The sequence below is a fragment of the Diceros bicornis genome, unplaced genomic scaffold (genome assembly GCF_020826845.1).
Source record: "Diceros bicornis minor isolate mBicDic1 unplaced genomic scaffold, mDicBic1.mat.cur scaffold_814_ctg1, whole genome shotgun sequence".
NCBI lineage: Eukaryota > Metazoa > Chordata > Mammalia > Perissodactyla > Rhinocerotidae > Diceros > Diceros bicornis.
The window spans coordinates 1-56,125 of record NW_026691692.1 but is presented as its reverse complement, the minus strand read 5'-3'; the positions used below and the strand labels follow the sequence as shown (position 1 = coordinate 56,125).

General features: G+C 46.4%; 1 pseudogene; it reads right to left on the bottom strand.

Moving 5' to 3' along the window:
- Positions 1-27,826: 27,826 nt before the first annotated feature.
- On the bottom strand, positions 27,827-53,092 carry LOC131403709 (tubby-related protein 4-like; annotated as a pseudogene).
- Between the last annotated feature and the right edge of the window lie 3,033 nt (positions 53,093-56,125).

Sequence of the window (56,125 nt, the reverse complement as noted above, 5' to 3'; positions counted from 1 at the left end):
ATTTTGCCTGTTTTTGAATCTTACATAAATAGAATCATGCAGTATGCATTTTTCTGTGTTTGGCTTTGTTTGCTGAATATTATGTCTGTAACATTTTTTATGTTGTTTCATGGAGCAGTAGTTTTTGGGGTGTTTTGCTATATAGCATGCCACTGTATGGAGATAGTACAGTTTGTGTGTTCTACTCTTGCCAATTTTGGGTTATTATGAATATGAACAATCTTGTACATGTTTTTTGGGGGGGCATATGCATTCATTTTACTTGGGTTTATACTTAGTAGAGGAATCGCTGGGTTATACATTAGGCGTATATTTGGCTTTAATAACTATGGCCAAACTATTTTCCAAAGTTGTCCCGTTCTAGGTTGTACCATTTTACACTCCCCCCGGCAATGCGTGAGAGTTCCAGTTGCTGCTGTGCTTACTAACCTTGATCTCATCAGTCTCTCACCTGTAGCCTTTCTGGTGGTCTGTAGTGGTCCAGCCTCCTGATTTTTGCAGCATCTTCACTCTCGCTTCCAAAGAGGATGCTGCTGCTGCTGCTTCCTGAAATGTTTGAGAAATCCATGGTGCAGATTGGGCTGGTTTTGGTTTTTCTGGCTGCCGGCTAAGGGTCTAAGTTTCACATATTTGTTCATTTGCTTTATGATTTGTGAAAATTGGTTGTTGTTTTCTCTTTCCCCATTCTCTCTGTTCTTATTGTGCTTAAAAAATTCCCTTTACTGGGGTTTTACTGGGGTTTCAGCAAAAGTAATGTGTGTTCAACCCTCCACCTTCATTTTGGCCGTGTCCTATGGTACTTAATACACGTCAGTTGAACGCCCTCAAATTACCCTTTCTACTTTTTCACCCATCGAAAGGACCACTATCTTATGGTGATGCTCTTACAGAACCACGAGAAAGAGAGCATGTTCGTTCAGTCGTGGCTAACAGCACAGGTTCTAATCAGAAAGATTTGTCTCTACCGCTTTGTTAGAAATGTGAGCTAATGCTGAATACTTAATATCTCTAAATTTTGGCTCCTTTCATGTGTAAAATGAGAATGATAATGCTGGCTACCTCATGAGTTTGCAGAGAGGATTCTGTAGAGCACTTAATACAATGCCTGGTCCATAGTAAGTGCTCACTAATGGGTTGACTCCCCCAGGACATTTACATATTTCCTCCCCACAAGATTACTGATATCCACGTTTTCTCATTATAGAAACTTATATAACACACAAGAGCTTAGGCAAGAGAATGAAAATCATCCATACATCCATCACCGAGAGAGAATCACTGCTAACATTTTGAAACATTTTTCTTGTCATATGTGTACTACATTAAATTACTGCCCAAGTCTCTTTAGTGACTGGCTGGGTTCTCTCCATATCTTAGACCATAGTTGGAAAGGCACAAACTCAAACCACACTCACTGGTTTATCAGAGACCCTCTCCCTGCCAACATTAATACCCAGCCGCTCACTGCTAATGTGACAGCAGAAACCATTTCTCTGCAGGATTGGTCATTTCCATTCAGATAGTTCATTAGTCCCGCCCCATCCAGTCTCCTTGTAATTGACGCAGCCGTCACCAGGCTGGCCCACTCGCACTTGCCACGCGGCTTATTCCACTTCCCATTTAGGGATAAGACAGAGCAGGGGCAGCCTGGCTGCACAATGGTTAAGTTCACACTCTCTGCTTCAGCGGCCTGCGGTTCACGGGTTCAGATCCCAGGCGTGGACCGACACACTGCTCCTCAAGCCACACCGTGGCGGTATCCCACATACAAAATAGAGGAAGGTTGGCACAGATGTTAGCCCAGGGACTGTTTTCCTCAAGCAAAAAGAGTAAGATTGGCAGCAGATGTTAGCTCAGGGACAGTCTCCCTCACAAAAAAAAAAAAAAGAAGAATAAGACAAAACAAAATAACTCTAGGGCAGTGTGTGTGTATAAATGTCCTCATTCACTCTGTGCCTGGTCCTGGTACATCTTTCGTTGCAGTCGAGCACAGAAACAGCATACATATTACTTTCCACATGTCACACCCAGGGCTTTCTGTTGTCTCCTAGAACTCTGTTTTCCTCAATCCTTAACATTTTACACAGCTGGAACTGTATCATATAAACTATTTGGGGTCCTGCTTTTTCACTTATGAATATAAGTGACACATCATTACACAAACCCTTCTTAAATATCACTTTTAATGTTGCACAGTGTTCTAGCTCAGGCATGGACTATAATTGACTTAATCATTCCCCTATTCTTGGCCACTTAGTTGTTTTGATGCTTTTGCTATGAATAATGCTGCAACGCATATCTTCATGCACAAATCTCTGAATTTCAGATTATACCCTTAGGATCAGAAATGAAATTGCTAGGTCAAAAAGAGTGTAAACATGAAAAAAGAAAAGTTTATCGTGGAAAATTTCAAACATGTAGAGAGGAGAGTTAATGAACCCCGTGTGTTTATCAACCAGATTTAACCTGGAATTGACATTTAAAGGAGGATGCCTGCTAAATCAAAATAATGAGTCTCTAGTGGTGGAATTTCGGGCAACAGCTGCTAGTTTAATATGTGTTGGAAAGGAGGCTCTTGTTTGTGGCAGAGGGACCTTCCTGTTAATGCCTCTCAGGTCACACAAAGCAGGTAACCACTTGTTCTACCAACAAGGCTGCCTCTTCCTCGTTGGGCCCCTGTTGATTGACTGAATAACGTTAACACTCTGTGAACTTTACCTGCAAACAGACATCCAGCCAGGAATAAGAGATACTAAAAGGGATTACGCAAACACCAATGAAAATTAGTCTGTAGGCATAAAGTCAAATGGATAAGCATTTTATTAATATCTACCTTTTAAGATAATTACAGTGAGCTCGAGGCCACTCCAGGAAGCTGAGGGAACACAGAGGCATGTAAGGGTATGTCCATGCTTCCTTTCTACCTGGACAACACTCAAGTCTCACGTTTGGGATGGGGAACTCAAACAATAGGTCTCACCCAGACTAAAAAGTTAACCTAATACCATCAACCTGCCATCAATAAAACCATAAATGCTGCCTTGAAGACTCTTAGAAACTTAGTGGGCTCCTTTTCTGATTTGGTTAAACCTGGTGAAAATATCCTAGTATACTGATAGGGTAGACTTCCAGAATTAATCACATCCTTGGGATCTGTTTACACATGTGTCTTTCCCGCTAGACTATAAACTCCTAAGGCAGGAACTGATTCTTACTCAATTTTGAATTTTCCATATCTAATATTGTCTGGGACATAACAGATATTTCATGTTTCTAAAGATTAAAATAAATTTCAAGTGCCCCACTTCTACCTCAATGTTCAATTAAAAATCAAGATCAAGTTAATGGGGTTTTCAAAAATATTTGAGACCAACAAGCTTTGTCTAATTGAACATTGTCTAAATGAAAATGAACTGAATACATAGTTTGTAAATCTTTATATTTTTGATGCATCTTTAAAAGGTGTTGGTAGCAATAAATAAATAAATAAATACCCCTTAAAAATAAAAATAAACCTTTGCATCTCTGTCTTTTTAAAATATGAAATCATAAGAGACCTCCAAGTGACACACATTTCCATTCTGTGCAGGCTTCCCTGTGGTCACTGGCTTGTTTATTTGTTGATTAGATTTTAAAGGGCATTGCTCCTTCTGAGAACATAAGGGATTTTGCAAAGAATCATCAAATCAAAAATACTCTTCAGATCATTTTCATCCTCTAAGAGGGATAAAATAAAGGAAAGTCATGAGGAAATCTAACTAGAAGATGAGATGGGAAGGGCAATGAATATGGGTGGTGCAATTTACTATTGCTGAATTACAAACAGCCAAATGTGCACTTCTGTCTCTGCTCTCAAAGAAATCACGCAATAAGTTTTCTGGTTCTTAACTGAGATACTCCCTGGATATATTATTAACAGTAGTTTTATTACCAATAATTACAATAATAGACCTATTTTATTGAGCACATACTGTGTGCCAGGCACTGTGATAAGCACCTCATGGTAGTGTTTTGTTCAGTAATCTCAACAGTTTTATGAGGTGGTGTAATAGTCAGGTTCACCAGAGAAACAGAACTAATAGGAACCAATAGGATATATAAATATATAAAGAGATTTATTACGAGGAATTGGCTCACACGATTAAGGAGACTGAGAAGTCCCACAATCTGCCTTCTGCAAACTGGAGACCCAAGAAAGCTGGTGGCATAGTTCCACTCTGAGTCTGAAGGTTAAGAACCAGGAAGGCCAACCGTGTAAGTTCTAGACTGAGGTCCAGAGAAGATAAGATGTGCCAGCTCAATCAGTGAGGCAGAAAAAAGGGGCGAATTCCTTCTTCCTCCAACTTTTGTTCTCTTTGGGCCTTCAACAGTTGAAATGATGCCCACCCACACTGGGGAGGGTGATCTACTTTACTGAGTCCACCGATTTAAATAATCTCATCCAGAAACACCCTCACAGAGACACCCAGAAATAATGTTTAATCTGGGCACCCCGTGGCAGTCAAGTTGACACATAAAACTAACCATCTCAGGTGGCTACTATTCTTATTGCCATTTTGATATAATTGAAGCTTAGAGGGGTTGAGTATCTGCTCATAATTCCACAGCAAGTAACAGGAGTGATATTTTATCCCAGACGTGTCTGACTTCAGAGAATTCACTTTCACCCAGCATAGGGTACAGCCTCTACGGAGGCGCCCCATCAAAGAACAATGGTGTTTGGAGATTGAGGTATCGTAGCTCCATTAAGAAACAGCTCTATTTCCCTGATTTCATGTAGCATCACACAACGCATTGAAGATATACCCTATCTCTAAGGACAAGTAAGGCCAAAACTTCTAGACTCTAGCTACAGTTGTAATAGATAGTGATATTCATGCATATATATTCATGAACAGCAGTATTCATGTCCTCTGTCTTGCCAATCTCATGCCAATGCCTCCCATTGACCAAACCTGAAGGGAACCCAGGGATCAAGGGGGCCGTGTGATGCAATTCATAGATGCCAGGCTTCTGAGACACAGAACTAGATGGAGAAGGGAGGCACGTGGATCTGGGAAGGGGACCAAAGAGAATATTCAGCACACCCTGCTCACAGAATGAACCTCTGAACCCATGAGGTTTGCTGCTTGATGGTAGAGAGTAAATAAGACTTAAGAGAATAAAATCCTGGCCCCTTTTCAGCCCCAGGAGTAGCTTCGGCTCAGAGGGAAGGGTGCTAGCTGATCCAGGACAACACTGGGGCCACGGGGAGAGCTATTGTCCCCTTTCATGGATCCACACTAGAGCATTTGAAGAAAAGGCTTACAAGCCATCGAACAGAATATGAGATCAACACTGCAGGATGAGGAAGTTGAGGCCCAACAGGATTAAGTGGCTAATACAATACAGCACAGTTGGTGGGCAGAGCAGGGACTAGACCCCGTCTTCCTGACCCCTGGTGCAGGGTCTTTAACATATTATTAATACTCCATCTTTTTCTAAAGAGGGCTCAAGGCATATCTAGTCCCTGTAAGCCTTCACTTTCTTCTTCACCATCACCAGACACTTCTGGAAATCTCACACAAAGCCACAGTTTTTCCTAAACTTTCCATCACATTTAATTTTAGCACGGTTTCAGCCACAAATGACACAAAAATGGCACCACGTGTCTTTTAATGAAATTAACAGTGGTGCTTTGTGATGACTTAAACGTGTCAGGGAAATTTTATCTAATCGTGTTCGATAGAAGGACCAGCTCTCTGGTTTGTGGATGCAATCACTGAGGGACACTGGTGGGCAAGGGGGTGGCGAGGGACTTGCCATCACCTGCTCAGCTCTCAGGGCAGCTCTGTGGTTGCCTTGTTGCAGGAAAGGGCAGCGTTCTGAGGGAAGCATGTAGTCCTGAGATGACCTGTCACTGACAGCATGCAAAGATGACAGAAAATAGCCTTTGTCTATCTATGCTTTGACTGGTCGTTCGTAAGTAACAATTGTGAAAGATCTAGAGCAATAAAAATGTCCTTCCACCGGAGTTTAATTTAAGTGTTGTCTAGCCAACCTGTCCTTTAAGCTGAGACTCAAAAGAGATTGATTTACGGGCACCAGCAGCTGAGATGTTGGTCAGCAGGACCAGACGCTCTGACTTCACCACTTTCATCAAGTGAGATTCTGGGCTCAGAGCTGAGTCACACAGTATACATGAAGCTTCCTGGCTTCACGGTTTGCTGATCATTTCTCATCAACCATCATCACAAATGCCATCTCTCACACTGAAATGCCCACGCCACTCATCAGAATCCACAGGCGGCTGGGCCAATGACACTGGATAATAGATAGATCTTGATTTTTCAATTGAACATTGGGGCAGAATTGAGCACTTTAATTTCATTTTAATCTTAATAAACATTAAATACCCATTTGTCCCAGACAATATGAGGTACTAGAAATTCAAAATCGAGTAAGAATCAGTTCCAGCCCACTAGGGATTCACAGTCTGGTGGGGGAGACTCGTGTAAACGGAGCCAGGCTATGTGATTGAGTCTATAGTGGAGGTAAGTCCAGGGTACGTGAATCTAGAAAGACTTCATAGAGGAGGTGATGCCTGTGTTGAGAAACCAGGAATGAAGAGTTCCCTGAGTGGATAAGGGGAGGAGAAATTCCAAGTGGGAGAACAGTATGTACAAACACAGCTCATGTGAGAGTGGTGTGTTGAGAAATCAGTAATAATTCAGCACGGGTGGACACAGGGTCTGCTTCAGCATGGCAAGGGATGAGTGTAGTCAAGTCGGCAGAGGACCCATGGGGGACCTGGACCATGATAAGGAGTTTGGGCTTTGTCCTGAATGCAATGGGAGCCATTTAAGGACTTTGGGCAGAGAGTGGCTGGATTAAATGAGTTTTAGAAGGAAGGTTCCTGGGGAATAGGAGGGCAGAACAGAGGCAATGAGGTGAGTTAGGAGGCTGTTAGAGTTGTCCAGGCAAAAAGTCTTGATGGAACGCAAGGGATAGTGGTATGGAGAACATTTAGAAGGTGGAATTTACAAGCCTGGCACTGGGTGGGAAAGGAGGAGATATCTCGGGTGATTCAGTTATCTGGCTCTGGTGACTGAAGGTGCAGTGCTGATTGTTGGGGATGATGGTGATTTGGCTTCGGACACCCCAGGTGGGCAGCACCCATGGGCTGCACCATAGAGAGAGAACCGTGTTTCTGATCCCCTTAGGAGACTCCCTGTCAGGATCTAGTCCCATCCGCTGTCATGGGGAGGCAGGGATCTATGCCTTTGGTAGACTCAATCTAAAGACGACTTGATATTTTTCTTTGTGATACATAATATGATTGAGTAGATGATGTATTGAGAGATGTGTTCCTGTTCTCATCATTTTCAAGGACTGGAGAGAGGTCCATTTTCTCCTGTAGGGTTGGCAGCGTTCTTCTGCTTCTGCCCTTTGCTTTCCCCGAAGTGGGAGTGGAAGCTATGCCTGGCCACCTAGAGCTCTGCCCTCTGCCAGGTCTGGGTCATCTCAGCCTCATTTTAGCCCCTAGTTGTTACAATGGGGCATTGTGAAACACATCCTGCCCCCAGAGGCCACTGAAGGGACAGGCTTAGCTTGTCTATTCACCCAATGTCCCCACAGACCTATAAGCACCTATGAGACCCTAAGGGGATATGTCGACCACTTGCCCTGGCCCCCAGTGTTGTTGGAGTTGGCCTCTCGCGTCCACCTCAGCTATTTTTTCTCATCCCTGTAGTGGGTCTGCTGCTCTCCATCCTCCATGGCACACCTCCATCTCCCCTTCCTTCCCGTTCATTAAAAAAACAATCATCTTTTTCCCTACTCTCTCTATCTCTTTTCGCTTCTTTCTCTTCTAATTATCTTGTACATCTTGGCTTTTGAACCAGTGTGTTTGGTCTTTCTAGCCATTACTAACTAGGTCTTTGTGGTCATTAAGTCACATCCTGCTCTGTGTTGTCTGGTTCTTCGGCTGCTTTCTGCTGCTGCCTCCTCGCCCACAGCTCAATGGTCTTCTAGACATGAAGATAGCTAAATGCCACTTTCAGATAAGCCACACACAGTGCCACATGGATCAAATTCAGATCAATAGCTCAGGGATGTATTATGTTGAACCAGACAGAATTGCCCATAGTCAATCATTTTGACCCTCAGTAATGACTTTCATTGACATCAACCTAATAGAACGAGTTCGTTTCCAATGATTAGCTCTACACCCAATCTGTACTGCACACTCACTCATGAGGGGCCAATTATTTCATCACAGGAAACAAGACTCAGGAGAAAATGTTCTTTTCCTTTCTCCTAGTCATACATATTCTAGCTCACTGATTACTTTGTGTTATATCTCTGCTGGCATTGACACATCAAAATTGAATTCCAGATATACATTTTATCCTAGCTGCTCATTCCCACCCACTTATCTTGATATTATGGATGGAGAGTCAGTTCATAAATGTCATCCATAGCATTTGTACTGGGGGCTTACCTACCTCCTTGAGACTTTTTCATTCATATAAAATTCTACCTATGCAACTCAACGCTGACACTCATTTAATTTAGAGTAGTCAATGTATAGCTGTTTAATTTGATGTTATTGGACACTGGTCTTTAAAGCAAGAATGCTTACTATCCTGTGGCTTTTGTTTCTGATGTAATAGAAAATGGATTCCTAGATTATACCTAGAAAATAATAAGAAGCATTATCATTTAGCAGGCTTAAATTTCCCTTCTCCCTCTCTTTTTTGGCTTTTATTAAGTTATGAGTTTATCAAGGTATCTTATTATATAATGTAGCTCAGCATTTTTCCCTAGAAATGTATATTATCTAATTATTTTACAGAAATATAAACTTTACCTGTGACTCCATTTTCCCCAGAGGAGAGAATAAATAAGAAATAAATCTGCCTTGTATTGCATTTATTCAACAAATATTTATGGAGACTTATGGGCCTGGCACTTCCTAATCGTAGGGAACTGTTCTGGGAGTTGGTATTTGGGCTTTCAAAGCAGCTATGCCCTTTTTACTTAATTCAGAGGCACTCAACTTGGGTTGAGCCCAGGCCCCTCCAAGCCACTCCCCCTCCCGGAAGGGATCCTAGCCCATCCTGACAGCCCAGGCAGGATTGAAGAGGATAATTGACAACCAAAATTGGTAACTTGTTTCTATCTCCATAAAACCTTAGGTTAATTTAGGGGCTGGCCCGGTGGCGTAGCAGTCAAGTTCACGCCCTCAGCTTCGGCGGCCCGGGGTTCGCAGGTTCGGATCCCAGGCACGCACCAACTCACCGCGTGTCAAACCATGCTGTGGCGGTGTCCCATATAAAGTAGAGGAAGATGGGCACGGGTGTTAGCCCAGGGCTGATCTTCCTCAGCAAAAAAGAGGAGGATTGGCATTGGATGTTAGCTCAGGGCTGATCTTCCTCACACACACACACACACACACAAAAACTTAGTTAATTTAACTTGTTTCTCTTTTTGCTTGAAACTAAGAACAGTGTGAAAAATGTCGAACCAAGAATAATTTCTTTAAGTAGGTGAAATAAATGGGACCTTGAGAGCAATTCTAAGCATTAGACTGGTCTGCCCAAGTTTTTCTGAGTTAACTCAAAAAAGGAAATTTGCACTTAAGTGATTAAATGTTGGCTAATATGATATTTGTCTATTGAAATACCAATTTCTAGAGGGAAGGAGAAAGAAAAATGAAATGCAAATGTGCCAGGCATTTCTTAAGTGAGGTGGCCTGGAATTTTCCTTTTTGATTTGATCCTTGTCTTGTTTGGGTATCAATGTATTAGCCTCATGGTGGGGGTGGGGGAGAAGTGTTTCCTCTTGTTTTTAAAAAAAATTTCTAGAACTGTTTGTATAAGAGTGGAGGGATAAGTTACTTGAGAGTTGATGGCACTTACCACGGCAACCATTTGGCTGGATATTTTTTTTGTAGGAAGATTTTCTACTAATGATTATATTTCTAAGTTTTCAAATCTAACATCATACAATTGTTCATAGTATTCTTGCTCTCTTAACTTTTAAAAACCTCTATCTGGGGCTAGCCCCAGTGGCCTAGTGGTTAAGTTCGGTGCGCTCTGCTTCGGCAGCCCGGGTTCAGTTCCTGGGCACAGACCCACACCACTTGTCTATCAGTGGCCACGCTGTGACGGCAGCTCACATACAAAGTAGAGGAAGATTGACAACATATACTAATTCAGGGCAAGTCTTCCTCAACAACAACAAAAAAACTCTATCTGAAGTTACGTCCCATTTTCATTCTTAATACCATCGATTTGTCCTTTCTATTTTTTCTTCATATATCATGCCAGATATTTTGTCAAATTCATCAACCTTTTCCAAGAATTAATTTTGACGTCATAAGTCTTCTTGAACGTATTTTTGGTTTTCATGTTCATAAAATTCTGTTCTTTTTCTTTATCTGTTTCCTTCATTTTTTAAAAAGTTTTTCTGCTGTTATTTTTCCAATGTCTGAAGATGTGTACTTTTCTCACTAATTTTCAGGTAAAAATAAGCATTTAAAGCTAAAGCTATTGTGCCGGCCCCGTGGCTTAGTGGTTAAGTGCGCGCGCTCTGCTACTGGCGGCCCGGGTTTGGATCCCGGTCACGCACTGACACACCGCTTCTCTGGCCATGCTGAGGCCACGTCCCACATATAGCAACTAGAAGGATGTGCAACTATGACATACAACTATCTACTGGGGCTTTGGGGGAAAAAAAAAGGAGGAGGATTGGCAATAGATGTTAGCTCAGAGCCAGTCTTCCTCAGCAAAAAGAGGAGGATTAGCATGGATGTTAGCTCAGGGCTGATCTTCCTCACACACACACACACACACACACACACACACACACAAAATAAATAAATAAAATAAAGCTAAAGCTATAAATATATCTCCAAGTACTGTTTTCACGGCATTTCACAAGTTTTGATTCATTATCAGACAGTTCTTCTTGGACCTATGGGTTACTTAGAATGCATTTCAAACTTTCAAATATTTAGACAGTTTTATTTGTCTTTTTATTATTGATTTATATCATAATTGCATTGTGTTCCAAGAACATAGTCTATATGGTACAGATTCTTTGAATTTTGTTGATACTTGTTTTATGGCTTAGTATATGATCAATTTCTATAAATGTTCCATCCATGTGTGTTTCTAAAGATTTTGTATGCTCTAGTTGTTGGGTGCTAAGTTTTGTGCCCATGAAATTAAGCTTTGATTGTTAGATCCACGTGTAATTGAAAGAAGTATGTTGTAAGTTCCCACCACAATGGTGGATTTGTCAATGAATTCCTACAGTTCTATCAATTTTAGCTATTTTGCTATTTTGAGGCTATTTAAAAACTTTGTTATGGAAATTTTCACACACAATCCAAAATAGAATCTAGTCTAATGAATCCCTTCACCCACTCTCTGTCCATGTATCCATCATCCCTCACCCAGCTTTAGTTACCAACATTTTGCCATTCTTGTCTCATCTGTTCTCCTTACCATTTTTGTTGTTGGGATAGTTTAAAGCAAATCCCAGATATGACATTTCACTCCAATAATTTAGTATGTTTCCCTAATAGATAAGACTTAAAACACATAATAAAATATGTTGGAGCCACTGTGTCAGGTGCCCACAAAGGAAGAATCGCTCGATCCTAGTGAGGTGAACCTCCATGGTTTTCAGGCTCTCCTTTGAAAAGCTGACCCCCTCTCCAGTTTAGTCGCATGTAGGAAACAGCTGCTATGATGTCTTGTATCCAGTGAGTGCTCAATAAGTGTTTGTGACAACTACTTACTCACTGGAATCTCTAGGAATGGCCTTGGGAAGTGGAGATTGCTCACAGCTAGCAACTCTATAGGGTGAAATACTTTGGCAAGGCCCCAAAGTCTTGATATTATCCTTGTTCTTTTCCTGCCATGCCGAGCACTTGGTAGAGGCTAAGCAGGGCCCTTGGAAGTTTTGGGAAATGGGAGTAACAGGGTGAAGAGTTGATGTCAAATACCACCATTAATCAAATCCATGCATACAGCCAAACCTTCTAATTCATACTGGAATTTTGCTGAATGAGACATGGCTTACAACAAGTGTTCTCTCAGATGGGTCTTAGATAAGCCCTATTTACTACAAAGGTTTTATATATATGGAGCACCTAGCATGTTACAGGCACTGTACATGGCACTGGGAATGCTCATGGAGCCCACAGTGTAGACGGGGCATGACTGTTATATACGCATCCTAATTGAGTTCAATGGGACACATGCTCTGAAGGAACATAACAAGACTTGATCTAGACTGGGGTGAGGGAAGGCTTCACTGCAGACATGGTCTTGAAGGAGCTCTGAGGGACGAGTTGAGTTAAAGGCAAAGCTGGCAGTCATGGCAATGGCGAGATGAGCTCGGGCAAGGGCAAGTGTGGTGAGGACCTTGCAGAGAGGGACTGGGTTCTGGAACACAGAGCAGCAGGGCGAGTGTTGACAGCCAAGACTGGAAGATTGGGGTCAGGGGTTTGGTCTTTATCCTAACGACGATGATGATGATAAGGACGATGCACTGTTCTGAGCACTTCACATATGCTAACTCATTTAATCCTCAAAGCTACCCTGTTCAGTGGATATTATATCATCCTCCTTCTGCAGGTGGGGAAACAGATACAGAGCTGCTATATAATCGTGCCCCAGGTCACCCAGCTGGTGAGCCACACACCCACGTGGGCTGGATCCAGAGGTGAGGCCTTGCACCACCATGCTGGACTGTCTTTACAGGGTTTTAAGCCGAAGAATGACACAAAAACAGGTTTTGGGGGCTGGCCCGGTGGCTTAGTGGTTAAGTTCGCGCCTCCACTTCAGTGGCCCAGGGTTCATGGGGTCAGATCTCGGGTGTGGACCCACGCACTACTCATCAAGCCATGCCGTGGCAGCATTCCATATACAAAAAATAGAGGCAGATTACCACAAATGTTAGCTCAGCAACAATCTTCCTCAAGAAAAAAGAGGAAGATTGGCAGCAGATGTTAGCTCAGGGCCAGTCTTCCTCACCAAAAAAACAAAAAATGAAAAACAGGATTTTTTATTTTTTAAAAAAATTTCCTGGTTGCTGAGTGGAGAGCGGACTAAGGGAAGACGGAGCAGGAAGTTAGGAGGCTTCTGAAGAAGTCAAGGCGAGAGATGATGAGGGCTTGTGCCAGGGTCGTGGCAGCAGAGGGGGAGAGTAGTGGGAGGGCTTGGCAGCTCCGGCAGGAAGGGAAATGGCCAGGATTGGTGAATTGCTGTGGAAAAGGAAGGCGAGGGAGTGGTCAAGGCTGGCTCCTGGCTGTCTGGCACAACTGTGAGCCCTTCCACCGGGCTCCAGAACACGAGGCGCTGAGCAGAGAGCATGAGCCGACCTGGGAGAGAAGGGATTCAGCAGAGTCTGGTAGACAGAGAGCTAGTGGGGAACATACGCGCCGTGAGGCAGGGCTGTGTCTGTTTTATTCACCATGGGTTTACTGTCTCAACAGGCATCCTACTGATTAGTATGTAGCAGGCGCTCCATAAATATTGGCTGAATTAATGGAAGAACAACAAAAAATCTGTGTCCTCAACCCACCAGCTAAGTAACGGTGAAGCACTTCGCCTCTGTAGATGAAACAATCCCTGCACTGCCGTCCAGTCTGAGGCCAGGCTTGTTCTGTGTTCTGAAAACAGCACACACAGCCTGTGACGTCCTGGAGTCGGCTGGTACTGCCTCATGACAGCTGATGGTTAAATTTTCAAGAATCTTGAGGGCTGATTGTTAAACACAGTCATTATTAAACATTAAATTGCTACTTACTGCGCATCTCTTTCCAACTCCTCATTGGGTGGCATTATGTTGATTGCTTGAAACTGACTCTGCTGGGAATATTTACAGCATGGAAATCAGTCAAAGCCAAAAATCAGGGGTTGATTTGGTTTTGTTTATTGTTTTGAGTCCAGGCTCTGGACTTAAGAAAGTGCTGGAGACGATGTTAATAATGCAATTTAAATAGAAAAGTGTATCATGTCCATAGCCATTATATCGTGAATAGCATAAAAAATCGAGGAAATTTTCTTCCAGTATTCGAAAACCATTATCCAATTTAGCAAAGAAAAAAAAATATATGAAATTACTTATATCATTAATGTACAAGTAAAGTTCTGACATTTCACTGAACACACATCTTGGTTGTTTCGCTACTGTCTCGCTCGTAAATGAAAATATCAATCAACATTCGTGTTGGAATTACATTTGTTTGTCAGTTGCAACTATAGATTGGCTATGGACACAAGCATTTGGCGACAATCAACAAAGGCATTCTGTGAGAATCAATTGGCTCTCTGGACTCATAATGAAGAGTATTGCATATTTTATTATTTGTAATGGTGTGCTTCACATCCTTTATATCGTTACAATTTATAATGCTTATACATATATTTACGCATTCAGGGTTTTGGTTTTTTTTTTTTGGAGAGCCGGTTGTTAAGCATTTACCAGCAGGCCACTGCATTCGACCTTTGCTGCAAAAATTCTTCTTATAAAGATGTTAGCACGAAGGGGACAATGTCAAACAACAGAGAACACGCACGGGCAGAGGTGGAGAGGATCATGTTTATCCAGCAGCGGGACATGGGCAGGCTGAATTACTGAAATGAGAGTACCAAGAAGTCAGAGCTCTGATAAAGTAGACATTTACATTTCCTACTTACCACGCCTTCTACTGAGAGACTTGCAGGTACGGCGACTGGATCGGTAGGGAATTAGATGCTCTGTGAATTTCTGAGAACATGCTGGCTTCAATATTCATTTGCTGCTAAGCTCTCTCAAAGTTGCTACACCACCTTCCCACCCTCCCCACGGTGGGACTCAGAATCCATTTTCCTCTTCAGGATGGTATTACTATTTAGAGGTGGGAGAATTCTTATTTAACATTTCCAAAGCAAGCAACCTGGTAACTAACGGCACAGCCCTGTGACAGGGTGAGCAAGATTTCCCTGAATTAATCACTATTAGTGAAGAGAAGCATCGTTCCAACTCTGCCCTGGAAAATTTGAAGCTTTTGAGAACTCACCACGAGCACTGCAGGGACTGTTTCCGTGTTCCTTGGGGGCAAACTAAGGCGATAAAATGAAAATGAGGTTTGTGATAAAATGTTATTGTACCTAGAATATGATCTACAGAGTATTTCGTAACTATCTTTCTCACGTTACTTCTAGCGGCTCCTACAATGTTTTTCCCTTACAATTGTTTCTGCATGGGCCCACGGTTCAGCACACCCTTCCTATTTTTGCAAGGTCTAATTAGACACTGGGGCAAGATGCATGTTGTCTGGAGGGCATTTATAACTTCTTGTGTATTTAAGAGTATAATTATGCAATTGTAAGATATTCTTATTAATGTCAATTAATCTATTGTTCATTGGGGTTCATTCTTATGATGATAAAATTCAGGAAAACTGGAAATTTGCTTATTTAAACTGAGAGATTGCATATACAAATGGACAGTGGCCAGACCATATATGAAAACTCTGACCTACAATCTACAGTAACCATCCCAGGAAGCCAGACTGCCATCTCTGGCAACAATCCAGGAAGCCAAATAATGACCTCTGTAACAGTTGCCCCCAAATGGCGAGGACATGGTTAATGACTGACAGCTTCCCTCGTTTTTGTCCCTGCTTCCAACTTAGGACCAACCAGAGAAAGCAAAACATGCACCCCTAAGCGATCACACGGATGCCCTGCTTCTAGTTAGCTGCCTCCCGCATCTCCGTGCCCACAGCCTCCATCAGCACACGCCTGAAGCCGTCCCTCTTCTCCACTATGAAGCCTTCCCACTCTTCTCTCTGCCTTGAGTCTCTGCCGAACACAAGTGACGGTGGCTGACTCCCTTAGCAAGCTCTGAATAAACAGCCTTTGCTTATCCTCATTTGGTTGGTCTTTATTTTTCCACAAAAGTAAAAGAAAAAATCCCTCCAGATCATCTTGAGGCAACCCTGAACCCTAGGCTGTCTCCCCAGAACCAATGGGCACAATTCAGCATCTTTCTAGTGGCGCCTTCAGGGCCCTCAGCACCCGGCCTCTCCCAGGGACGTCGTCACCAGGGGCTTGGGGACCTCCCGGGAACACACAGTGAGGCCCCGTCCCCCTTCCCTTTAGGCAGTCCCCAGGTGGACACCAGCTGTTCCCCTTCCCTTTAGGCAGTCCCGAGGTGGCTGCCAGCCTGTAGGGGCTCCCAGGGGACATTATTTGCTGACTTGCAGGTCCGATGAATATTCTCAGTCCTTGGCTCTTTACTTTTGGCAAGTGAAATAACAGGAAGACTTTTGCAAGAGTTCAGAAGAGACATTCACTTTTGTTAAATCACCTACCCAGCCAGCTGGAGTTCTATTTATGACCCCATTTCTGGATATGAACTCCCAGCCCCTGGAGAGCACAGACCTCAACATGACGCCCGGTTTAATCCACTGGCTTCGACCCAGATGAATGCTTGGTTGACCCTAAGTGGTTCTCTTCTCTAAACTGAGTGAAAGATGATGTCCAGGGCCCTCAATTAAGTGGGAGGCAGAAGTCTCAAAGTATTAATTAGGAACAGAAGATGACCTAGGTCAGAATGAGTCTGGTGTCCTCGATCTCAGTTGTCTTAGGAAAGACAGTATTTGCATGAGTTAGAATTGCAAATGGAACAAGCTAAATATTTGCATCTTGGTAGGTTGTAACGGACAAGAGCTCATTTCTGCTTCAATCAGCTCGACTTTGTGAGAAAGTACACTGTAGGAGCAAAACAACTTCACAGCTCGGCAAACTACTTCACACTCCAGCAAAGGTCTCTTGCCTGTTTGAGCGGAAGCAAAGTAGATCTTTTATTCTAGCAGAAGAGGGAGGAAAGAAACCTGCTTTAGGTTTTCAATAAAATGCAGAGAAGCACAGAATTAGAGCATCCAGTCCTGTTTCCCAAAGCCTATTTATGCCTTGGGTCACTGGTCCTACAAGACGCTCCTTTAAAGTAGGATTCTGAGGGCAAAAAAGTTTGGGTAACACTCTACCGAGTTTCTTCCCCTTGGTGGTCACCATGCACAACAAATTAGCATATTGAAGTTTCTGGAAAATTCTACGTAAAGGAAGCCTGTTTAATCAGTGTGCACAATTACTGAGGAAGCATGGAATATGCCTTGGGAAATACTGATTTAGGCCAATCTCCTCATTTTTCAGTTGAGCAAAATGAAGCCCAGGGTGGAGTGGCCTACCAGTTACAGTTTTGGTGAGAGATCCAGGATATGCTCCCTGCCCTTCTGGCTTTCAGAGTAGCACTCTTCATACTGCACCAGGCTGCCTCTCCATGATCCCCTGGCCAGTGACTTGCCCAACCAGGTGGAGAGGATCTAGAGTCCTCTCCACACAGTTACTGGTTTTGTCATTACTCGTGGAAAGAGAATGCCTGTGACCCACCCAGCCTCCCAATGGTTTTCCATTCAGTCTGGTCTCAATTATAACTCTGTCTTCCAATGGTGCACATAGGTAGATTAAGTGTGTATAGCATTATGCTTCTCAAGGAGACACATACTTCAGAGGTTTTTTATAAAATCTACACTGCTTCCAAGAAAAACGCCTGGTATGAATGCCCAAATCCTGCTGATTTGCCCCCATCCCTTACCTGTGACCTTGGAGCTCCAAAGATGCACAGCACAAGCGCCTCCCGTGGGGACGGCCAGGCACACGGCAGATGGAGGCTGAAGCATTTAGGAGCCCAGGCCCCTGGCAGAGCACTTGAGTGCTTCTGTGAGAAGAGGGGAGGGAGTCTGGAACATTTCACAGCATAACGCAGCGTAAAGGAGAGCTCTGTGCAGGCAAGTTTGGGTCAGGCCTCAGTCTCTTCTGTCTCATGCAGCTCTTTGCGCATGTGGGAGGTTTGAAGACCCACTCTTTCCTTCCCTGAGGAGGGTGGCTGGTGTGGAAAATTCTGGGGATACTGTCCTCTCCAGTTCTTCTCTTTGACCAGAGCCCTTTTCAACCACTCTGTCTGATCTCCCTGCCCCGTCTCCCCGGCCCCCTTCTCCAGGCAGGTCTTTCTTGTGCGCAGCTCAGGCTCTCAGATAAAAAGTCAGCTGCCCTGGAGAGTGGCCTCTCTTCTCTTAATTCTTGACTCACTGAGTTTCTTTTCACTTCTGAGATGTCCAGGTCAGGGGTCTGGATGAGATGAACTCATGTCTTTGCAGCCGCATGTCCCTCACAGGAGGCTGAAAGCCAACGTCCAGGACAGCTTGTGGCCTCGCCCTGGGCTCTGGTCTGGGCAGGGCAGGTTTCCACTCACCAGGGACTCGCTGCTTGTTCTGTCATTTAGGAAGCTTCCAGGAGCCCTTGTCAAAGAGGAGCTGTGGTTGGGCTGCTCCGAGATTTGTTCCAGCACTTCCTGGCTGTGAGCAAACCACTGAAGATTTTCTACGTTAGATTTCCCCTTCTCTAAACTGGGACCAATCCTGCCCACAGAGGGTTTGTGAAGAGGGATTTATGACATCACGAGGGCATACCTTCCCACTGGGGTTTGCAGAACTTGCTGTTATTATGGGGCTGGGTTGTTGGTGTCATTTCCACCTTTGCTTTATTTTGAACACTGCACACAAGCCATACATTCTTGTGTGGTGCCATTTAGAGGGGACAAGACCTTAGCGAATTAAATTATTTTTAGCTATGTCTCTGTGGTGTACTGAGGGGGAAAAAGGCACCAGTCTCCATATAAGAGTCTCTGGTACAGATGCACTCAGATCTGGCTGGTTTTTGAAAATTTTATGTTTTCGAATACAAGTGTACCAGTTCTTTATTGCAGAAAGAGAAATCAGGTTTTTCAAGCACAATCTCGAGAGACGCACATCGTGAAAACACAACATTAAGAAGCGAGACAGGCTGGGTTAGCAGAGCCAGCGCCCTGTGCCGCTGTCAGAATCTGCGTGGAGGGCAGAGCTGCCACAGGGATCTCACCGGGCACAGAGGAGGAGGTCCACCTTCACCGCATCTGGCTCCCAGTGGGTGGAACCCACCCAGTGAGTTACACGCCAGGAACCGAGTAGGTCTTTGGAATGTGACGTTCTCCAGAGGCTGGTATGGTCTAGTCTGAGGGTTTCCTGGGGACATCGCTCTTTCTGGGAGCTGTTTGTGGAGAAACTGGCTGATCCCCTCAAAAGTTTGTCACACCCACTCTCTCTCAGCCTCCCAGGAGTTCAGCACCTGCCAGGAAGTGTGGGTGCTGGAAAAGAGAATGTTGATCAGCTGACCCCATGGGAGGGAGGCCCTGGAAGTGAAGGTGAGACCCACTGGTGTGTAGCCAATGGGAACAGAAAGGCTGGAGAGGGAGGCTAACTCAACCTGGCCAAGAAAGGACAGAGATCCTGAGAGTTCAGTAGATAGAATGCTCTGCGCCTTTTAGAGCAACTTCCCGTCCCAACTGGCCTGGGATCCAGGGTCATCAGATGAACTGTCTGGTGCTGAAGAGACTTCCTTCCACTGCTGGACACGAAGCCTCGGCTGGGGCAGGTATGCCAACGGAATGAATCGAGACAGCCTCTTCCTGTCAGAGGAATGTCTCTTCTCAGGATTTAAAACAAAGGAGTCAGACTGGAGCCCTGGTGAGAAACCGTAACCCCAGGACATAAGGGCCTCCTGCAGTCAGCACAGGTACTGAGGACAGCAGGAAGCGGGCCGCAGAGGATCCGTGGGGCTCAAGCACAGAAAGAAGGGAATTACTGGAGGACGATCCTTCTCCTTACAGTAGGAGTCCACTACATGTTTGCTTCTCAAGTACTGTGGGGTCTGGGCTGCTCGCCTTTTTCCAGGGAGAGAAAGAAAATGTAACACTGGCAAAGCCCAGGTTTCCATGACACCAGACATCAGAAGAACAGGGATTTAAGGATTCAAGGATTCCTCCCTTTAGTAACAGGGATTGCACCCAGCACTGCGTGAAAGTGCAGGATTTCGATAGGTAGTTCAGAGAAGGCCCACAAGGCCACACCTGGGGAGTTCGTTCATGAGAAAGGAGAAACCACAGACTATTTGCATGAGCTGCAGGCCAAACGGAAAAGAGACTTCTCCTGCACACCTGGGGAACGGTGTCAGGGCTGGCCATTTTTTCTACTTTGAAGAGTGGGAAGAGTAAACTCGGCTTCTCCAGACCCTGCAGCTGACGATGGGAGACCAGCTGTTGTGACTGAGAAGGCAACTGGATCAGCAGTTTGAGACGCTGCCACGTGGCCAGCCTCTATCCGCCAAGCTCGCCATCTTTGGGGAGGGCGTGAGGGAGCCATGACTGTGGATGCAGTGCAAATGCTGCCTCATCACTGGGCTCAGAAAGTGTCTGGAAGAGGGCAAGCGCTCTATGGCAAACTGGAACTCTGGATTTCTGATGACACCAACTTGGGAAGAGGACAGACGTTTCAACCGGCAGAGAGGAAAATGCTTTGCAAGGTATTTGGACAGTGCTGAGAGGTGGCCGAAGTGTCATAAATCCCTCAGACGAATTTCTCCTTAAGATAAACTCATAATTTCACTCCTATAGTTTTATAGTTTCCCAAAGAACGTTTACTTTGCCTCAATACAAGGATTCAAGGATCAAGTCTTGAAACTGCATTGAAGGCTCCCATCCCCGTTCGAGAGAAGCGTCAAGAGAGGTGGCTTTAACGTCATCTGAAGCACGGGGAACCCATTCCCTGTAGAGAGAGGTGACGTGGAGAGCAAAAGGAGAGCAGAAGGGATGAGGTATGACAATTTTGCACACCTGACACCCAGCTTCCCACTGGGGTCCATGCTGGTGCACCTTCTGTTATCTGGAGCTATCATTCTAACAAGAACTTGAAGCAGATTTAAGAAATGAGCCTGTTCTTCAGATGGATGGCTTCACATCCTTTGGCACATGGAGCAACTGTTTCTAAGATACGCAGAGACGCAAGTCCACACCACACCTGCTCCTTTGTGACGCCCGGTGAGTAATGTAGCCTGTGAGCCGCATATGCCGTCTTCTGACAAGTCGAGAAGGAGCACTCCCTCTCAGCTGTCTCGGATGAGCTCACCTGCTGCCCGCCCGGGGGGCCCTCCTGTAATGCCTCTTTTTTCGAGAGATGACTAAGTGTAAGTAGCTCAGAGCTCATTGCAGGCAAATCATTACAAAGCAGCAGAGTGAGAAGCTGGGGATAAACGAGGTCTATTCATTAATGGGACCCAGAAATCTTGGGTTCTATTTCAGCATCGGTGTCTGCTGTGGAATCCAGAAACCATTTCAACCTCTCAGTGCTTCAATTTTCTTCTGAAAGGAAAGGCAAAAGGTATCCACTTGATAATGAGGTTTGGAGGTTCAGCTGTGCATTCCTGGAGCATGGTAATGCAATCTCCATGGGGCAGTTATTTCTCTTCTACAATGAGTTTTGGGGCTAACGTATGAGAGCTAAATGGATTCCAGATTCTCTTACCACCACCAGGAAAAGAATACTCAATGCTAGAATAAAAATAGAAAGCTTCCTTTTCAAAATAAGTTTGTGAAAGGAAAAGGATTTGCTAAGTTTTCTTAGCAGGGCTTTAAAAATAAATCACTTCTGGGCCGGCCCCATGGCTTAGCGGTTGGGTGTGTGCTCGGGTACTGACAGCCCAGGTTCGGATCTCAGGCGCGCACCGACGCACCGCTTCTCCGGCCATGCTGAGGCCGCGTCCCACATACAGCAACTAGAAGGATGTGCATCCAAGTCTTGGCTATTGTGAATAACGCTGCAATGAACACATGGGTGCATGTACCTTTACAAATTGGTGTTTTCAAGTTCTTTGGATAAATACCCAGCACTGAAATTTTTACAATGTTATAAACCAATGTTACTGCAATAAACAAAAAATTAAAAAAAAAAAAAAAAAAAAGGATGTGCAACTATGACATACAACTATCTACTGGGGCTTTGGGGAAGGAAAAAAGGAGGAGGATTGCCAATAGATGTTAGCTCACAGCTGGTTTTCCTCAGCAAAAAGAGGAAGATTAGCACAGATGTTAGCTCAGGGCTGATCTTCCTCACAAAATAATAAATAAATAAATAAATAAATAAATAAATAAATAAATAAATAAATAAATCAGTCACTTCTGGAGACGCCAGCTCACACCGAAAGGCCCCAAATCTGACTCTGGGGCTGGTGGAGACGGCAATCCTACACACTCTTCCGCGGCACAGACCCAGGCACGGCCTGGCTGCTCCGGTTGGGGTCTCTTGTATTTTTGAGGAGGGGGAGAGAAGGCATTTTTGTTCGACAACGTCTCCTTGCTACCTGGTTTAAGTGATGAAGATACAATGAATGTTGACTTGAAGTTCACAAACTTTCATAACAAAATAAGACATATTTGGATTCTTATACAAAATTCAGGTCAGTTAGCTTTGTATGGCTACTACTATTTAAAGCACAGATTTATAGTCCTATGATTATTTTAAAACAATGCGCAATTAGAATTTGGTAGAGCCAACAGTGGTTTTTGGTTCTTCTGTCTCTAAAGCCTGAGTGATCACGTTTATTTTTATCTCTGAAAAAACCAAAAGGGCAGTTCTGCACATGTGCATGTAACTACCGTGTTTACAGATGAACCTCCTATGACCCCTGTCCCTGCCCCCTCCCATGGTCAGAGGGAACTCTAGGGCAGGGCAAGGAGGTGCCCTAAGACTTGTTAGTAATAACAACAATGAACAGTTCTATTGGCACTTATAGTGGAATTGCTCAAAACCTGGTTTTATTAACTTTCCTACAAAGTAACAAAGAAGGTGTCAATGTATTTAGCACCTCTGGTCTTGTAGGTACTGTGATAGATGCATCCTCAATGGGCCCCCTTTAATAAAACACGAAAAAACAAACACAAACTCAAACCAACTTGTCAAGACAACAGCACAGCCTCTGACCTCTCGAAAAGAGCAATGATGATAAGGATCTCAGGGTGTCCAGTAACTGTCAGCAGTAACTCACGGAGCTGGCAGTAACCCAGGGATTGGAGGGGCAAGTGGAGGATGGGCCATGCCAACAGAGCGAGGTCATTTCTTCTCACAGGACTCAAGATCCACATCTGAATTTTGCACACCAGTAATTGATTTTTTTTGATTTGCAAAATTTTATTAAGCAATAGCTGGACAACTCTTACAACTTCAAATCATCAAGAAAAAAAAACATAAGGAGATTAATCCATCTCAATAATAAAGACAAAATAATTTGGACAAACCACACCATTTTGAATGCAAACCATTGATGCCTTCTAGAATACCTCCTGCACAATCTGATACACCAAATACATAAGAGAGGCAAACAAGGGTGAGCTCGTTAGAATGCAATGGGGAATCTCAACAGATCTTGCTTGGAAAGCAAAACAAAGCAGGATGCTGGAATTGAAAACACACAAACCAACGGTGGAGGAACTGAGGCGCCCACAGCAGCGTGCGCCATCCCCGAAGTTTGGACGAGAACATGCTGGTGGTCTGGTTTGGTCTGGGACCTGTGCACCTGCATCGCGCACTTACAGTTTAAAAAAAAAAAGGGAAAAGAAAATGCCAGTAGTAATGAACTCAGAAATTATGTCCAAATTTACAGTACCAAAATAATGCATTTATAAACAAATGCGAAAACAATACCCCTTTGGTAAATAATACAGTGCCTTTTTCATCAAACGCATAACCCATGCTTTTCTACAACATGAAAAGAAATTTTTTGATCTACAGTAAACAACGAGATCTTAGAACCCTATCCCTCCCCTTTAAAAGAACTTGTAAACAGAAAATATAGGTACAAGTAAAGTTACAAGAAAATTGCACTAAGCCAAAGAAACGAAAACAAAATAAGCCACAACCCCTCAGAGTTTTATCAGCTGGGGAGAAGGAAATAAAAGAATGGTGAAGAGTTTTGAGTTCTGTGCTATTACAAAATCCCAGGATCTTAAACAACATTTTTGACACATTTTGTCTCAACTAACTTGGTTCACAACCATTGATTGGCCAAGTGATGGACGGCCCACACAGGGACACAATGGGCTCCTTTTTAAGAAACCTTTGAACCTGAAGATAGCGCAACACTGCAGAGGACACTCGAATTCAAGCCAGCCGGGGCATACACTCCTTTGCTCTTTTTTCAACCCACTCTCTGGTCTTTGGGGCAAGCGATGACTTCTTTTAGGGCTGTTCTCAAGGGCGTCCACCAAGCAGGGCACACTCATGGGGAGGCTCCTCTGTCTCAGCTCGAATTGGTGTTTTTGTGTAATTTTTGAAAACAATTGCAATTCCAAATGCATTTGTTTCTAGAGGTGAGCCTGCTCGAGACAGTATTTTAAATGCACTGGTTTACATCAGTAGATAGCTCACTAATACAGGAGAAATCTCTACAAAAAGGCAATGTTTGGGAACACAGCTTCCGAGTTTGTACAGCGGAAGGATGAGGTGCCATGTTTTGCGCCTTTGGGCTGTTAGAGTGGAGGGGAGTTCAGAACACGGTCCCGGTCGTCCTTTCATTTTACAGATGGACGAATGGAGGCCCACGGTCACCCTCCAACTTTCAGCACAGAGACCTTGGGGTCTCCTGACGTTCTGCTATGCTAACAAGAGGAACGTGCACGTTCCTGCGTGTCCTTGTGGGACACTCGACAAGGGAGCAGTGGCCATGGATGAAAAACACTAACATACAAAATCCTGACTTATGCTGCCATGAGAGCTTTGACATTTTCCTGCTCCTTGGTGCCAATTTTTCTTGGGATATACATTCAATGGGTACACCGTACACACATCTGTGCCTTTGGTTTGATGAAGTTAGAGTTAAAACTAATTTAAAATTGGTTTTTATGTTTGTTAATTTATCGCTTCCCTCAAAAAGGCATGGATTCTTTATGTAGTTGACTATTGACTGGGCTAATGTTTTTAAATTTAGGGATCCAATGAGGTATCTTAATAGTCATAAACTGCTATTAACAAACATGAAGGATGTACAATTCTGCTGTTTAAAGTACTGACTTTAGTAGTATTTAATAAATTGGGACTGACGGAATGAAAACAATTTTTAAAACAAGGAAAAGCATCACCATGAACTTAAAAGACACCACACAGCAGCTGCTGTAGACACCTGGGCCGTCTGCCGTGGCCTTCCAGAGTCTCTGCTCCTTTGGCCGGAGCAAGGGGAGCTGGGCAGTTGCTCATCCACAGGCGGACGCGCATGTACGCAAAACATCCCAGCCCGAGGTCTCTGTCTCTACCGGGGGGAAAAGGCCTTTTGGGGAGCGATCTAAGAATTTAGTAAGTTTAGTTAATTATTTGCTACACATACTCACTTGCTCTTCAAACATGTATTTGTAGTTTTTATTCCAAGGATTTCCCCCATATTTGCTCTGATGAAGAAAAGTTCTAAAATGTACCCTTTCGTGGTCTTTACATCTTAAAGACCAGGCAGAACTTTAAAAACGGAAACTTATTCCTAATAATTCCTTCCTCTGCTACTCTCTTCCTAATGTCTCCTCTCATTTCATATCACCTTTTATTTTTAATTAAAAATAAAATTTCCAAGAGAAGGGGAAATATTATTTTAGGCTATGTTATCTCAAAGAAGTCTTCTCCTTTGTATATGATCAATACCACAAAATGCAAAAAAAGAGTTACTTTTAAAGGATTAATAGGATTTTTTTCCCAATTAGAAAAAGTTATAAATTGTCCAGCAAAAAAACCTTCTACCATATCCTCTTTATTTCTTGCAGCAAAATATACTGCTACCAAATAAGTGATTACAAACATACTATTTTTCTAAATAAATAATAAAATGGGCATAACTCACCAGTACATAGTAACAAAATAATTCCTAAGAACACTAGTAAAGCAAGATAAATAATTATCTTTTGGACAATAAAACAGGGGAATTGCATTTAAATTATTTTAGAAATAGGCTATAACCATTATTGCACAACTAATAATAAGCAATGAAACATCGTAACAAGCTACAGAAACTCATAAAATAATTATATAATTCTGAATACACTGCTAAATTCTTTCTGGCAGAATTTACCCACCAAAGAATCAGGTTCAATATTTTAAAATATAAAATGGGAAACTCTGGTATTAGCTGGAAGATGGTCTTCACCGTATTTAAAACCTCATCTGTTTCTTCGCAGTCTGGAGAGAACGGTGAGCGATACCATCTTGCTCTGGGAAAGGAACGGGCCAGTGTCTTTTAAACCCAAACAGGGAATTAAAAAAAAAATATTTTGAAAATACTTTTCTGCAGTATCTTCCACTTGTCTGTTTCCAAACAAAATCCAAATTTAGGACCCTAAGCTAGTAGACAGTTCTTGTGCTCCTGCCCTACCTAAACAACATTACAGATGTGAATAACTGAAAAAGAGGAACTGGGGCTTGTTCTCAGAGCTGAATGCCGCCCAAGGCGTCCCCCGAGGAGGGGGAGGTGGCAGAAGATCATCTCAGTGGACTTTTTTTTTTGGCGCAATTAACAAAGAGTAGTCAATCAACTACCTAAAGTCCCATAATTTAACCACGTTCTCCCAGTGGTTTATTTCCTCAGTAAACAGTCTGTACAGTTACTAAACAACTTTTTTTTTCCCTAGAGAAGATTGTGAGACTTTTGTCAAAGAGCTGACTATAACTCTCCCTTAATACCCTGGCAAATGCTTAAAATTTTTTTGTTACATTTCTAATCTAGTGGAAACCATTTCTAGTCAATTGCATTTCAATGTAGCCAAGAAGAGGAAAGGAGGGCTTTCAATTGGTATCATCAGCCTTTTTAGAAAGGGTAGAACAGTGTCATCTCACGGGAGAGAAAATGTCCACTGCTGCATTTCCCAGATTAAACAATAAAAGGGGTGGGGGAATAAAGGCTGCTTCTCAGCTGGTGGGCATCCAGAGACTAGCCACCGCGGTAGCTGAGAAAATCGCTACCCCACCGCACGCCGGGATCTCTCCACTTCTGTCTCCTACCTTCTCCCGAAGTCAATCATACTGAGTCACTGAGCCTACGGAATTGTGACATATTATAAAACTAGTGGAGTCTTCAATGTAAACATCCTCCGAAGAGGAGCGCAGCCCTTGTACGATTTCAAGTCACGCTGCGTGAACCGCCCGTGCATACATGTGCAGGAGTTTCCTCCTCACCTGCCGTCCCTTCCCCTACATCCTCATGAGCGACGCCTATTTATACTGGGTAATAGCACCCCCATACAAAGCCTACTTTTATTAGTCAAACACAGTGCATTTGCCAAAACACCCTTCATTAATCAAGTCACCTCTGGGGGAGTAACAGAATATGTGTGAACTAAATGTTGTTCCCCCAAGAGAACCTGTACCTTCAGGATTTTCGCTTGTGTCTTTTAAAAAAGTTTTTCGTTTTTACACTAGTGGTGATGTTGGAGGAGTAATAAAAGCTAGACATTGTGGAGAATGAAAAGCACGCATACTCCTTAGTCTAAAAGAATAGCAGGCCAGAAGGCAGTCCATGTTTCTGCTGAAGGGCCCCTCGTCCCGCAGCTCACACAGGCACACCAGGAGGACATTCCCACAGCAACCACGTTTCCTGAAAGAACACCAGGTGCCTCGCACCCTTTGCTTCCAAATACCACTCTCCTGTGTTTTGTTTTTGTTTAAAAAGAAAGAAGAAAGAAAGACAATAAAGGAGAATAAAAGCCCAAACAAACGACAGCAACTGAAGGTCAGCGCCTGCCCCGGGCCCAACAGACGTTTCCAGTTCTGCTCCTGTCTTCTGGTCCCCAGCCCCTGGGGCCTGGGCGGGCTCCTCGAGCATCTCCATCAGGCCCCTCTGGAAAGGCTCCTCTCCCTCTCCTCCTCCGCACAGCAGTCTCTTCATTTCAGGCGCTGAGTCACGGTGGCCAGGGCGCCGGCGAAGGCCTGCACAGCGGAGAAGGGGTACTGGAAGTCCAGGATGTACGCATTGCCGTCGATCCTTCCAAACGGCATCACCTGGGGGGCGAGGGAGGGAAGCAAAGACATTAAAGCACAAACAAGGCGGGACACAGGGCAGCCGGGTCTGGGCAGCACCTATTGGAGGCAGATAGCACGGCCTGCGAGATGCCAACAAAAGTGACTCTGATCTAACTACGAGTGTGGTGGAAATAAAGGAGCGGAGGAACATGTTAACGCAGTGGGGAGACAATGAGCAGACTTCAGGGCATGGAAAGCTCCACAGGTCAAATGAAGGGGCTTCCTCATCCAGGAAACGGAAAAAGGAAGAACAAGTAGGAAGAAGAATCTACAGGCTAAAAGGGGCTGAAGAGAAATATCAACTGCAACTGTCCATGTCACTACTCAGAGAGGGACAGAACGCCACCGCCTCTTTCCCGAGCCTGCTTGCCCTTGTCATTTCAGTACTCATGGGGACCACGTGACACTGTATTATTATACAACATGTTATGTACACTTATTTATTGTCTTTCTTCCATTTTTGTAAACTCCATCAGGATAGGGATTTTCTGTTTTCCTCATCGATCTAATTTCAGCACTTAGAGTAAGGGCTGGCAAACTCTCTGTAAAGGGCCAATAATATTTTAGCCTTTGTAGGTCATACGGTCTTTGTCACAACTGCTTAACTCGGCTGCTGTAGGGCGAAAGCAGCCATAAACTATACTTAAGTGGACGGGCGTGGCTGTGTCCCAATAAAACTTTATTTATAAAAAGCAGCAGCAGCCGGACTGGCCTGTGGGCCATACTCCTGGCTCAGAGGATTGCCAGGCACACAGCAGGTGCTCAATCAACATTTGTTGAGTGAATTAATGAAAATGAGATTTAAATAGGAGAAGTGAAGGGAATTCCAGGATGGTGGAGGAGGGTAGTTCCAGAACAGTAGCTACACAGCAGGGCTGGGGCAACCGTTCCAGGTTGGAGCAGGAAGAACCGACAAATTACCCAATGTGTTTGCACCAAGAGGAGATTTGCATTCTGCCAGGGAATCAGCGAATGACTTAATAATAAATACACAGAGAAATTAGCAAATAAGCAAGCAAACAAAAACTGGGTAATTATTATGTCTGGGGAAAAAAAACACTATCCAATAAAAAAAGAAATGTGATTAAACCGTATCACATGGCTCAGCTCTGAACGGTACTTACTGGCATAAGGAGGTGACCAGTGACTACTGATTCAACTGGGAAGGGGGCAGGGAAAGTTCACGTGTGTGTAGTCAGAGAGTGGGGGTGAAGAAAACAAACCCTCACGTTCCTCAGGAAGAAGTCAATACACGATGCTGAAAACTGAAAAATCACCAAATAGTAGACACCCTGCTCTTTACAAATATGGTGGCAAATACCAAAAAAAAGCCAACAGAGGTGGAAGCACGCCCTCTGGGGGAGGCTGAGGTTTGGGAGCACGCAGGGGCCTGTTAGTGGTCCTCTTGGGTCTTGTAGAAGCCTTTGACTTTAAAAAATCAGTGCATGTGTTACTCTGATGAGAAATAAAGACAAGACAGCAAGGGGTACACTGAAAATCACAACTCCACTTGGCCCCGAGAGACACCAGCTGTTTTCCACATTTCCCCTGCGGCCTTTTGAGAAACGCCCCTCCAAGGCCAAGGCACTGATACCCGCCCCCCCTTTAAAGGCCCCCAGAGGCCCGTCAGGATGAGACAGCCGCGCCGTGGCCCCGGGCCAGGCTCTCACCTGCCGCCCGTCCAGCTCCATCTGGAAGTTCTTGGCCGACTCCTGGGTCACCCGCCCCCCGAAGTCCAGCTGGCGCCCCTGCGTGGCCTCGTCCACAGCGGCTGCTTGTTGGCCGTGACGTGCACGAAGCCCTGGCTGCGCGGCCGGCCGTCCTCCCGCTCGCTGGCCCTGCGGCCCTTGGCCTCCTCCGGCTCGCCGGCCGCGCGCAGGCTGCGCTTGCCCTTCCAGCCCGTCTGGCCGCCCTGGCTCCGGGTCACCAGCTCGTCCCCGCTGACGCCCAGCCCGGGCTCGCTCTCCCAGCTGTCCTGGAACCCGTTCGTCTTGTTCAACTTCTTCCACTTCAGCTGGTCTTTCTGACTCTTCTCTTTCTTCTTCTCCCTCCCCAGGCGGGGGCTGGAGATCAGGGAATTCAAGTCGCTCCGAGTCCGAGCCTCCTTCCTCATCTCGCCCTCTGTGGTGGCCTGAACGTTTCCCTCCTCGCTCGGCTGTCCAGGCGCTTCGGGCTCTTCTTCCCGAATGTCTCCGGCCGCTGGGGGACTGGACTTTCCGTCAGGGAGAGGACTTCCTGGAAGTTGTCAGCGGTCTCTACCATCACCTCTGTGCCCAGGTGGCTCTGGAGGTGGGCGGGTGGTGGGGACACGGGGGGCTTCTCCACCACCAAGTGTGCCTTGAGGGAGAGCGTGCCCTGGGGGTTCTGCACGGGCGGGCACGCGCTGTAGGAACTCCAGGGGTGCAAGGCGACAGGTGGCGGCTGTAAACTCGAGCACGTGCTGCTTCCTGGATACATGGGGGGCAGGGGGCAGTAGGGGGGGGCGGGTAGGCGGGCTGCAGGATCAGGGCGGGCTCCTGTTGTGCAAACTGTGTCTGGAACAGGGTGTCTTTCGGGGAGCAGGGAGCCTGCACTCCCGGCAAAGGGAGGGTGTTATAGCTTCCTGGGTAGGGCACTCCCATCCCATAGCCCGTCTGGAAAGTGGCAGTCGGGCTGGCGGGCGACTTGGGGGAGACGAAGGGCACTCGGGACACGTCCAGATGCTGGCTCTGACCTGCCATCAGAGGGGACAGTTTCAGGGGGTTGGGCACTGCAGTCTGTGCTGTCCTGTCCTGGGGAACCCAGATGTCCTCCCCCAGCACGGGGTCCCACTGGTAAGGGGGCGGCCGCTTCCCGGCCACCGCAGCCTCGGGCAGCGCGGGGTGCCGCAGGGGCTTCTCGACTGGACAGTGCTGGCCCAGCGCCTCGTCCTCGGGGAAGGCCGAGTAGACATAGTGGGCGCGCTCGCGGGCGCCGTCGGGCGGGCTCAGGGGGCTGTAGGAGGACTGCGGGGACAGCGGGGACGTGCCGGCCGCATGCGCCCGCGCCCTGATCGGCGCGCCCGGCGGCGCCCCCGCTGCACTGGCTGCAGGTGTAGAGGGCGGGCGGCGGCCGCGCGGGGAAAGGCGCCGCGCCCTTGGGCTTGGCCGGCGGCTGCGGCGGGGCGCGCGGGGGCTCGGCCAGCTGCGCCGCCCGCAGCGCCGCCTCGCGGTTGTTCCTGCGCAGCGCGGCGTGGATGAGGCTGCTGTCCGGCCTCTGCGCCGCGGCCCGGCCGGGCCCAGCGTCCCGGCGAGGGCGGGATGCGGGGGCGGGTCCCCCGGTGGAATGGAGGTGGAATGGAGTAGCGCGGCCCCGTCAGGCGGTGCAGGGTCGCGCTGGTGCAGGGCTGGGGGACCTTCTTCTCGGTGGCGTGAGCCTCAGGGTGGCCGAGCTGCCTGGGCCGGGGAGGGTGTAGGTGTTCCGGGCGCAGAGCATCGGCGTCCGGGCCGGCACACGTCCTCCACGCTGCCGCTGCTGTCGAAGGTGGTGATCCTCTCGTAGCCCAGGGGCGGCTGATGGTGCGCCGCCGTGGGGTACAGCGAGAAGTCGCCCTTCTTCAAGCACACGTCCACCGGGGGCTGTGGGGGCGGCAGCGGGGGCGGCGGCGCTGCCGTGGTGGGGGCGGCGGGGATGGTTCCTGGGTAGGGCGGTGGGGGCTCATCTTCGCCACCTGGACCTCCTGGAGGGCACTGAACACCACGGCGTCCCCCTCGGCGGCCAGCTGCGGCACCGGCCGCAGGGCCTTGGCTGGCTTCTGCAGGTGCTCGTGGTCTTGGTCTCCGTGGTCCACCACCGACAGCTGGATGGCCCCCTGTGCTGGCGGCGGCAGCGACAGCTGAGGGGGCTTCGGAATGATGCGGCCCATCTCCACGCCTCTGAAGATCACCTGTCCAGGGTTGGAGTAGCGGTCGGAGATTGCGTATGGGTTGGCACTGTCACTTGCGTGCTCAGCTGCCCCCACGGCCGTGGTCTGATTGGTCAGGACGTCCAGCTGCACGTTCTGATTGGCCAGCAGGGACTGCACCAGTCCTATGCTCTGCGTGGGGGGCATAGCTTGAGCTGAGCTGTGGATGGGCGCCATGGGGATGTTCACGGTACACGGTGGGTTGTTCTCAGGCACGCCAGATGCTCCCGTCACTGGAAGATTAGAAAAACCAACTGCTTACAAAACAGTGCCATGAAACTGGGTCAGAATAAGCAACTCATCTAGGCCTTTTACGTATAAACTGTAATTCCTACAGACAGATGCCTTTGCGTGGGGAAAGCTGGACCCTTCCTTCAAGTTACACAAAGCTTCTCTGATGTTTCTGGAAGGACACTGGCAATCGGTGGGCTCTGGAGCTAAGGGCATTGTCAGAGCATTTCAATGAATACTTCTGAACCTTCTGAGTGTGGTGCCACGTGTCTGAATGGTACCATGGCAAATAAATGTTTAAGGACACTTTTTACTCATGATGGTCATAAAACGGCCCATTCTTATGCAAGAGGAGGGCAGTGATACAGTATGAAACTCCACTGAGGACTCAATGCCTAGGCTTCTGAGTAGGTTTATCCAGGGTTTTGGATTGGTTAGTGTGGGAAGTGTCGTGGGGCAGATGTGTATCTGAAATTTGTACGTAAATTAATTTTCTGTAAATAGAACCATGTAAAATGCAGTAGAGAAACCAATGATAAGAATCCTCTGGCAGATCTGCATGTGAGGGGAAGGATCATTTCCTAACTTAACTGCTTTTTAGCATTTGAAACAGTATATAAGTTAGAGCCACACTGATTAAAACCCTGTAAATCCACCCTATTTGCACACAGGAGGAGTTTAATGGAGTGTGCGTTTGAGCAATCATCTGCAGACCACACGCAGGGGCTCAGCGCCACTGTTCAGTACTGCCCTTTCTAAGGAGCCCACAGAGCACTGGAGGTCTGCTCATCTGGGCCTAAGTGCCACGTGACTATGAGCACGTACGCAGGAAACAGGCATTAACAGGAAATTGCACAGACTGGCTGACCTTTCACCAGAACTACAGAGAGAAGCCAGTAGTCCATCAAAAGCTAAGCCCACCCTTCACGCCTGTGACAGACTCATCCCCCTTCCCTGGGGTCCTCCACTGAGACGTGACTGTCCCCTGGCTGCAAGAATCTAGGTCCTGTCTCAAGTTTTCTATGATTCCTGTTCAGATCCCTCTTCCAGGTGCTCTCTCCTCTGTATGGAGTACTGAGGGCAGGCGTCTTCCCCGCCGAAGGAGAGTCTCTCTGTTGCGTCACCAGAAGTATGTGTAAGCCCTGAGACAAATCATTCCTCCTTTCTCTGGGAACCACAGGCAGTGACGACAACAGCAGCAACAGCTGAGCACGAGAGAGCTAGATTAGCCACATTCCGGGAGAATGGAGGGTGCTAAGGGGAAAGTGTGAAAGCCACTTCTAAATCCAAGGTTCTGAAATAGCAGGAGAGCTGCTATAAAGCTCATGTGTGAGGTTTCACCAAACTGCAGGTTTATGCGGTTGCAAAACCTCGCCCATTAGTCCAGAACATCTGCTCCACCCATGAGGAGAAAGTATACCTATCAGAGAACCAAAGACGGCTACTGTCAGAAAGTACAGTAGAATAATTTTACACGCAGAAATCTGGCTGAGGGAAGGTCAACAACGCCCCCAAGTTCAGAGCCCGAGTTGGGACGCGTGTCCCTTTCCATCCCACAGTGACTTCCAGAGCCCCTCGTTTGAGAACGACCAGATACAGGAGGAGTCAGTGGCCGTGTACGGTTCCTCTGGCTCAGAAGCCAGAGGCTTTCAGAACCTTGCTTGGTTCTAAGTAGAGGAGCCTCTATATTTATAAAATTGCAGGTGGACTTTTTTGAGAATAGTTACATATAAATAATTGGTGGACTACTTAGAAATCATTCTAATAATCAAAATAGGATCCCCCCCCAGTAGAAAAGACTTAAATTAAGAAGCTATGGATCTGAACGTTTGTAAGTTGAGATTTTAAAAACTTATACAGCTTTGACCTTGAACTCAGACCTGGCCTCTATGCACTGGGACACGCTCTGCACATTAGGAGAGAGACGTTCCGCCCCGGAGGTGGGGCAGGTTTGAGAAACTGGGCTCTGTGGCACCACAGGGAGAAGCCATTCTCTGAGCAGGGATTGAAAGGATGAGGGCTAGCCTGGGGTCAGTGAGACTGGGTTTCATTCCTGACTTGATGAGTCCTGATGAGTCCTGTTAACTTCCCTATCTGGGCATATGACTAAGAGGACTACCGAGAGGATAAAGTGAGATGGTAGAAGTGCTCTGTGATCATGAGCCATCACGGCCACCTCATCGTCCTTGCTCTGGTAGCTCCCCTCCTCCCCAAACCAGTGACAGTAGGTGACCTTTCTCCAGTGACACGCCACCACACCCACCAACCTTACTGAGGAAGTTGTACCTTTTCCAAACCGAGGCAGCAGGCACGGACTGACATGTTGGCATTCTTGACTACTTACCACTCTGTCCCCGTCGCGACCCACTAACAGAGGGCTCGTGACAAACCAGTTGATGTGTGAACACACCTGGTAAATCATCCTCATCTTCACTGACAACATTCAGGTTGAAGACAGGTAAATTAACGTACTCCATGGAAATCTTCCGGACCTCTGGGAGATAGATGGTCATCTGCCGCGGCTGGAGATGCAGGAGGCTGATTTTATAGGTTACTGGTGGGAGGAGGAAAGCACGGTTAATAGAGACAAGCCAGAGGAGAGCCAAGGCATGAACAGTCACGGGAAGAGACGTGGGGTGACCTGTGTGGGCAAGGCCGGAGACTCTGAGAGCAGCTCTCCACCTCCCCTGGCGCACGACTGGCCACCCCGGCCACGGACTGGATTCGGGAACAACAAATTCTCAGTCTAGCCCAGACTATCTTAGTCTGGCTATCTTAGACAAATTCTTTTTTAGAATGAGCTGGGTTATGACAAATGTATTTTTTAAAAATCCCATTTGCAATCACCAGGATAACTTGGTGGAAACAGTTGTGATAACCAGAGAGCCAAGCTCAGGGGGCAGTCAAGCAGCTACTGGAGGGCAGCTACGCGGGGAGCAGCAATGACACTCGGGCTGTATTCGGGACTGGATTCTGGGCTTCCTGACTTCCAGTTTCATGCTCAGGATAGAGAATCGTGGAGAACTTCCACACAGTTTCTTTAAATGCTAAGATTTAATTTCATTAACAGGGACATTTAAGAGAAGGCCTAGACTGCAACTAAAATATTTAGAAAAGACAAAACAAGTTAAAAAATAATGAATCTGAATTTAAGTTTCACAATAGGTTAAAATCAGGATGAAACTGTCCCGTCAACTTTCTCTTATGTTTAATACTCTTTGCTGTGAGATATGTAGAGGTTCTTTAATTATTCCTATTCTTATTTTTTATTAAGATGAGCCAAGTTCTACCTGCGAGGCTGTCACCTCACAGCCTGGTGGCTGACTGGCCAGCATTCCCACAGCTCCAGGCCTTCTGCTCTGAAGCACCGTCGTTAAGGCTGCTCCTTGGGCTTGAGTGGGCTGAGACGCCTTTTCCACGCCAGGGGTCGTTACAGGTCTTATTCATGTTTTCCTCTCTCTTGCCCACAAAAGAGAGTTTGAATTTTGTCTCAAACATTCTGGATGGTTCCATATAGCTTAAGAGTTAATGCATTAAAGTGCTATTCTTTGTCGTTCAGATTGACAAAAGGATGTAAAATTAAAAATCTCAGGAGGGATTTAAAAAATAATATCAGTTGCCTCCAGGGAAAAAAACCAGGTGGTTGGGGGTGAGGATAAGAAAGATTTTTACTGTATATTCTTTTAAATCTTTTGAATTGTGAATTTATTCCACATTTTTAAAATTAAGAAATGCAAAAAATTAAAAACACAAAAATTTCATGAGCCCGATCATTCTAATTGAAGGAAACAAATTATTCAATGTAATTATCCAATTATTCAATATAAAATATCCAACAGCACTCACTTTTTGAATCTAACAGAGTGTCAAAGATTATTTAATAGGGCGCCATATGTAACAAACCCTCTAGAATCCAAGAGTTAATTTCTTCTCTCTAGTAGAATCACGTGGAAAATTCTTTTAGCTTGACAAATGAAAACGCTCTTTTTAAAAAGGTCAGCGATTAGGACAATGATTTCACCGCAGTCACACACCAAGCTTTTGTCTTGGGCACTGACATTCCTAATACAGGCCCTCCCATCTTAATGTTCTCCTTGACTTCTTTATGGATCCACTCAACATCCAAGAACTAAGGGCAGAATGAGAAGACCCATTGAGCAAATGCGCACGTCCATTCCTTTTTTCAACATTTGCTGTAGGCAGATGGCTAAATTCTCAGATTACAGGTGTGGGGTAACCATGCCTCTCACACAGTGGTTATTAGAATCACCATACATATCATGAGGGTGCTGCTGAATTACTGAAGGGCAGGCTTTTGTGGTCATGAGAGGGTTTCCCGGCTGTTGAAAACATGAGAGATTTCTTTCCATTACGTGAATGGATTGTCTATTGTTATTTCCTAAGTCAGTTTTATGTTTTACTTTTATTCTTTTTTTCCTTTGAGCTGAGAAACCTCAAAATGAAAAATCCAAATGCAGCACCATTTAATGTCTCTGAAGATGCATACACAGCAACAGGTCTTTTTAACATCTGCTTTGCAAGAATTATTTGTTTTAAAGGATCTAACTGTGTCTGAAACAACTCTAATGGGCAGATCCAGAATTTTTCAAAAACTATTTTTAGTAGGTTACATAGACCACATTCAAGATGGGGCCACCAGCCATCGGTGAACCCCACTGGCTAAGCTGGCCTTCTAGAGAGACGTGTGCGTGTTAGATGATCAGGCAACGTAGCAAGGTGGGGGACAACACAGGCCCTTAGCCCACACAGGGATGTGGCCATTAGGATGAAGCTGCTTTGAAAAGGACCTTCTGTCATTTCACTCCTTCACGGTCCCCTAGTAAATATGACATGTCAGTCATTCAAGCAGATACAGAAGAGAAGGCAAATTCTGGGTTCTGCCCAGCCTGGTTCTCCCTGGGTTCCATTTTCCTCGATGTCTCAAACTTCTCATGGAGAGGATATTTATCTGGTACTTAGAAATGAAATCCAAGAAGATTTACCACTAAGAACTGTACTAACAGTCAGCCAACTTCTTCTTAAGGTCTTGAACCCTTTCTTCTTGACTTTCTTCAGGAGTTTCTTCTGACTCAAGAACCTAAAGACACTGGTACCAAAATCTGCCCACAGTAAAAGGCCAGAAATCAAAGTAACCAGAAGCCTATAAGAGCTTTGATAGAGATTTTGGCTATTTTGTCATTTTTGTAAGTCAGGGCTTGTATAAAAAAACGAAAACACCACTGGCAAAAAAACAATTTGAGTGATAATTCTAATTTTTGTGAAATCAGAGTGGCTAGAGTCAAACTTTGGAGGTAAAATACATTCTCATCTTTTGGTGTCATAAGAGCTCATTTTCTACATTAGGCCATCAAAGGTTGAAATTGCTTATTCAGCCTGAGTTCCAACTGGGACAGTGGGCAGAGAACAGGACGCAGTTTTTACCTGCACCGAGGTTGGTTGGCAGGAAAGCAGCCAAGCCCACAATCTTAAATTTGGTTCCCCAGATATTAGACGTGACCTGAGCAAGATAGTTGTGCTGTGAGAAAAAAAAGGAAAAAATCACAATCTATTTCCATATTTTCTATTGATCACTCAAGAAGTAAGGACGTTAACACTTTTTGCTTAAAAAGCCACACGTGGGCACTGCCAGAAATATTCGCTCTCTGTCATTCCACTGTTTTTAAGACCAGAAGCTGCCTACAGCATGTCAGGCGCCCATTTGCAAGTGGTGGCTCAGTGAGCTGTCATTCTCAGGTTGGGAGTGGGGGCGGGTGTGTCCCGGTGTGTCCACATGTGTGTAGGTTAAAAAGGCACAAAAGTGATTTGGGCACTTTTTTCTTTACCTCTCCTTCCTCCCAGTCACTGAACCAGAGAGAGCACCTGGCTCTGAACCCATTTTCTTTTTCTTTTTTTTTTTTTAAAGATTTTATTTATTTATTTTTTCCCCCCAAAGCCCCAGTAGATAGTTGTGTGTCATAGCTGCACATCCCTCTAGTTGCTGTATGTGGGATGCGGCCTCAGCATGGCCAGAGAAGCAGCGTGTCGGTGCGAGCCCAGGATCCAAACCCGGGTCGCCAGCAGTGGAGCGCACTCACTTAAACACTAAGCCACGGGGCCGGCCCCTGAACCCATTTTCATCCTTGATATTTCTCCTGGAAACATCAGCTGCACTGATCCCAGTATATCCCAAAACTACCCAATTATCTGTTTCTTATTCAATCAAATTTTTAAAAATTTAAGAAGTTATCACTATGCCCAAATCATGCATGAGTGTGTGTGTGTGTGTGTGTGTGTGTGTGTGTGTGTGTGTGTGGAAGGGCAATAATAAAGATGAATAAAATACAGCTCCTCAAAGAGCTTAGAACCTAATGGAGGAGAGAAGGCCTGTAATTATTTATATACAAGGAAGTGACTGAGAAATGTCCTGAGGGAGTTACAAACAAGATGCTCTGGGATTACTGTAGCTGAGCCAGGGGAGGAAGCCTTCACGACAGAGGGGAAGTTCTATCTGGAAGCACGTGCGCAGAAAGGAGGGTGAGGAGATGGAGCGGGTTACCCAGGCAGGGCAAAGGCACAAAGGCGGGAAGAGGTGAGTCAACAGTGTGGCTCTGGCACCTGGAGAGGAGGGGGCGTCGAGGAGGACAGGAGGGAAAGACAGGCCAGGCCAGGCAGTGGGGCTGTGACCAGGGATTGGCTCCTGCCGACACTGGAGTCACTGAAGGGTCAGAAGTGGCTTGAGGGAGCAGAGGTGAGAAGTGTGGCTGTGTCTCAACCAGAGCTACCTGTGAGGAGATTCCTGTGGCAACAGGGGGATGCCCGAGGTGGGAAGGAGGTCTTTCGGGATGTGGAGGTGACGGGGCATGGAGGAGGGCAGACAGGCTCTGGTTCTCTACGCCCGTGTCTGCAACTGCAGTGACAGGCACGGAGAGGGGGGACCGAGGGTTCAGCGGCCATCAGGCACACACTAAGGAGGGGAGCGGAGCGTTGGATCGGGGGACCACCCGAAAGCCGACACTACCTGAGTGATGTCTTCAAAGGGAAACTCTCTTCGCGTCAGGCTGGGCGAGCCAATGGAGGGCTTGCGCATCGGCAACCGTGGAGACCTGGAGATCTCCTGTGCCTCCCGGGACAGCTTGGGGGACTTCCCAGCCTCAATGTTGATCCTGCGGAGGCAAGGCCCCGAGGGTCAGGCGCCCCCGTGGGGACGGCGCCTGCACTCCTGGCACTCCCTTCACTGTCCACCAGTCACCGTGGATGTGCCACTCCCAGGGGCCACGTCCCTTAATTTACCCAGGCCCCGCCCGCCTGCTTCTGCCTTATGAACACGAGGAAAGAAGGACAGAACTGCATATCGAATAATATATATTCAACAATATAGTGAGGTTCAATCGAGTGATTCATTTGTAAAGAACCTCAGAGAATTAACTTTCTACTGAAAACTTTCTACTGACTAATAGTAAGTTTGGAATCGTCCACATGTCTTCTGCCAGGGGTCTGCAAAATTCGTCCTGAGGAAAGTGGCAGGTGGAAGAGGCGTTCCTCACCTAAGTCCACAATGGCGTTATAGTTCCTAACACAGTGCTGGGATTTCAACAGACTTACCTAGCATCTCCCCCGTGCAATATTGACATCAAATCAGTGGATTTAAGTTTTTCTGCTGCCTTTTGATCCTATGTTATATCTCTGGTCCTCAGTTCCTTTGTTTATAACATGGGGACACACGTGTTTAATGGCAGTCTACCCCAAAGAGAGTGTTATAAAAGTGAATATGGTAAGGTTGATGACGTTCCATGAAAGAAAAGCATTAAGCCTCACAGATACTGCTTGAGAGCTTGATAAGACACCTAGGGCTCCCAAAGTGTGGGAGGACAGGGGGACCGAGCTGGTTAAAGCTCTGAGCGAGGACAACTGGCCTGGCTGCTGCGTAGGGGCACTCAACACTGAGAAAGACGGAAGGAAAGAGGACCAGCTCCAGAGACCGCAACATCCGGGAGTTTTCCAGGGACATTTACAGGTGAAAGATTTGGTTGCTTATGTATTAAATGTCCTCTTCTCCTTAAGCAATGAGAAAAGCCAAAACACTGTAGAAGTGTAGAAAAGTTCATAATTTTATTTGCAATTTTAACAAGCCTAGAATAAAGATGAAAAAAATAAATCGAACAGATTGCTGGATATCTGGATATCTATATGGGAAAAAAATGAACGTTTACCCCTAACTCAGACTATACACAAAAATTAATCTGAGGTGTAAAATTAATCCGAGATTTAAGTGTGAAGGCTAAAACTATAAAGCTTGTAGAAGAGAACAGAAGAATGTCTCATGATCTTAGGGTAGACAAAACAGGACAAAAGAATTTCCTAAACAGCACACGAAAAGTGCTAATCATAAAAGAAGAAATTCACGTTAGACTATACAGCAATCCATATATCTGCTAAAGGATTCATAGCCAGAATACATGAAAACTCCTACAACTCTAAATAAGAGAAAAACAACTCAATAAAAAATGGGCAAGGGGCTGGCCCAGTGGTGTAGTGGTTAAGTTCACGTGCTCCGCTTTGGTGGCCCGGGGTTCAAAGGTTTGGATCCCAGGTGTGGACCGACGCATTGCTTATCAAGCCATGCTGTGGCGGTGTCCCATATGAAGTAGAGGAAGATGGGCATGGATGTTAGCCCAGGCCCAATCTTCCTCAGCAAAAAGAGGAGGATTGGCATCGGATGTTAGCTCAGGGCTGGTCTTCCTCACAAAAAAAAAAAGGAGCAAAAGACTTGAACAGACACTTCACAAAAGAAGATATCCAAATGGCCAATAAACATAAAAAGCTGCTTAGCATCATCAATCATTGAAGATATTAGGATTAAACTACCATGAGATACCACTATACACCTACCAGAATGGATAAAATTATTTTTAAAAGATGACAATACTCTGTAGGTGAGGATGGAAGCAGCTAGAACTCTCATATACTGCTGGTGGGAATTTAAAATGGTACAACAGGCACCTTGGAATACTGTTTGGCAGTTTCCAATAAAGTTGAACATACGTCTACCCCGTGGCCCTACAACACACTCCTAAGCATATACCTGAGATAAACGAGTGCATACGTCCATAGAAAGTCTTGTAGAAGAATGTCTACAATGGTTTTATTCATGATAGCCCCAAACTGGAAACTACCAAACATTCAATTGGTAAACAGAATAAACAAATTGTAGTATATTCATTACAATGGAATTCCACAGAGCAAAAAAGAAAAACTGTTGATACATGCAACAACATGAATGAGTCTCACAATCATTATGTTGATTAAAAAAAGCCAAATAAGAAAATAGGACATGTGGTTTGACACCATTTATATGAAGCTCAAGAGGAAGCAAAACTAATCTATGCTGACAGAAGTTAGAACGGTGATTACTTTAGGGAGTGGGTGTCGAATGGGAAAAAGTACAAGGGAACTTTCCGGGATGATGGAAATATTCTTTATCTTCAACTGGGTGGTGAATACACTGGTTTACCAACTGCACAATGCATTATGTGTTTACAATCTGGGCAGGTACGTATCTGCACGTACATTAGACCTTCATTTCACACAGCATCAAGAATTTTAGAGCTAGAAGGATCTTAGTGAAGATCTGCTCCACCCTTTAACTTCATAGACAAGGAAACTGGTCTCCAAGTCATGGATCAACATTACATTCTGAGGTTACAGAGCCCTCGGTGGCAGGGTCAGGACGAGCAAGGCAGGGATTTTTATCTATGACACGGCAGGCCCTTCCATCTGCTTTTAGCTTTTTGCCACTCTTTAGGCCAAACCCTTAGGATAGAAATTTTTTGTGTGTGTGAAGAAGATCAGCCATGAGCTAACATCTGATGCCAATCCTCTTCTTTATTTTTTTGCTGAGGAAGATACCCTGGGCTAACATCTGTGCCCATCTTCCTCTACTTTATATGGGACGCCACCACAGCATGGCTTGACAAGCGGCACATTGGTCTGTGCCCGGGATCCGAACCTGTGAACCCCGGGCTGCCAAAGCAGAGCACATGAACTTAACCGCTATACCACTGGGCTGGCCCCCCAAACATTTTTTTTAGAATACTATTTTTTCCAATTACAGCATCAAAGGCATTTAATTCAGTATTCCTTTCAACACACTACATACACTGTAAAACCTCTGTCTTACTGTTCTCAGACCAGAAATAAAAACAAGTAAGCCAGAAAGCTACGGCCACCCCTGCCACCCACCACCAGTGCTGACCCCTAGAAGTTCTGAGGGTTCAGCAAACTTCTTCCTGGGGATCTTTTGCTGTCCTGAAGGGAAGAGTAAAGGAAAGCTATAATTATCACAGGCAGATCTTCCAGACGACAGACTTGGATTGCCTCTTGCTATGCTCCTCTGGTGTGGGTTAATGGGATTCTGCTGCAGACACAACACAGACACACCTCCAGAGGCTCAAAAAGGGAGGACGCCCCTACAGACCAAGATTACCTTGGGAGTTTGGGTGATTTGCTAGCTCGGGAGATTTTGGGAGATTTCTTGGCAGCCCAGTCGTCACTCAGTTCGATGTCACTGGAGTCTGAGCAGTTGCAGCTGTCGATCATGGTAGAAATCAAGCTGTTTCCATAGATTTCATCGGGTAAGATACCAACCAGTAGATTTTAGGGAAGTGACATCAGTTAGACCCTCACGACGATCATTACTAGGAACTAAGGACAGCCTGACCCTCTAGGCCACCGTTTGAAGTCTACAGGTTGAAACAGAAAGGAGCAGAGCATTGTCTTCCTTTTACATTTTTATGCCATTATATTTTCTAAGCAAAAGTAGTCCATTACTTCTACGGTTAGCAAATGGGCGTGGAATTTTAATGCCTCTGGAATGTACAACAGTCTGGCACTGTTTGCTGTGCCAAACCTGGCAACAAAACGGCCGCACTATTGTGCCTCACCACACACCAGGCTCCATCTGGGTTCACACGGGCAGCCTGGGAACCCAGGCTGGGCAAGGGGCTTGCTGACTCACTGACTCCCCCAGAACCTGCTTCTGCCCTGGGACCGGGGAAGGCCCTTGTTGGTTCTGGGCCTGCTCTGGACTCAAGACCTGGCAGAGTCGGCTCCATTTCAGGGACTCCGAGAAGTTTATGTCTGGCGTGTCAGAACCGTCTCCTGGAACCGCCACAAGGATGCTTGCCGGGGGTGGTGGCTATCCCACCTGCTAGAGGTGCCTGCCTGCTTCGAGCAATGGCTGGAAGAAGACCTGTGTGGCAGGACTTTCAGTGGGAGCTTTGGGTTCTCCTGAGGGTGCCTGCGTGGAAGCCACTCAAAACAACCTTGTCAGTTGGCCATTAGGTAGAAGATTAGAGGCCCCAAGGCAGAAGATGACAGACACAGCAACGGGGCCATCACAAAACTGCAGAGTAGATGAAGTCCATGTTTAACATCCTCCTCAAAACCCCTTCTCCTTTGCTGCCTTCCTCACACAGCCTCACACCCCCTCACATCCCTTCACCACCCAAACCCTGCTCTGCCCCACCCCAGGTCTGCCCTCACTGGAAGTACCTCATTCTTCAAAATCACTTTGTTTTGCTGACAAAAGCCTCATTCCCTCAAGGCTCCAAGAGCCTTGCCAGGCAATAAAAAAGCTGCATCATTCAATCACAATGAAATAATTTATAGACTATGAGCGATTTTACCATTCAAAAGGGCTGTTTACATTTGAAAGAATGAGTTTGTAATCCAAACTAATCTCTGTTTCTGAACACGTGGAGGTGACATCTGTGTGGAGGTGACATCTGTGAACAGGGCCTCTCTGAGGGCCCTGGAGGCAGAGCAGAACAACTTGGCGTGCTACTTGGAAGGAGACTAGCTGACGCCCGATCAGTGTTACTACATCGGCCTCTTCATCAACTACTTCCTGAATCAGAAGGCACGACTCGTGAATCCAGCAAGCTGGAGTGGTGTGCATCTGAGTTCCATCAAATAAAAAGGCTTAATTCACACGGCCCAAGCAGTGCTTTACATTATTTAACTTAGGAGCCCTAGATCAAAGGAAGTTTGGCCACGATTCCAAAATGCATATAAGCCCACAGAACGCTTCCTCTGTGTTCATGAGCACAGAGCCAGTTCACCGACCTGAGGAAATTCAGTAATGTATTGTCCACTCAACATCTGATTGACTTGCTGATGCCGGGGTTTTGTAATTGCTGGATGTCACACCCTTTGCTTTTTTCCTTTACTCACGTCTTAGTCTGTGTGGGCTGCTATACCAAAATACCACAGACTGGATGGCTTATAAACAATAGAAATTTACGTCTCACAGTGGGGAGGCTGGAATTCCAGGGGATCAGGGTGCCCGTATGGTGGGGTTCTGGTCACGGCCCTCTTTGGGGTTGCAGACGGCTGACTTCTTGCTGTGTCCTCGCATGGCAGAAGGGGCTACTTTCTGGAGCCACTTTTATAAGGCAATAATCTCATGATTATAAAGGCTCCGTCCTCATAACCTAATCACCTCCAAAGGCCCCACCTCCTAATTCCATCACACTGGGCATCAGGATTACAACATACGAATTTAGGGGGGCATAAGCATTCATAACCACTTTTATTTTATTGTCTGTCTCCCCAACTAGTGGAAGGAGAGTTGCCTGTCTCGCCTCCTGCTGTAACTCTAGAGACCAGAACAACGCAGAGACTGGATAAATACTTCCTGAAAGAAAAACGAGGTCTCTCCCTGCTGCCTGGCTGCACCCCAGACTAACTGCAGCAGGATCCTGGGAGTGGACGCGGGCACTGTCGATTTTTAAGGCTCCCCGGTGATTCCCATGAGCAGCCAGGGCTGAGAACCACTTGCCCAGGAGCAGAAGGACTTCCCCATAGAACGGACTTAAAGGGGGCGGCGTGAGAAGAAGGGAGTTGCTTTCTGAGACAAGCCCCAAGTCCTGCTTGTTCAGTGTTACAGTTACACACTTGGAGGCTCATCACTCTGCTCCCTGTCGTCAACAACTAGAAATTCAGTGCAGCACGTCAGAGTAAGACCCAGGAAGCCTGGGGGTGATGGACATCTGTACCTCTTATTTCTAGAGATTCTGTCATTAATTTATCATGAAAATTCTGGAAGAAACATACAAGTTGTAGATAAATGTAAGTTGATATTCCTCTTTGAGAACAGAAGGCTGAACTGTACTGTTTGGGGCTTCACATCCCAGTTTTGTCAGTTTGCAAGAATATGCTTATTTCATCTGGGTTGAGGCCTTTTCAAAACACACAGCCCAAATCAGGTATCTTTTTAGAATTTTAAAAAAATCTTTAAGCACAGTTTCAAAGCTTTTAAATAAAAGTTCTGTCTTAGTCTGCTTGGGCTACCATAACAAAATACCACAGACCAGGTGGCTTAAACAAGAGAAATTTATTTCTCACAGTTTGGGAGGCTGGAAGTCCGAGATCAGGGTGCCAGCATGCCAGATTCTGGTGAGGGCTGTCCTCCTGGCCTGCAGACGGCCACCCTCTCACTGTGTCCTCACGTGGGCTTTCCTCAGCGTGTGTGTGTGTGTGTGTGTGTGTGTGTGTGTGTGTGTGTATGCAGGGAGATCTCTCTTCCTCCTCTTACAAAGCCACCAATCCTACTGGATTAGGATCCCACCCTTACAGCTTCATTTAACCATAATCACCCCCTAAAAGCCCTGTCTCCAAATACAGTCACATGGGGGTTAGAGCTTCACCATATGAACTTGTGGGATGGACACAATTCAGTCCATACATTCCGCCCCTGGTTGCCCCCTTATTCATATCCTTCTCCCACGCAAAATACATTCATTCCATCCCAACACTCCCAAAAGTCTTAACTCACTCCAGCATTAACACTAATGTCTAAAATCCAGAGTCTCATCTAAATATCACCTGAATCAGAAATGGGTGAGAGCCAAGATACGACTCACACTGAGGCAAAACTCCCTTCCAGCCGTGAACCTGTGAAACCAGACAAGTTACGTGCTTCCAAAACACACAAGACGGCAGCGGGCCAGGCACAGGGTGACATTCTCATCCCAAAGGGAGACACAGGAGAGAAGGAAGGGCCCCAGGCAAGTCCAAAGCCTAGTAAGGCGAATTTCTAGACCTTAAGGCTTGAGAATAACCCTCTTTGGTTCAATACTCTGCCCTCCAGGCCCACTGGGGTGGCAGTGTCACCACACAGCTCGAGGTGAGGGTCCCCACGGCTCTGCGGGGCTGGGGTCTTGTCCTCAAGTCTCCGGGTGGAGGCTGTCTGGCCTGCTAAAATTGAGGCAGTGGCCCTGATGACCTCTGAATCGCTTTTGGGGTCATTTTTCCCTCTTGAAGAATAGTGCATGTTCCTATCCGACCAGCTCCATCATCCCGTCCTGTCAAATCCAGGAAGTCAACAGCCTTCCTTCGTCTCAGCCCGTATGGACAGGCTGAGAACTTTCCAAATCTCCAAGTTCTGGTTCCTTTTTGCTTAACAATTCCTTCTTCAGTGTGTCTCTCTCCTCTCTCATTTTACTATAAGCAGTTAGGAGGAACCAAGCCAATCCTCCAAAACTACTTAGAAATCTCTCAAATATCCAATTTCATTTGCTTGCAAGTTTTATCTTCCACAAAACACTAGAACACAGTTCAGCCAAGTTCTGTGCCACTTTACGACAAGGATCGCCTTCCTCCAGTTTCCAATAACATGTTCCTCATTTCTGTCTGAGACCTCACCAGACATGGCCCTAATATCCATATTTCTAATGTGTACCTCAAAACCCTTCCAGCCTCAACCCATGACCCAGTTTCAAAGCTGCTTCCACATTATAGGTATTTGTTACAGCAGTTCCCCACTTCTTAGTACTAAAATCTGTGTTAGTCAGGGTTCTCCAGAGAAACAGAACCAATAGGAGGCAAATACATATACACACACATACAGAAAAAGAGAAAGAGATCATAAGGAGTTGGCTCACGCGATAATAGAGGCTGACAGGCCCCAAGGTCAGAGTGCCAGCCTGGCTGGGGTCTCGGCTTGTGGATGCACACCTTGCTGTGTGCTCACGTGGCCTTTCCCCAGTGTACGCGTGCGTGTCGAGAGAGAGCTCTCCCTCTTCCTTTTCTTTCTTTTTTTTTTTTTTTGTGAGGAGATCAGCCCTGAGCTAACATCCGCCAATCCTCCTCCTTTTTTGCTGAGGAAGACAGCCCTGGGCTAACATCTGTGCCCATCTTCCTCCACTTTATATGGGACGCCGCCACAGCATGGCTTACCAAGCAGTGCATCGGTGCGCGCCCGGGATCCGAACCAGCGAACTCTGGGCCGCCGCAGCGGAGCGCGCGCACTTAACCGCTTGCGCCACCGGGCCAGCCCCTCCCTCTTCCTTTTCTTATAAGGCCATCAATCCTATCCCATTGGGACCCTACCTTCCTTAAAAGCTCTATCTCCAAATACAGTCACATTGTGGATTGGCGTTTTAACATGTGAATTTGGGGGGGGGACACAATTCAGTCCATAGCAAGCTCTGACTAAAGATTTCCTTTGGAAAATTTGTGAACTTTTGCTAAACAAAAATTATTGGGATTCATGCTATGTATTATAAAACGCACACTGGTAATTCTGAGAAACACATTTGTTAAGTTACTTGGGGGACATTTACAACAGGGGATCAAAAACTTCAGAGCATAGCAATCCCCTGGGGCCTCCACTAAGTTGCAGATTTCTAGGCGTCGTCTCCAACGTGCTGAACCAATCTAAGGGGCAGGCCTAGGAACCTGGATTCAAGTAAGTATCCCAGGCGATCTGCGGGAAGGTGGCCCATGGACCACATCTGAGAAACGACGACATGGAGGACTGAGAGAGTTCATCAGCTTCTCACGATGAGCAAGTCCTGGCTTCTCAAAGTCAGGAACCCTCTCCTCTCTGAACCAGGTTACGTCTACCACTCGGTTGGAAATTAGTCATGTTCTGCCTTGTGACACATCGTCTATTTTTGTCTCGAGGTATTTAAATCTTGACTTTTTTATTGAAATTTTCAAGTGTTAAGTTGTCTTTCACCCAAAAGGGATCATGAACTCCCTGAAAGCAGAGATGCCCCGGCACTGCTTCACAACCACAGGAGACCCGAGGACCGTGTACAAGGCAGGCACTCAATACGTCCCGCCTATCTGCTTTGCTTTACAGCCTTTTCATTATAAAAACACAACACCTCCTTCCCCACAGGCCTGTTAGCAACTGGGCCAGCCTGTGTTGGGAGGAGCTGACAAATGTGACCACTACGGAGAAGCAGGCTGGGACGCTCAGGTCAGGTCCACACAAGCAAGGTCTTAGGAGGCTGCAGCCTTGTCCCTACAGCACAGCCCCCGCTGCTTCTGTCCTGTTCTTCAGTGGGAAATTGACGCACAGGAGCGGGGGAACAGAAGCAAGCTCTTCACATAACTTCCCGTCAACACGGAATCCGAGCATAGGTTTTATAAAACTGCATACACGGGAGGAACCTTAGAGACAATGACCCCGCTGAGAACCGGCGATGCGCCCTCAGGTTCAGGACCTTTCCCAAGTCCCCCCATCAGTCATCTCTAACCGCCATGGCTCCTGTCTTCTCTCTTCCCCTGAAACTGCAACTTCCTTCTAAGTTCACGTGCACTGCTCTCTGGCTTCTCTCACTTTGCCTTCCTTCCTTCTGAATCTTCCCTCTCCCTCCTTTCCACCTGCCTCCCTACCAGCCTCCAATTCTTCTCGCTCTCCCTGCTCTTGGTCCCAGGTCATCACATGACTCAAAAGACGAAATAACTGACTAATATCCAATTTTTAAAGTATAGTTTCACTGCTTTCAATTTTACACGGTAACACTGACAGCAGAATGTTGCTACAGATGCGGAGCATTCCAATAAAGAAAAGCAGACAGCAAGTGGATCGACTGTAAAATACTGAGGTGGGCAATTGAGGCCAAGGTTGAAAAAGCCCATTGCACGTGACACTCGGCTAACTGGTGATGCTACACGGCGCAGCGGCTTCAGGGACAGAATGGGGGCAGAGGCCAGTCTAACGGGCGGGAGAGGGAACAGGAGATGGGAAGTGGAGAGAACAAGTATGAACTAATGAAAACAAATCTAATTCAACCCACATTGTCCCACGGTCAGGCGCTTACCAGGCACTGGGGGTACAAAGATGACTCAGTTCCCTCCCTCCGGGCCCTCAGGATTCAGGGACTGTGTGCCCCGAGGGATACCAGCAGCTCAACTGACTGACGGGCGATGGGCACAGAGGGGACAGCTGCTCACTCTGCTCTAGGTGACCGGCAAGATTTCACAGGGAGGCGGGGGGAACGTTTGAGCTGGCAGGTACTGCTGACAGAGGCCACAGGCCTCGACTGTGACTACAAACAAAAAGAGCAAAGTCCCTTCCCTGGAGGCTCACACTCTAGGGTCCCAGAGAGAGGTGCGCAGTGAGCCCCCTGAATACGGCAACGGAGTCATGAAGATTGGTATAGGAGAGTCTTTAGAAGGAGGGAGTGACTGTCATGCGAAATCTTTACGGACCAGCAAGAAAGTCTCCTTGGTCATCAGCTAAAAAGCAGCTAAGGGTGGCTTAGCGAGCGCAGAAGCAGGATCCCCGCAGGAGGCCGAGGAGCAGGCTGAAGGTCTGAAGCGTTTAATCCTGTCACTCGCTCCGGGGGGCAGCGACGGCACCTCACTACTGTTTTGACGGTCTCAACAGCACATTCAGGCCCTCAGTGGATACCTGACAAATAACTGAAAGAGGAGGCTGCCATTCCCAAAAGGCCCGCGCCAGCCTCCCCTTGATGACAGCCGATGTCTCCTCCCCCCACAGCCCCAGCCACACGGAGCCTCAGGAGCGCTCTTAAAAACCCGTGGGAAAGTCCACTTAGGGAATCGGTAACTTCAGCAGGATTTTGGAAACGGAGTAGCTTCAGGGATGTTCCACGCTAGCCAAACGTTCACAGATAGGCGTTACCTGTGCGTGGGCAGTCGGGAATACCAGTCCGCACCCCCCGAGAGGGGTCTGCAGTCCCTGGCGAGGCGCCCCCCTGCGTTGCTGTCTGAGCGCGGGTCCGTGATGACGAGCTCCGGCGCAGCTGGCTGACGCGCCGCCCCTCGAGGACGCGCACGAGCCCGCCCGGGTGCTCCAGGCAGAGCGTGTGGCACGGGCCGCCCACCTCCGGGCCGCGCTCTGTGCGCTTCACGGTGCGGCGCAGACGCTCGTTGCCGGCCGAGGGGCAGCTGACAAAGTCGCGCGTGTTGTCGGGGTCCGGAATCGGGGGCTGGAGGCAGGACGTGGAGAGAAAAGAGCGTGCACATCACTGATTACCCTGGCGGAGCACTGGCTGGCGGCTCGGGGAGGGTTAACTCTGCGGTGCGGGACAATGACTCCCAACTCTGGGCGCACGTCACAACCTCCTGGCAGCTTTCAGAGACCTCAGCCCGGATCCCACCACAGACGATGGAACTGGAATCTTGTGGGGGTGAGCCTGGGCACGTGTGTGTTCTAAAAACTCCCCAGGCGATTTTAACGAGCAGCCAGGGTCCAGAATCACTGGTGTGGAACCAAGAGTGTAAAGCAACTTGAAGAAAATATCACAACAGATTCTAAAACTCGGATGTTTTAGGAAAAAATTAACCAAGAAGTCAATCTGATACTTAGAAGCAGAGACAGAAAACAAAAAAGAGAACACAGGAAGCAACCTACATGCGGAGGGCCAGAGGGAACGGGGAACCCACACTGGAACAGCCACAGGCAGGTCCAGTCCACATACCACCATAGCGACAGACCAGTTCTCAAGCTCCAGTCAGCATAGAGGACGCTGACAGCGAGGGCTGGGTGAGGGCCGCCCCTCCGCACAGTGATGAGGAGAGCAGGCCCCAAGATTGACAGGGTCCCATCCTGACCGTTCCCCTAACGAGCCACAGAGCAAGTCCCTCACTTCTAAGAACGCGTTTCCTGCTTTCTCAAGAGGGGATAACGGCAGCATCTGCCAGGGAGTCAGGACTGAACAAGGCAGACTGATCATCAGGACGACAACGGCAGCCACGCTCGGGATACTGCCTCTGCCATGAGAAAGCTAATGCCTATCACACAAGGTGACTCTCTTGTGGACACTAAGGGTGATGCTAGGGACAGACTGCGCGCGTGGGAGACCGAGGTGGGACTTTGCGGAGCCGCACACCTTCATCTTGCAGAGGAGCAGACGTGACTTCTGTGCTCCTGCTCTGGGACTCTCGCCTGTGTTCCTTGTCTCGGCCCTCCTCTTGGCGAGCCTTCGGGAACAGGCAGCCAGCACGAGTGAGGAAGGAGGAGAAGGTGAGTGGAAGGGCTTCACCTTGATGGTGGGGATGAAGGCAGTGGGGAGGTGGGAGCAGAGGCGGGGGGGCGGGGTCAGCTTGCTGACATCCTTGTCCTCTCGCAGGGCGCTGGCAATGGCCTGCTGGCACAGCAGCTGCAGGCCGGACACGCGGTGCTCCACACGGACCACGTACAGGGCTGGTCCTGATGCCATCAGCAGCCACGAGTCCCGGTGTCCCCAGCAGATGGAGATGATGGGGCGCTGCCAAGAAGTGAAGGGAGACTACGCTTAAGCTGTCGCTCTTGTAAGCAAAGATCATGCACGCTTGTGTCAAGCCAATTCAAGTGACCTGATAGTTCATGAGGATATTGGTTTTAAAAAGCACAAGAGAGGATGTTACATACCATATTACAAAAATTCAGTATTTCCATTGAAAAGCAGTTAGATCCCCAGGCCACAGCACAAAGCACTGGAAAAGTTTTACAAAGTTCTTTTACACGTATTATCTCATTTAATTTGGTGCCATAAAACCTAACTTAGCTCTTATGACGTTTCTCCCAGGAGATGCAATCAGCCTGGGGGACTGTACTGCATATTCCTTACTGAAGCTCTGCTATCTGGAACCCCAAGTAACTGGTGGTAGGTATTCCCATGGCTTGGGGAGGTGGGGAGGAGGCAGACCAGACGGCTCTTCCCTTTTGTCCCGACAGGGAGCATTTTAGAGTCAAACCATCACTGGATTTGGGGTCATGAGCTATGTGACCTGGGAACTATGATGTAACCCTTGGAAGTCTCCTACTTTCTCATGAGCAAAATGGGAGCTGTGAGGACTAAAGGAGATGAAAGACGTCAAGTGCTCTGGGACCTATCACCAGTTATAACCCATAGATATTAAGTCACTGTTATTCTCAGCCATCCTCGAGCTGATGGGGCAGAAAGAAAGTAGAAAGCTATCTGGAAAGGGGAGAGAGGGGAACACAGCCCCTGTGGCAGCTGCTCGAGGGGTCTGTGGCCATCATTTGCTTTGAAAAGGCAGGCTGAAATCCAAATGTGCAAGTTAGAAACTAGTTGTACTGAAAAAAATCCAAAGCTTTAGGGGTGCCATCTATGTAAGATGAGCCAAGGAAGAAAGAGGGAGGTGGAGGGAGTGATGGAGAAGCAGCGAGGGAATTTCTTCACTCCGATCTGGACAGATGGAGTTCTAATTTAATGAGGTCTTGAGGGGTTTCAATGATCAGAAGTGGGGCTATCAGATCTTTTATATGAATGACAGATAGGAACAGAGTTTTCCCAACACTTTAGTGACAAACATTAAGATAAAAGGAACACATGAAGACGCTTGCTTAAAATCGCCTCCAGGGTCGGCTAATCCTGGTTTGAACTTCAAAACACAATGCGGGGCTGAAGATAATTCATCTTCCATTTCCATCACAGTGAGGCCAGGCAGTCACAGCCTCGTGCACGAGGACCACGGAGCCTAGAACTCAAGTCTGGGGGCTTCCGGCGTACTTCCAAGATGGGCCTCCTTCTAAGAGGATCCCACGCGGAGGGTGGACCCCAGAGAGACGCCTGTTAATTTAGAGCAAGGCAGAATCTCTGCTGAAGACAGGGCAGACAGCACATTAAAAATACACACCAAATGTATTTGGTATCATCAACCCCCTTACGTGCAGGTTAGGACTAAAGTTCTATTCCTACCAAAGTCATGCTTAATCTTAAAGATACACGCCACCCCGCCACCCCTGAGCCTCCTAAGATAATATGTACAACTTAGAGCTCAAGTCATGAAGGACAGTTTTCACTTAGCACAATCGGACTGGTTGGAACTGGCTGCAGAAATCTCAGACACTGCTTTCTCCCAATTTCCCATTACTTTTGAGCCCATTTATCTGACATGCCAAGGGTTATGATGTACGAATCACATATATATATATTTTTATCCTCCTGTGTCCTCCCTCCTTCTGGTTCTGTTTTTCATAGTAACTATCTCTATGTAACAGTTGATTACAATTTTGGGGAGGATCTTACATACTTATCATAATGACAGTTTTATATATCTCTTACGTCTTTGTACAAAAGAACTTAAACCACTTAGAGTTTCAAACTGGATAAAAATCCTCTCTGTTACATTTACATGTACAATCACTAAGCATCATAACAAAAATAACAATTATGTCTTAAAAACTTACCTACGTTCCAATAGCACATTGAGTTATCTTGATAAGCACATATATTATCTCATTTAATCTTAACTCTACCACGTAGGCATCACTATTCCTATTTAACATATGAGGAAACTGAGCTAAGAGAAGCTAAGTAACTTGGTTACAGCCAATAAACAGGAGAGCTGCAATTCTCACCCGTTTCCCTCTCAACCCCACAGCTTATGCTCATCTTACTACAAGGTGCCACCACTCTTTTTGTTTTTTTTTTTGTGAGGGCGATCAGCCCTGAGCTAACATCCATGCTAATCCTCCTCTTTTTGCTGAGGAAGACCCGCTCTGAGCTAACATCTATTGCCAATCCTCCTCCTTTTTGTTTTCTTCCCCAAAGCCCCAGTAGATACTTGTATGTCATAGTTGCACAGCCTTCTAGTTGCTGTATGTGGGACGCGGCCTCAGCATGGCCGGAGAAGCAGTGAGTTGGTGCGCGCCTGGATCCGAACCCCGGGCCGCCAGTAGCGGAGCGCGCGCACTTAACCGCTAAGCCACGGGGCCGGCCCAGTGCCGCCTCTCTTAAGTGTCAGTATAGCGATACAACCACCTGAGAACGCGTAATGGCCCACTACCAAACTTAACTATCTGCCCATCACAGATAATAACGAGCCCAAATTCTCCCCTCTGGTCTCCTCTTAGTTCATTTGCTCAAGGCCATTTTACCCAGAAAGAAACCGAACCACATGTCTGTAGAAGAGACACACAGACAAGAGGAGAAACAAGCCGCATAAACAGCCAGCCAAGGGACAAGGACCGGAATGATTCCTCACGGCAGAAAAGGATCCAGAGGTCACGTGGGCCCACAAGCAGGGATAAAGTAGCCAAGGAGTCCTGGTAGAGGAGCACGAAGCAGCAGTGGGACAGCCTGTCTCCGAGGTGAGGAAGGGCCGTGCTACTTCATGCTGGGCCTTGCATCAACGAGAAAACACAACTGCTTGTTGTGTTTGTACTTGTGATGCAGACAGACCCTAATGAAGTAAATTGTTTACTGATTTTGTTTTTATTGTTTTTGTGTCAATAGATTGTCCGAGGATTAAAAAGTAAGCAGCATTGTTTGTTGGAGAGCCCTACAGGAAGTGGGAAAAGCTTAGTCTTACTTTGTGCTGCTTTAGCGTGGCGACAGTCTCTTCTTCGTGTAAGTATGTGGTTGATATATTCAGCTTGATTATTGGGACTTGAAAAAAATATAATAAAGTACTTTTTATCCAGAATGATTCATTTAAGGAAATAGCAGTAACTAAGAATATACTTTTGGTCTTTCTTTTAATCCTCCCTGCTTGATATTTTAATGAATCTCAATATAAACGAATACTCAAGTGGTTGTGCCTTTATTACATTATTAATCTTTGACTATTATCTTTTTGTAAGTTATGTAAGTTGATGATAATTTCTCTATAAATGTCTCTGACAGCATAAGTGTTTCTCTCCTGTCCTAATTTGATGCTACAGATAGGGTGACCAACTTGTCCAGATTTGCCAGGTACTTTCCCAGGTTTAGCCCTGAAAATCTTACAGCCTGGGGGACCTCCCAATCCTGGGCAAATTCGAGTGGTTGCTCACTCTAGCTGCAGAGGATGATGAATGTTTGTTTAATTAGAAATATTATGAATAGAGGTTCTTTCACTTTGAGGGAAGCCAGCGGATGAAAGCTTAAGCGAAAAAGCTGAAGTGCCGTTGTCACGTCGTCGTACGTGCCGCTCAAAGAGTGTTACAAACGATGGCGAGGACTGAGGAGCTTCACGTCATTTCAACAGTCCAAGTACACCACCTTCTGAAAGAAATGGCTCTTCATCAACTTGTCAAGGTAGGTTATATTTTTGCCTGGGTCTGTTGGTATGTGTAATAGGAACCTTCATTACTGTTGTTATGAGACCTAATTTGATAAATTTGATGAGCATAATTCATTAGGTACCTCCATGTAATTTCTCTGGAATTATTTTTAGATAACACAAGAGTGGTCAGAAATCCTTGGACTACTTTATTCTTGGCTTGGCTTTTAATTGATTTGGACATTTTGCTAGCTTAAATCATTTTTTGAAGCAGGCAAGGCAAAATAAATGATATTCAGAAATTGATGTTATTTGTAGGCAGGATTGTTAATTATAAGTTAGAATTTTAGAAAACATTGATTTGTATTGTAAGACAAAATCTAGTTAGCCTCATTCATTCTTGATAAGTTTGCATGAACTTCTGAAGCCAGTATCCTGCATGAGGATGAGATATGTTTTAGGTATGATCCTTGAATAGTTCTAATTAGATTTATTTAAGTGAAATATATTAAGAATAACATAAGAATCTTAATTTTTAAAAAATATTTCTCTGGCTTTGACTATATGGAAAAGATTGGTCGTTATTTGCCTAAGACCTAGGAGACATCCTGTACATGTTGCTCTACCTTATTTCTCCGTGCAAATCTCTATCTCCATTGACAACTCCCTGGTCCAAACTACCATCTCTTGTTTAGAGCATGCAATAACTTCTTTTCCTGCTTTCACTCATGCCATTCTTTAACTAATCACTGGCA